The sequence below is a fragment of the Eretmochelys imbricata genome, chromosome 24, assembly GCF_965152235.1.
Source record: "Eretmochelys imbricata isolate rEreImb1 chromosome 24, rEreImb1.hap1, whole genome shotgun sequence".
Taxonomy (NCBI): domain Eukaryota; kingdom Metazoa; phylum Chordata; order Testudines; family Cheloniidae; genus Eretmochelys; species Eretmochelys imbricata.
Window position 1 is genome coordinate 3,930,113 of NC_135595.1, and position 65,944 is coordinate 3,996,056.

The following is a 65,944-nucleotide window of genomic DNA, read 5'->3' on the forward strand; positions in this document are numbered from 1 at the left end:
CAGGGATAAGTGGGTGAAATTTTCTGGCCCATGTTATACGGGAGGCCAGACTAGATCTAATGATCCATCTGGCCTTTAAATCTGTTAATCATGATGGATGTTTACTACCTCTGGGATCATCTTCTTCTTTTATACATTTTCTTACAGTAATTTAGTGCTCAGATTCCATTCCTGTTTAACCCCAGGACAGCTTAACCCTGTCACGGGTGTCCTGGAGAAAAATGGACCAGAGTTGGAAATTCCTACTCCAAACTGCCCCAGATTTCCTGGCGTTTAGCTCCAGGGTTGTGTTTGGACCCATCTTGGAGAGCCTGTTTTCTTCTGTGGAGGGTCCTCTCCAGGCTCTGCTGGTGACTAGAAGGGGAAAGTTGAAGCTGTCTGTGAGAGAAGATTATGGGCAGATGGATAAACAGGGAAAGGGAACTTGTAATGACCTGATCAGGAGCCGCTCTGGCAGCTGGTGCTCAAAGGGCTGTTACTCTGATGTGACAAGCTGCTCAGACACCCACTCAGATCCATCCTTGGTTGTTTTCACCACCGAGCGAGTAAAAAAGCTCCAAAATCTCCTGTTCCCCTGTCACGTTTCTCATTGTGCTGCTCCCAAGGCCATGGGGCTGTGCTTCTCTTGGCTCAGCCTGCTCACTCTCTTGTCTCTGCTTCTCTCATCTGCAGATGAGTGTGAGCAAGTTGGTTAAATCTTCACAGGGAGTCTGGGAAGGACACACTGGATCCAACACACCAGAGAGAAGTTGCAAAGATTGAGGGGGTATGTGGCTAATATTTGAACCTTGCCATTCATAATGGATACATTTTAACATGGGCCGAGTGACTGGCAAGAGTCCACCCCACGAGGGGTCAAAGAGAACATTGGCAGTTCCCTGGACAAGGCTGGTACCACTGGGATTAGGTGCATTCTCTATGGTGACCAGTGTCTCTAGGACTGCTCTGTGGTGACATAGAGCACATACGAATGCCTGGCTCAAGACTAACCTGATTGTCAAACCTGGGCTGGGGAACTTCCACCTTGGTCCAGACCTGCCCAGATCTATTGTTCTCAGGCCACGCTGCAATGTTCATCTACATTCCCAGATCCCATCACTCCTGTGGTTACTCAGTGATAGGGTAGATGTACTTGTAGTTACAGGGTTCAGCCAGTAGGGGTCTCCATGTGCCGTGTAAAGTTCCAGGTAGGCTGTGATCCCTGGTAAACAAGAGAGACAAAGCTGGGATCGAGCCCTTGGCACAGCTGAAAAACTCAGCCCTGGGACAGCTCCAGCTGGCCTCTCAAAAACTGAGGCATCCAGAAATCAATGGCCACCTTTGAAAATATGGCTGTTAGGTTTTGGGAAGCTGGAAACGTGGCAGGGCTGATACAGCAGCAAGAGGGAGGCACTGATTGTCTTGGAATCTGTTACACATGGAGGAGGAAGCCCATGTGAGAGAGGCCCGGTACAATACATTGTATCCCTGGAAGGGGCCCAGATGCCACAAGTGATGGACACAGGATAAGAACCTGTATAGAATTGAACCCAACTGGTTAATTACTTCCTGGATTTGGGCTGATGGCTCCATATAATCACATGGCTGTAGTTTTAACTGATGACAAAGACACGTTATCGGGCCAGATCCTCAGTGGGTGTAAATCACTGGTGCATCACTGATGTCAGTAGAGTGACATTGATTTACACTAGCTGAGGATCTGGTCCCCAGAGCTTTGGATAGGTGATTTTTTGCATTCATTATAAATTCAAATAAATAGCTGTATCTCCAGGCATTTTCTAAATCAATCCTCATATAGCACATCCCTGCTCCGCTAAAAAAGGAGCTGTTTATAGTGTTGTATTTTTATTTCTACTTTGCTCTAAGTCCAGGACATCACAGACCTGTCACAGATACATATTTCCCTCACTCTCTGCCCCTCTTCCCGCCCTGGTCACAGGAGCGGCTTTCAGTCCTTGTGGCTTAGAGGTGATTAGTGTGACTGTGTTATTGGCACTCTGAATCGCTGCGATTGTCTTGGTGACAGGTTGGGTAGAAAGCCCCAGAACAGCTGAACTGCTGGAGCTCTCCGAGTCAGAGCGAAACCACGTTGCAGATGTTGAAGGAGGTGAAAGGAAAAGGCTAGGGAAATCTGTTTTGTTCTTAGCTCTGAAAGTCTCTCCTTCCTCATCCTCCTTTGTAATCTTGCAAGCTAAATGTTGCTGGGACCATTACTGCCACAGACTCCCTGTGTGATCTCGGAGAAGTCACTTCCCCCACCTCTGTGCCTCAGTTTCCCTGTGTGTAAAATGGGAATAAAAATGCTCACCAAAGTATTCAGGGCAGGCGGGCTGCGGCAAATTAAGTAATTCTGGCAAAAGCATTTTGGAGTCCTTTGGTCGAAGGGACTGGGACTCAGGACTCCTGGGTCCCATTCGTAACTCTGGCACTGACTTGCTGCGCGATGTAAAGCAAATCACATCCCTATGTGCAAAATGGGAATGTTTCCCTTCCTGCCGGACTTGTGTGAAGGTCGTTAATTAATATCCATAAAGAGCTTTGAAGTCCTCTGCTGGATGCAAATTATAATGATTTCAGCTGTTATTGTAGCTAAATGCAGCACAAGGACACTATTGATTGCTTCTAACTTACTTTTGACTCATGTAGGTTTCAACATAAGAGCTTCACAAGGACAGCCATTAATCATTTGTGAAACTCACAAGCCCACAAAGCTCAAACACAATGACAGTGTCCATTGCACTGAGGTGTTTTGCTCGCCTGCCTTCTCTTGGTGCAGTGTCATGATGAACCCTTGAATAATAAAGACAATTAACACCAAACCTCAGTGGTTTAAATGTCCCAGCTAGTTCCTCAACTACCTACCCCTTAGCGACAGTGTCTGCTGGTGGATGGGAGATTGGAAAAGATGCTTCTAAAATTGAAGGGTTTTTTAATTGTAGATACTTTATATTTTAAAAAATTAACTAACTTCAGTGTAATTGTTTTAGAATACAGGTAATGCAGGGGGGTTAGCTGGCCCATATTGGTAAAGGGATTTTAAGCTTTAATTGTATTGGTTACTGGTTGAAATCCAGGTTAGGCAAGTAAAGGTCAAAAGGGGTTCCCCATTTGACGGTTTTTGGGTGGCTTAGTGATAGATCTAAGCTAGCAAGTGTTGTGGAATAGATGCTCACAGGTCCTGGCCAAGTACCATTAGTGCAGAGGTTCCTGCATAAGTGAGACAAGACGTTGATATCCTCTCTGATCACTGACAGGATTCTCCGTCCTGCCAAAACTTCTCACGACCAAAACATTCTTCTACCGTGGTGCCGCTAGGGGGCAGAGCTAACCCTCTGATGCTGGAGGACTCTGCTGCATTTAACCTAGGCCAGGAAGGCTTGCGGGTTTCAGTGCCTCCATAGTGTGGTGATGGGGGCTTTAAAAAGGGCAAGAGGAGGTTGCAAAATAGCAGAGTTTAAACACTACGGTGGACAGGGGTGTGAGAGAAGCGGATGGGGGTGGGAGACTAGATAGAGACCCTGGATGGATGGATGGATGGATGGATGGTACATGGACGTGTTCTCTGTAAAAGGAAATGTTTCTCCTTTCAGTTTCGTTCAGTGAATTTAGAGCTGCTTCGTGTTCCTCTCCTGTCTTGCACTGATCAGTTTGCGCCATGTGGGTGGCTGTTTCACATGACATGTCAGCTCCCCTCCACCTGCTGGCGTGAGGGATGCCTGCGATGATCGGGGATCGCGCGGCTGCTTAGACTCAAACAGGTCCCTAGCTGGCCTTCAGGGACCTTGGACCTGGGGCTGGATCTGTGAGTGCAGAGAGATGGGAAGGAGCAGGGTGGGTGAGAAAGCCCAGCACAGTGTGATGTGTGGGAGAGGCACAGCCCTGGGATGGGACAAAGCGAAAGAAGAATTCAACAGAAGTGAGGAAGGGAGCAGGGGAGGGAGAGCAGAGAGAGACCAGCTGGACACCGCCTCCTGGGAGGTGCTATGCTGGCGAGATGGAGGGAGAGGCTCTCAAGTTGTTGCTAAATAGACCATCCATTCTGAGCTACTGAAACTTACCCAGCGCAGAGGGGCGAGCACAACCCTTTGCAGTCTGCTGTGGGGCTTGAAGAGCTGTGTTGAATCAGGGTATCCATGGAGCTCAATCAGTGGGGAGGGTGGAGCATCCTCATGCCACCTGTAGAGTCAGCAGAGCATGGGTGACATGGTCCAGGGAGGGGAGAGACAAGGAGGGTGGTGGTGAGGGAGATCCAGGAAGCTGAACACAAGGGAACAGATGGGCTTCACATGTAGGCTTCTGAATGAAGTGGGGATTCTGGGCTTGAGCCCTGTTGATGCTCAGGCCCCTTGAAACAGCTGCAGCATGGGTGTGACTGTAACTGACGCTGTCTTCAAGGCCCCTTAATGCTGCCGGAGGGGTATGAAGGGGCCTCGGTTTCCCTGGGCTGGGAATCAGGCTGATGGACCCTGCAGGCCAGTAGTCGAGTGTCTCAGCAAGACCACAGCTCTTGGCAACAAGAGACATGTTGCTGTTGTCAGGGAGATGTGGTTTTGACCTTGGTCTGGGCCAGCCTGTTCGTGCACAAAATACCCAGAGCTGTCACACAAGCATGATTGCAATGTACAGCCAAATGGGAGTTGGCTTTGATAACAAGGAATAGATGCCTGTCTATCCGGCTACCCCCATACACACCCGCCTATCCATCCCCATACACAGCGGCCTATCATCACCTTTCTAAAACACTCATCACTTACGCACCGCGTTTTACCAGCCCTCAGCTCCATCCATGGCTTTCAAATCTCTCTCACTTGAACCCAGATGGAGGTGGCGTTCTGGAGCCACCGATCTCCATAAGACTCTGGAGACAGATGTGTCCATGTGGGACCGTTTTCATTTTCACCTCCTCTCTGACCAGCTCGATTGCAGCCGTCGTGCTCGTAGGTGCTGTGACCGCTTCAGCTCCCCCAAGCCCCGCCAAGTCAGGGCTGGCGAGTCCGTGAAGTTCCACCATCCCCACAGGAATCCTGGGCAAAGCTGCTCCATACGGGCAGACCCTGCCATGGAGGGTGCCCCCTTGTCTCACGCTGCCCCGTGGGGTTGGGGAAAACGAGGGCTTCCCCGTGGAGGGAGTGCTCTGTCCAGGAGACCATCCAGGCAGAAAGGGCGCTAGGGCCTGCCGAACACATGGATTTCCGAGCAGGGGCCCTTGTCCCTGCAGTGGGCGGCTGCCTGGGTTTGTGGTTAAGGCACATGCTGGGGAACGGTTTTGCGCTGGGCACCGCTAGGGCCAGTCACAAATCAGGCCTGTATGCTTCAGATCTGACGGCCAGGAGGGACCCGAGGCGGAGCTGCTGCCTAGCACAGTCCAGAGAATTCCACCCCGTCACCCTGCACGGAGCCCATGGCTTGTGTCTGGCTAAAGCGTCACTTCCAGAAAGGCTGGAGAGCTACTGGCCCGGGTCAGGGTGGGGGCTGCAGTTGCACTGACCCAGTGGGAATTCTGTGCAGGACCTTGAATTCCAGGTGCTCCCCGGTGCAGGGGCGGCATAACAACATGGCTAGCCCCCACTGGAGGAAGCAGCATGGGCCAGGGAGTCCTCGTCTTCCTCCTCCCCAGGGTAGCTGTTCTTGTGCTCGGGCCAGGGGAAGGGCAGCAACCGAGACCAGGGGTGAGTGGTTGAAAGGATGGGAGGCTCATTACGCTCCCCTTTCCGCTACAGTACCTGGTCAGGAGCCAGACCCCACCGGGCTCTCTGTGCCTCAGTTTCCCCACAGGTTGGCCATTTTGCAGATGGGGCTAAAGCTGCTGCTGTTTGTAAAGCGCTGCGGTGGGAGGGAGGCAAGGTGGACTGTTGCAAAGAGAGAATGACGTGTGGAGGAAGTAACACTGAGAGCTTGTGATCCAAGGGAGCTGCAGCTGTGTAGAGTTGACTGTCGTCTCAGTGCCTTCTTCAGCGGCGACGGGGGAAGCAAAGCTCCCAGGAGGCAAATCCCTCCTGCTGCGAGAGCATGGGCTGGGGCCGTGCTCAGCTCCCCCTGCTTGCTCTCCTGGCTCTAGCCCTCCAAGCCCCAGGTGAGCGATGGGGCGTTACGGCTGTGAGACATGTGGCAACCTCGTGCCAAGGGGAACCTTGGAAACCACAGCCCCTGTGCCCAGACTAATGCTGGTGCAAATCCAGAACCGCTCCATTGAGCTCAGCGACTCTGGCTTTACACCAGTGTAACTGAAAGCAGAATCTGGCCCAGCGTGTGTTGGGCTCCTTCCTTGCTCTGATAGCTGGTTCCCTGCCAGGAACAATTGCTGGGTCTAGCCCCCCATCCCCAAGCTCTGTGCCGGAGGTAGGTGAGATGTTTCTCTCCCCTGAGATTGGGGGGGGGGGGGGTGTCACCAGGAGGCCGTTCTGGTTCCCAGAGCTTGATGGGAACAGAAATGGATATGTAAGTGTAACAAGGCGAGACTCACTCCTGCAGCGCCTCCCACTGGTCATCCAGGGAATTAGCTCACCAGCCTCTGCAGCGCCCCTTGCCGGCCAGTGTCCCGCCTCTTGCTGGCCCCTGTGTCCCTCCTGGACCCCAATGCCCCTTTACCTGGGGGTTTCTGCCACAGCAGTATCCCCTCAGTCTTTGGGTCTCCTCTCCCCAGGGAACCCCCAACCCCGTAATCCCACCTTGCCTCAGCCTATGGGCTACTGCCTTTCACTGGGGTAAACTGCACTCTGTATAAGCCAGTCATCATAGGCAAGGCGGGGTGGGGTGGGGGGTAGGACCTACTGTCTCTACCCAGCCCCAGACTGCCCCTTTGCAGCCCCACACCCCGGGGAGTTTCCAGGCAGGAGCTCCTCAGCACTACCCCCACCTCAGGTTCCTGTTTAGCTTTCAGGCAGCTAGGTCCTTCCCTCTCTGCAGTTAGAGAGGGACTAGCTGAGTGCCTGGCTCACAGCCTTTTATAGGGCCCAGCTGCACCCTGATTAAGGCGTGGCCCAGCTGTAGCTGCTTCCCCAATCAGCCTGGGCTTTTCTACCCGCCCCACCCCTCTCCCAGGGCTGGCTTTAACCCTGTCAGGGCTGGAGCGGGTGACTACCCCTCTACAGTAGGGTATTGGGATTCTTGGGGGGGGTGGAAAAGAGTAGCAGAGAGGGAGGATTGCCTAGTGGTTAGAGCACTAGCCTAGGAGATGGAAGTTCTGGGTGCAATTCCCTGCTCTGCCACACACTTGGGTGAGTCACTTAGGCGCTCAGTGCCTCAGTTTCCCCAGCTGTACAATGGGTATAATGGCACTGCCCTGCCTCACAGTGGGGGTTGGGAAGATAAAAACATGAATAATTGTGAGGTGCCCAAATGCTACGGTGATGGCTGCCCTAGAAACACCGAGGGTAAGTCTCTAGTGTCAGCTCTGAGGCCAAAACCAGACCCGGCAGCTGGGGATAGGGATGGACTCCCGTCAGTTTGTTCTCTCTGGCTTGTGCTGCAGCAAGTGGGGAAATCAGTGGCCACCCCCACCCTTGCCCCCCACAACTTTGATCTCCTAGGCTCTGTTTCTCAGATCCTGGATTAACCCAAGCACTGACTCCCCGCTGCCAGGTGAATGGGATTCTGGGAGGATCGGTCGTGCTGTCTGTGGATCTATCCCCCGGGAAAAAGGCAAAAGAAATCGAATGGAGTTTCAGTGCTGGGACAGGTGTGACGATCCAGCTGGCTGAGTTCAATGGAGGGAAGTTTGAGCGACCCGATCCCAGCGACAGATTTCAGCAGAGGCTAGAAATGTACAATGAGACCTCACTGAGGATCAAGGCTCTGGAGCTGGGCGATAGCGGAGTTTATGAGGCCCGGGTTAAGATCGTATCAGCAACTGCGGAAGATCAGGCCTTTCTCCTCGCGGTCTGTGGTAAGTGACTGTTTAAAACCGTGTTGAACTGAAGTTTGAACAAGTGAAATCATCTTTCAGGGCTGTTAACAAAAGCGTGTTCCTTCGCTTTTATTAAAAGGCCCCGTGGATAATAACTCCTGGCTTGTGTCCTGCGGAGGAAATACGTGCATTGGGGTTGGGTTTTCCCAGCCTGCACGAGGCAGGGAGGAGGATGTGCGGGAGGAAGGCTGTCACCCAGCCCTCAGTTCTGCATAACTGAGAACCTCCCTCCAGCCCTTGTGTGGGGCTGCTGGGTTCGTGCTGTGATGGCCCGGTTACGTGCACAGCTGCACGTTGTATGCTGGGTTCGTGCCGTGATGGCCCTGCTACCTGCATAGCGGTTCCCTGGCTCTCCTGTGCACAATTATCCCCTCTGTTGCGGATGCCATCCAAGCTAGCACAGTGGTGCTCAATGCTTGTGAACGAGTTGCAGCAAAGCACACCTCCAGGCAGCTGTCAGAGGGAGCCCCTGCTGTGCGTTTGGTGGAGGATGGAGCTCTCCAGGGGATTCAGATCTGATTCCCGTGAGGTGTCCCTGTATCTCCTAGCTGTGCCCCAAGAGTCACATCCCCTATTCACCCAGCTCTGCCCAGCCCCCTGCAAATCATTCATAGCCTTAGACTGTCTTGCATTGGCCCATCATTAGTGGCAGCCTCCCTGAGGCTCTGCTCATTTACATCAATGCCCCTTTACCCCACCCTGGCAGTGCAAAGGGGCCTTCAAGGGGTGTAAAGTGGGCCCATTGTAAGGCCCTTTTGTGCTGCCAGAGACATGGAAAGAGCCCTTATGATACATCTACACTGCAAAAAAAAAGAAAAGCCCCGGGCAGCCAGTCTCAGCGCTCGGGTCACCTGACTCAGAGCCCAGGTCATCTCACTCCGGCTCTTGAGGCTTGAGCTAGTGGCTAAAAATAGCAGTGTAGAAGTTTCTGCTCGGGCCTGGAGCCCAGGCTCTAACGTCTGGCGATGGGAGCGGGTCTCAGAGCCCGAACTCCAGCCCATGCAGGAATGTCTCCACTGCTTCTTTGAGCACTCTAGCAGACCCCCGGGTCAGCTGACCTGGACTCTGAGCTGCCAGGTGGTTGTTTTTTCCCCAGTGTAGACGCCTTCTGTGTCAATGAGAGTCAGGCCCCCAGAGTCTTTCATTCTCATTTTATTTCTTCTGAATGCAGAGCCCGTTCCAATGCCAAAGATATGGATTCACTCACTCTCCAGCACAGCTGATGGGTGCAATGTCACTCTGCAGTGTCAGGCGTCTGGCAGGGAAGAGGTTAATGTCTCCTGGATGAGAGGGAACCCACCCCGAGACCTGGGCAATTCTGAGCGGTACCAGCTGGCCCCTGATGGCAGGACCCTCCGCCTGTCTCTGCAGCCCAACCGCCCGAACTCTACCTTCACCTGCACGGCCAACAACCCTGGGGACCAGAAGAGCGTCTCTCCTGACCTGCAGAGCATCTGCCAAAGCGGAGGTGAGTTATCAGCCGGGCGTGTCTGTCTGCTCATTTACACCGGCTTTATGCTAGCCTAGCTTCTCTGGTCTCAGTGCTGCCACTCCTGATTTACAGCAGTGTAACTGAGCAGAGAACCAGGTCCCCGGACAGAGGAATAAATACACTGGCCACAGCCCTGATTTTCGTTCATGTACGCCGCTAAAGCAGTGAGCAACGCTGGAATTTACTCCCACTTCCAGGCCCCTTTACTCTGCCAGTGCGAAGTAAAGGGGTCTTAGTGCAAATGTGGATTCAGGCTTGTCAGTCATCCCCCTGACTCTGTCTTTTCCCCATTGCAGGAGCGGCTCCCAGTCCTTGCCATTGGAGAGCCATTACTGTGGCTCTGTTCCTGGGATCAATGCCATTGTCCTTGTGAACCTGCTGCACAGAAAAACGCCCTAACGCTGGTGTTTGGGCTCGAACCTCGTATCGCAGACACCTGATGAGAAGGTGTACGGGCCGACAGGGACTGACGGGGAGGCGGGGGGAGCAGGCTATCAGGTGAAGTCCTGGCCCTAGTGAAGTTTTACCAATGACTTCTGTGGAGTCCGGATTTCACCCCCAGGTGTAGCTTGGTCCCCAGAATCTCCTGCTCGTCGGAGAATATTCTGAGCAAGCTTTGTCTAAAGGAGATGTTTCTCCACGGTAAAGAGAAATAAAAGTACCGGATAGTTGAGAGTACTTTAATACTCAAGTATCGTGCTGAGTTGGGATTAGCAATGCAGTTACTGACCCACGCGTCTAGTGATACATATTCAAAGCCCTGCTCACTGATTGGCTGAAGTGGTTGGATTTCCATAATGACTCTAAGGTTCTCTCTCTAATGCAGCAGGTTTCAACCTGTGGTCTCTGCGGAGCTGTTCCAGGCATGGTGCAGGGAAGGCAAGGCGGACTCTGCATTCAGACCACGGAAAGGGGCAGCTGACGGTCTGTCGAGCTAGATACTTGAATGACCTCCACCGCTGAAGTACCTGCCAGGACTTGGAAACAGCCAGTACCATGGTCGGCATTACAGCGCTGCAGCAGGATGGCCTCACCACTGCAGTGTAGACGTACCCTGAGGGCCTTTTGCATCATTCTGGCTGCACCAAGTGGGTAGAATGAAAAGGGATAGAAATTACAGTTACATTCACTTTAAGGCTGCTCTAGGTTTCCAGGGCCATGTAAACGGGCCTCATTGTCGATGTTTATGTGTAACCAAGGAAGTCGTTTACACCAGAATAAAGTCATTTCTCTTCCAGCACAGAGTCTCCACATGGGGTGTTATAACAGCACAGACACAGTTCTGGTGTCAACTCCCCATGTAGACAAGCCCTTTTCGCACAGCCGGTAGTTCCACTCTTGCCCTATATGCCGGAGATCCGTTGACTTGCATAGAACAGTGTTGTCTCCAATACAGTCTCTCCGTTGTGTTCTCCTCGGTAGCCCTCTGCAGAAGCCAGTGACTAACGTCTGTCACATGGGAACTCATGTGCCTCCTTCCAGCCCATCAAGGGTGGAGACTGGGTCATGAGCGGCTCTCACATGGATTGACGGGACACGGCAGCTGCCGAATTTCCCCAGCCCCGTGCTGTCTTGTGCCCGTCACACTGGCAGCCCCGGGATGGAAACATGCTTGTTGTTTGGAACATGTTTTTCATTTCCTCTGAGCCGAATCCTGCTCCCCTGGAACCTGATGGGATCGAGATCTGCTCCTCCACTTGCAAATGCAGAGTGAGGGGCACAGCGGCTGCCCCTCGGCCTCGAGAGGCTGGCAGAGGCAAAACCGCTGAGCCTGGAGCAAGGTGGGAAGAGCACATTCCCGTGCAAGGGCAGGGTTCGCACTGGATCTCATCCCCCTGCCCCACTTCTTCTCTGTTTGGGGCCCTCTAGGCCCTATTCACGCCTTACCCATTCGGTTTTGTTTTAACCCATTGTGTGCTGCAACTGTGGGTGAAATCCGGGCCCCAGCAATATCAACGGTGAAACTCCCACAGGCTCGCTAGGGGTGGGATTTCACCCAGGGAGGGCTCAGGTCCTGTAGGACAAGCTGCCTTCTGCATGAGACTCACTGATGGATATTGCAGCCGGTGGAGAAGCTGGAGAGCTCGGGGGGCTGGCAACGGGCCGCAGAGCTTTTCACGGGTAGGTTGCTGGTTCCAGACCAGGCAGCAGAGCCTCCCAACTGTTAACATCTGAGGCACTCATGCCCAGATTGTAAAAGGTATTTCGGTGTCTACCTCCCATTGAAATCAATGGAAGTTAAGAACCTAAACACCCGAGACTTAACCACCGATTCCTACTAAATACGCGTCTTTACAAGGGTAACTGACCCTTGGAACAATTTACTTAGGGATGTGGTGCTGTGTTTGAAGTCATTAAATTAAGACTGGCTGCATTTGTCCAAGACCCACTCTAGCTCACTCACAAGTTGGTCTCAATGCCGGAACTACTGGGTGAAACCCTCTGGCTTTGCTACGCCGGAGGTCAGATTAGATGGCCACAGTCGTCCCTTTGGGCTGTACTGTCTAGGGTTCTGGATAGCTAGGCAATGATGGACACCCATCTTATTGGTGCTGTGTTTGTTTGTCTGTAAATTATGTATCACTATGAACTACCCCAGCTGCCCTCCTCCTGGGTCCAGCTTACTCGTTGGCATCACTGTAGGGGCAGGTGTTAGGGAGTGACTGCGCTGACATGGGAATAGAAGCCCCGTGGACCAGGTCAGGATGGGCGGTTTGGTCCAAACATGCACACGCCGAGATCTAACAACCCCAAAGAGAATTGTACCCGCATCAGCTGCCAGAAGGATGCCAGCCCTCCCTTGATTGGTTTCACTTCCTTCTAGAACAGTGCATTGCCTTTCTGAAGAATCAGGGGACATTTACTACATGCCATCCAGCCTCTCTATAAACTGCATTCCCCAGCTGTTTTGGAAGATGGTGGTTTCCACCCATTGGCTTCTAGCTTCATATCAGAAGCTTTCAGTTTCTCCTTCTCGCCAGTGGGTAAGGGCAAACTCTGCACAATTTAGTCCCCAGATGTTCCATCCAGGAACCAGCCCCAGACAAATCAGAGTTTCTGTGAATTTGCTCAAGGTTCATGGCGGCCTCATGCGAAGCCACTGGGTTGTCCTGGATTCTTTGCTGTGAATATTTGGGCAGCTGCACAAGCTTATTTGGTGCCTAGATTTTATGCCAGCCCTCTGCTCCTGGGTGAATTTCACCCTAGGATTTGTAAGGTGCTTTGAGATTCTCCGGTGGAAGGTGCTCCAGCTGGGGAAGGGCTTAATTAGTCTTTTGGGAACAGGTGAATCATTTTCCTTGAATTTCCAGAACCGCTGAGAGCAGAACAGGAAACACCTGACATTTCCCCTCCCCCCACTTTGTCCTTCTGAAACAAAACAGCCTATTATGTCAACGCTCTTCCTTTGTTTTTTTGCCTGGAGCGATTTTTTTAAATCAAAAAATAATCTTTCCTTCTTGTTAGAAACACTTCCTGTCTTTCAGCCAGCTCTTTGCTACCGAGGGCCAGGATTATTATTAGCTAGTTTCTCCCCTCCTGGAAAATGTCAGCAGAAAGGGGGCGGGAATCCTTTTCAGCAGAAAACGGAGACATTTTTTGTTGGAGCCTGAAATACGTGTGGTCCTGGACTGGGAAAATATTTGTTCTTTGAGTTTCTCGGGGCTCTGATGAAAAACGTTTCTAGGATGGCAGATGCTTTCTGCCAAAATTTACATGGAGTCGAAAACCCAAATTCCAGCAAAAAAAGAGGAGTAGAAGGAAAACTTTCAACCAGCCCTGTTTAGTGTCCCCCTTTCATAGAGAGGGAAAATGAGGCAAAGCAACTGGCTCACAAATCATTGGCAGAATCAGGATTCGAACCCAGGAGCCCTGACTCAGGGTCAGATCCTCCAAGGTACGTAGGCACCTAACTGCTGTTGATTTTAAGGATCTGGGTCTCATTGCCTACTGCCTTATCCATTGGACACCCTTCCCCCCACAACCTCTTGTTAATACTGATGGTTCTATCTAGTCCAGTGTTTGGTCGTGCTGTGACCCCCTCCTTTTCATTATTGTCCTATTTACTGGCAGTGTTGCTGGATCACATCAGACCAGTGGGCCCGTTCATCCAGTATTGTTCCATAGGTCTGAATATCATCTGGGTGATACCCGCATGTGGCCATCCTGTTTTTGGTGCTTGCCTCCCTCCATGGCTTCAGCAGCCAGCAACCTCCTTTGGTAAAAGCTGGGCCTGATGCTTTGTCTAAGCAGGAGAGTTTGGGCAGAGTGCTCCTTGCAGATACAAATTTGCAACGCTCCTAAGAGTTAATGGGAATGGCATCCTCCATGTAGAGAAGACACAGGGCTAGTCTGGGATGAATATAGAGGAGATTCTGACCCAGTCAGACCCTGTGGTTCCCTCTGGCCCCCCAGCTCACAGTGTGTCCTGCCGATTGTGGCCCCACTGAGTCTTGGCCTGGACTGCACAGGGTTGCTGGCTGGACTACATGTCTGTAGGCAGAATTTGGCTCCCTGAACAAGTCTATAATAAAAGCGCTGGTTGCAAATACTTCTCTGTTCTCAAAGTAGCTCGTCTGCCCTCTACTTCCCCGCAGACGAGGCGGTTGGAAACCTAGCGTTTCAGTTCCAGTCCGCTGCAGGCATCTAGAGCACATCCCACTGACCATAGCTTGGGAGAGGCGTTGGGCCGGATCCACAGCTCGTCTAAATCGGCCTGGGTGCACGGAGGTCAATGGAGACGCTGATCGTTCACATGAGACACCCGGCTCTCAGAGACGGCAGCTCCCAAGCGCATCAGGGAACCAGGTTTGGGGCCTGGCCACAGGTGCATGCATACCCTGGGATCGCTAGGTGCTGAAAACTGGCTAAGTTAAGTGCCTCAGCCCATGGAAAGACTCCCGTTGATTGAAGGGAGCCGACTCTCAGGGAAAGACTCTCTATTGACTTTCCTGGGAGTCCAATAAGCCAGCCCAGATTGCCAGCCAGATGGCAGAGCAGCCAGATGGCTTCAGTAGAAGGGGCTGATGCAAACCCCAGTGACTCTTGCACCTGTCGTGGGGAGCAATTCCATCGGCTGCCCTGGGCCAGGCCCTACTTCAATTGTCTGTGGCTCAAGATCCCTTTTTGTTGCTGATGATAATACTTGGTAACAGGCGTCCCAGCCACCCAGCCACCTCCCTCCAGAGGATTTTCGTATGTCCCCATTCTGTGCCTCAGAACAGCAAGCCAGGTACATAGACGAGCCCAACAGGGGGATATTTCCCTTCTCTGGAACGTGATTCTCTTCACAGGACCACCCTGTTCTCTCCCGCAGCTGCCCAGAGGGCTTTTACAGCCCCCAGTGGAATTGATTTATTCAGTCGCACTCAATCAGTGTGGAGATCTCTTGGCTCCCCTCAGGCTTGGAGGCTGCGGGGCCTCGGTGGGCCCAGTTCTCTGCCACCCTGTGTCTTGTGCCCTTCTTTAGACCTCTGTAAAGTGGGGGTAAAGCGCCACCAGCTCAGAAGGGTGGTGAGACCATTGCGCTGCGGTAAATGACTTCACAGCGACAACGGCCCTGGATCTTTGGCCTTTGTCTTCAGTCATCCCAGGATCCTGCAGGATTCTCAGTTCTTCCTACAAAGTCCTTTCGTCCAGCTCCTCCCAGGTCCCATGGGAGATCGGGGGCGAGACCCCTTTCAGGATCAGAGTCTTTCGCTCCCATTGACGTCAATGTGAGTTGAAGGTTCTCAGCACTGCCCAGGATCGAGCCCTGGGTTCCTTCATTCTTGGTGTTTCCCTGTGGATCCTTGTTTAGGGCTGATCGACACACAGACATAGTTAAACCACTGCACATGCACTCCTTAGATTTGGAGACAATGTCCTAGGAATGCCCCTAGCCCAAGGGGGATTTGAATCTGGGGAGGTGACGATTTAATTGTCCTGATGTAAGATTCCGTAACGAGCCAGGACATCAATACTTGGGTATAAGCAAGCACTCAACAGCCTGGCAGAAGGGCCATGTTGCAAATCCAGCCGTCAGAGAAGCAGTTATGATTTTTTGTGCACACTGACCTGTGCCCTGCATACTCTCTCGTGTACCAATGGATAATCAGTTAATTAATAATGGTGCTAAGCTCCTGGATACACAGACCCCTAGAGGGTGTGCCATGATGCAGTGTTGCTCCTCCCCATCTCCCAGCATCTGCTTCTGCTATCAGGATCAGCGCAGAGAGACCCAGAGAGTGGTGAAGACATGGAGGTGTCCAGCAAAAAACCCTCTCTCCCTTTATTGCTAGTGACGCTGATCAGCCTCTCTCCAGGTAGGTGAACCAGAACTGGTTTAAATTCTGTGCACACAGGGCAGAGTCTGGCACAAGGACAAAGGAATACTATAATGTCAGAAAGTATAGCAAAGAGCAGGAGACTGAAGGGAGAACCAGCTGGTATATTTTTCCCCATAGTAAATTGTTTTCAATGCATTTATGGCAGCTTTCTATGCATTTTTTCAGATTGGATAGTTATTGCATGTTAAATTAATGCGAGTGGAATATCAAAGATATATTAATAGAGGTGTAACAGTTCTCTAGACCAATTTATTTTCACCCACTGCAGATTTGTTGCTAGATATTTTCCAGAGTGTTATCTAATCCAGTTGATTGTGTGGTGTTGGTTTTTTTAAAGAATTTATAACTGTATCACCGAAGAAATAAAGGATGCTGACAATCGGGATTTCTTCCTTAGGTTGTTGATTTTCAGGTGTCTGAAGAAAGGAGGTTAGTCTCTGCAAATTTATCATCTGATTTTTATCAACAGCTCATGAACGTTACGGGCCAGGTGCCCAGCTGGTGTAAACTGCTGTAGACCCACTGAACCCAGTGCAGCTTTGCCATTTTATACCAGCTGAGAGCTTGGGCTCTTATGTAGAGCAAGACAGAAGAACCTCCGTTAATTCTCACTTTGCTAATCCACAGATCTAATAATTCTCACCAAAGCCGCAGTTCTAGAGAAACCATTTAATAGCAGAGACAGAGCAGCAGAGAGATCTTGTTCCTAAAACTTGCTGTTTTTACAAAATACGCTGCTGCAAAACATAATGTCACCATTTTTTTAAAGAAAGGATGCTTGTCTCAACCCCCAGGTTCATGATTCTGCCGTGCAGATAAGGAAGATGAAAGGACATTTCTGATGATGTAGCTCTTCCCGATTGCTCTCTTTGTTCTCCTCTGTCTGCACAATTGTGTAGGACATAGGTCTGGTGTAACGATGAGCCGCCACCAAAAATGGGTTAGCACTGAACAAACGCAGATCCAAAATATCTCTCAACAACTGCACGTCCCTGCTGTGATTTCATTAGACCGAAATTGGACTGATCCACGTACAAAATACACCATGATCACTTGGTTCAAATCAGTGATAATTCTTAACTACATCTGTCATAAATATAAAAGGAAGGGTAAATACCTTTAAAATCCCTCCTGGCCAGAGGAAAAACCCTTTCACCTGTAAAGGGTTAAGAAGCTAGGATAACCTCGCTGGTACCTGACCAAAATGACCAATGAGGAGACAAGATACTTTCAAAGCTGGGGTGGTGGGGGGGAGAAACAAAGATTCTTTCTGTCTGTGTGATGTTTTGCAGGGAACAGAACAGGAATAGAGTCTTAGAATTTAGTAAGTAATCTAGCTAGAGATGTGTTAGATTCTGTTTTGTTTAAATGGCTGTTTTGTTAAAATAAGCTGTGCTGAATGGAATGTAGATTCCTGTTTTTGTGTCTTTTTGTAACTTAAGGTTTTGCCTAGAGGGATTCTCTATGTTTTGAATCTAATTACCCCGTAAGGTATTTACCATCCTGATTTTACAGAGGTGATTCTTTTTACTTTTTCTTCTATTAAAATTCTTCTTTTAAGAAACTGATTGCTTTTTCATTGTTCTTAAGATCCAAAGGTTTGGGTCTGTGTTCACCTATGCAAATTGGTGAGGATTTTTATCAAGCCTTCCCCAGGAAAGGGGGTGTAAGGTTTGGGGAGGATTTTGGGGGGAAAGACATCTCCAAGCGGGCTCTTTCCCTGTTATATATTTGTTAGATGCTTGGTGGTGGCAGCAATAATGTCCAAGGGCAAAAGGTAAAATAGGTTGTGCCTTGGGGAAGTTTTAACCTAAGCTGGTAAAAATAAGCTTAGGGGGTTTTTCATGCAGGTCCCCACATCTGTACCCTAGAGTTCAGAGTGGGGAAGGAACCTTGACAACATCCTACATCTATCTCTATCTCTCATCATTATTCAGTGGTCTTTCCCATCTATTTATCTATCCTGCCATCTGATCTATCTATCTATCTTAAAGTTTCCTGCGGCACCATAGCATTTATGCTTCTCCCCTTCAACTCGTAGACCTTTCTGTTATGATCCACTCTTCCCCCACGAGCAGCCAGCTTTTCCCAGTTTGAGACCAGGGATTTACCAAGATTAACCTGTTCCAAACAACTTCTGGGTAAACAGGATAAAAATCGCACCACGCTGACAAACTCAGGAAATTATTTCATTGTAGCAAAGTCACCCAGCCATGGTGGCTTTCCAACCCATCATTTCCTTAAACTACCCTGAACAATGGTGCAGAAGCAGCAAACGGAAACAAAACAGCTGAGACCAAATATGTGGCTATGGAACGGTTGCCTTTTCTAAAGAACAAGTCAGGATCATGGCAAGCCCCACACATCAGCCGAGCTACTGGCCTCTGGTAAACTGGCCTGACAACAGATGAGGACAATGGGAAGAATTTTGGGTGGTTCTGCGCCAAGCCGCTGATGTATGTGGCTGTACTAGTTGCTAGTATGTGCAGAGTTTTGCAGAGATCTTGATGAACATCCCTAAAATTAAATACAGTTGGAAGCATTAATAAAGCCAAGTATTCCAGAGATGAGGAAGGATGGTCCAGTGGTTAGCACCCTAGCCTGAAACTTTCATTCATATATTTTAAGGCCAAAAAGGTGCATTTTGATCATCTAGTCTGGCCACAAGACCGAGGATTTCACCCAATTTTCCCCAGTCAAATTGTGTTTGACCTCGGAGAGCCAATTCCCTGCTCGGCCACAACCTTCCTGCGTGAGGCTTAGTCTATCCGTGCCTCAGTTTCCCCATATGTAAAACAGGGGTACCAACCCTCCCCTACCTCAGAGGGATGTTGTGAGAATAAATAAATTAAAAATGTGAGGCACTGAGGTGCTACCGTCGCAGGGGCTGCTGCATCCAGGAATAGAGCAGTATCCTATTACATAGTTTGCAAGCCTTCGAGTAAAGCCACCAAGTAAAGCATGGTGTTTACTGAGCTCTGCGTTGTAGAAGCCAGCCAGAGAAGTAGCATGCATGTAGCTAGGCCTGGTGCGTTCATGTGTGTTGGGTAGACACGGTTAGTTGAGCCCCAGCTGGGCCTAGGTGGTTAATACATGTTTTGTTTGTTTGTTTGTCGTGGAAACATCAAAGGAAACACACCTGGGGCCACAGAAGTACCTGATACAGGCAGGTGCAGGTCGGCTGTCAGAGCTTTCAAGTTGTGGAACTGTCCCAAGAGTCTGGAAATAGTGATGAGGCAAATTAACTTGATGTAGGATTTTGGGGCCTCGTCTACCTTCCTGGGTGGGGGTTCATGGCAAATGGCCCCCAGCCAAAGCCAACTCGCTTTGTGCTGCCTGTTGACCGCTGACAAAGGCCCCCGTTCAGGGAAGTGCCGTGGGTGAAACCCAGGTCCCCGTTCAAGTCAATGGGAGCTGTGTGTGGGACTTGGATTTTATCCAGAGACCAGGATTTTCAAAAGGTCTCAGCACTCACAAATCAGGCTAGATGGTCAGTTACGTGCTTGGCTCTCCAGGGCGTGCTGTGCCCTCTGGAGAGTCCAGCCCCAGTTGTAAGTGCTGAGCGCTGGGACATCTGGCCCTGAGCTCTGGAGAAAATCTGACCCTTTAGCACGTGCTTAGTGACTTTCCTGAGTCAGGACCAGACATTACAGGTTAGCACCCTAACCACCAGGCACTGTACAATTACTGTAAACCTGCTAGCCTGACACAGGTGACATGCAAGAGGAGCTAAATCACAGGAAAGCCACAAGAGTTTTAAAGCACAGATTTAAAAAAAAAGAAAATCAAAGGACGCCTCAGACAAATAGCAAAAAGAAAAGGAGTACTTGTGGCACCTTAGAGACTAACCAATTTATTTGAGCATGAGCTTTCGTGAGCTACAGCGCTGTGTAACTCTAAGGTGCCACAAGTCCTCCTTTTCTTTTTGCGAATACAGACTAACAGGGCTGCTACTCTGAAATCAGACAAATAGGATCAGCATAACAAAAGCCCCACGGATGCTGAGCACTTCTTATGCAGAGCTGTGTACAAAGCAATGCAAAGAGGCAGCTTGTAATGTGGGCTGCGGGAAGGTTTATAGGAAGTAAACTCTCTGATGTTGGTATTTAATCTTCTTTAATACACAGGCACAGCTGTTTCTTCTCCACATCCACTCTGGCGACGGGAGAAGGGAAATCATGGCTTGTGGGACTAGGTTTAAATTCAGTAACATGGCACCTTTCATCCCAAAGATTTAACACGTTAAAGCCAGAGATCATTTTGCCCACCTCTGGGGTGGGGTAGGGCAGCTGTTTAACAGCACCCAGCAACATTATACAAGAGGATGTGAAACAAGACTGTAGCCAAGCTGGAATTTAGTCAGGGCACCAGGGTTAAAACTGTAAATCATAGGTACTTTCCTGGCCCCCCAACACCTTAATATCTGGGCACCTCAAAATCATTAATGGATTTGTCCTCACCAAACCCCTGTGAAGCAGGGCAGTGCTACTATCCTCATTTTACAGATGGGGAAACTGAGGCACAGAGCAATGAAGGCCCATGTTGTCAAAGGTGTTTAGACACCTGTGATTTCAGTGAGAGTTAGGCACCTAAATACCTCTGAAGATCTGAGCCTAAATGTGAGCTGTAGCTTACGAAAGCTTATGCTCAAATAAATTGGTTAGTCTCTAAGGTGCCACAAGTACTCCTTTTCTTTCTGCGAATACAGACTAACACGGCTGCTACTCTGAAACAGGAAGCCTGGCATCCTGTGTCATAGCTGCTTCCCTAACTACTGGGGCGACCCTTGCAATGAATGCCACATCCCATTGCACCCCCCTACCCCTTGGTCTTCCCCCCTCCCTGTTTCCCCTTCCCCTTTCCCCTCGATTCTTGGTAACAGGCGTTGGGCCTGGGGGTTGGCATGATCACCCCCAGCTGGGAAGGGGCCAGGTGACTACCTGATGTGCACCTGATGCCTATAAAGGCTGAAAGAGCAGAGGGCTCTGGTTCTGGTGGGAGCCTTTCCTGAGCTGGGGCAATAGGCCAACAGCCCCTTCCCTTCCAGCCAGGACTGGATGAGAACAGACCTGGTCAGCTTTTAAAATCAGATTGGAGGTGTGGTATTAAACAGCTGCCCTCTTCTACCCCAGAGGTGGCTGCATTTTGGTGGTGGGTGAAATGATCCCTTTCTATAGATGGTTTTTGTTAACCCCATAAGGGACCATTCTGACATGGAGTCTGACCTGCAGAGCACAGCCTGGGAACCTCACCCAGTGCCTCCTGCCTCCATCTTATAACTCCTGGCTGAGCTAGAGTATAGCTTGGAGGAGCTAGCCAATCCAGTTTGCAAACCCCTTTGGGATCCTAAAGGGTGAAAGGTGTTGGCTATTGTTTACCCAGGGCCAAATTTGCTGCTGTTGTAAATCAGACTATTCCCATAGCAATCAATGGAGCAATGCTGATGGATATCCTCTGGGTATTGGGGGCTCCTATTCACTTCAATAAAGTGAAGCTAATCTACATCATGTGGACATATGCCCCAGCTGAGTCCAAGGAAGGCTTTGCCTCCGCAAAGACAGCTGAGCTGGCCCGCTATCGTTCTTCACCCAGGGTGAAACTCCCCTGCACTGCACACACGTGCCTGCGTCAACGCAGTTTGAAAATGCACCAGATGGTGTGCGGGGGGGGATCCCATGGCCTAATCCCAAAGAAATATCAGATTTCTCAGCAGGCTTTAGTTGGCTTTTAATGAGGCTGGCATTTGTTGTTATAGAAACAAAATATAGAACATTCATTTCCCCTCTCTCCAAGGTGCTTTCAGGGCTAGGCTTTCGCAGAGGATCACACAACCAGACCAGCATGAACTAAAATGTATCTGAATGGTGCATGATGGCCGTGTAGACACACTCCCTGAGCTATTATTCAGCAGGGGGTCTCAGTTTACCAGCTGTCAATCTGGTAGGGCAAATTCACTGTGTCAATTCACTGCTGTCAATCTACTAGGGCAAATGAAGAAAGCAAGGTGATGTGGCCATGTTTATGGGGAACCCTTCCCAAAATCTCAGGGGCTGTTGTTCTGATGAGATTCCTGCTTCAATTCTTCTCTACCAAAGCGGTTCTGATGAACGTGGGCTAAAAAGAAACAGCTGAGCTCAGAATCTTCGCCGGTTTCCTTGTCAACAGGAACGTCTTCCTGCAAACGGGAGGCTGGATCTGGGGAAATGCATTACCCTGACCAAATGGTCTCCACTTGCGGCTCTAGCCCTGCAAGCCCTTGACCTCAATGGGGCTGTAATTATTATCTGGCAGCTCCACTCCTGGACCAGGATTCTGCTGTGTTAGGGGCCGGACAAATGCAGAACGAAGACAGTCCGTGCCCCAAGGAGCTCACAGTCTAAGTTCTATGGTCTAGATCATAGAAGTCTAAATGCCATCAAACTTCTATAGGGCAGTCAGGAGCTTAAATATCTTTGTGGCCTATGTGATTATTCACCTGATAACAATTTGCAGGCTCAGGCAAAACTCGTGAAGAGTGAATGTACCCCGTGCAAAGGGCCACTACAGAAGGCATAAGCGCCACTTAGCACGCTCTGAAACCCTATGCTGAGAACTCAAGTGGTGCAGCATGCCTTGTGCAAGCCCCCTGCACAGGGAGGCGCTTCCCTTCCTTCTCAGCGTGTGTCTACGCTGCCCTCAGGGTGTGTGATTGTGACCGGAGTCCTGGGGGGGGGGGCCAGCTGTGGTCCCTCAATTAGGGTGAACTGCAAAGAATGGGGCAGACAACCCCCCTAAAGCTGGTGGATAATCCAATACTTAGATTCACCAAGCCAGCATAAAACAGCTTCTTTATTACCTCACTGGTTACTCAGAAGTCCAAACAACACAGTTCCCTTCAAGTGATCCGGTCTCAGGCTGCCATCCAGGTACCCACATCAAATATGATGAAAAATTCTGTCAATCTTATTTCATCATTTAAAAGAAAAGGTTCTCCCAATCCCGAAGGATCGGACACATCACCTCCCAGGTTAACGAATGTTCCAGATCTTACCCAAATACATACTACAGCCAGTTCTTATTAACGAAACTAAAATTTATTTTAAAAAAGAGAGAGGATATGGTTAAAAGATCAATATTTACAAAGACATGAGTTCGGTTCACTGAGGTTGAGATTCAGAGCAGAGCTGGTGAGCTTTTTAGTGGCAAAGAGTTCCTTCAGAAATAGGTCATAGGTCATAGTTCAATGTCCAAATCTCATATTCCGGGTGTACCAGCATAACTGGGACCTCACTCTTGCAACTCAGACTTTCCCTGATGAGACGCCTAAGCAGATGTGAGATGACAGAATCAGGACCCAAAGATCTTTTATACAATTTCATGTCTTTTGACAAGTTGGAATTCCTCAGGGAACAAAAGGGAATTAGGAAGACTTTGAAGGAGGTCTATCACCGGTACTTAGCTATAGAATTAACATGAGGCCATTTGCTTGTTCCTCCACCATTCACAGTACATTTCAAAAAGAGATGAATACTGAGATATCCCTTGTTTACAATTCATTTACATGACAGGATGTTCTTTTGATCTCTGAATGATCAGAATACAGTGTAGACAGGGACTGCTGATTAACACCCCCCTCAGATGTTCTTCTTAAACCCTGGATTTGTGCTGAAAATGGCCCACCTTGATTATCATACATATTGTAAGGAGAGTGGTCACTTTAGATAAGCTATTACCAGCAGGAGAGTGGGTTTGTGTGTGGGGGGGTGTGTGTGAGAAAACCTGGATTTGTGCTGGAAATGGCCCAACTTGATTATCATACACATTGTAAGGAGAGTGATCACTTTAGATAAGCTATTACCAGCAGGAGAGTGGGGTGGGAGGAGGTATTTTTTCATGCTTTGTGTGTATATAAAAAGATCTTCTACACTTTCCACAGTATGCATCCGATGAAGTGAGCTGTAGCTCACGAAAGCTCATGCTCAAATAAATTGGTTAGTCTCTAAGGTGCCACACGTCCTCCTTTTCTTTTTGTGAATACAGACTAACACGGCTGCTCCTCTGAAACCTGATTAACATTGTCCACCCTACTCATACATATGAAAGTACACAAAACCACAAACATTATCTCCCCACATATCTTATGATGGTTATTTATTTGGCCGGATGTTTAACCCTTTCTAGCCACGTGTCACAGAGGCGTTTCCCTTCCCTCTCAGCTTGTGTCTATGCTGCCCTCAGGGTGTGTGATTGTGGCAGGTGTAGACGGATCCGCTTTAATCTCGCTCGCTCACGCATCAATAGCAGGGAAGCCGCAGCACCGTAGGCTGTGCAAGCCCCCCGGGACACTGAGTGCACAGGTAGCTAGCCAGTACCTGAGCTAGCTAGATTAGAGCTAGGGTGGGCATGTCTGTCTGCTGCAAACGCGCCCCTGATCTGCAGCCTAGACATAACCTGATGAGCTACTGAGAGCACACAGAGATGCAGCCTGGAAGGGAAATTTAGCAAACTAAAAACCCTGCTTCGATTTGCCTCCTTTCTGCTGCTTTTCTGTTTATCTTGTGACACGCTAGAAGGCTGTAACGTTTCTGCCTTGCCCTCTTTCTTAGATATCCTGGTTGCCCAAGCACGGACTCCCCGCCACCTGGTGAATGGGACTCTGGGAGGATCGGTCATGCTGTCTGTGGATCTATCCCCCGGGAAAAAGGTGAAAAAAATCGAATGGAGCTTTAAGGCTGGGACAGGTGAGACGATCCAGCTGGCTGAGTTCAATGGGGAGAAGTTTGAGCGACCGGATCCCAGCGACAGATTTCAGCAGAGGCTAGAAATGTACGAGACCTCGCTGAGGATCAAGGCTCTGGAGCTGGGCGATAGCGGAGTTTATGAGGCCCGGGTTAAGATCGTACCAGCAACTGTGGAGGATCAGGCCTTTCTCCTCACGGTCTATGGTAAGTGCTGACAAATCGCTATTTAACGGCGTTTCCAGGAGTACACAGTGCCTGAAGCTCTGATAGTAACAGTAATCCCTCACTCTTTTCATCTGTAGATCTCAAAGCAATTTACAATAGAGGTCAGTAGCATTACCCCCATTTTGCAGATGGGGAAACTGAGGCACGGGGCAGGGACACACCTTAGGTCACCCAGCAGGAGAGGGGCAGAGTCAGGAATAGACCCCAAGTCTTCTGAGCCCCAGTTCAGTGCTCGATCCACTAGGCCACACTGCCAAATGATTTTGTGCACTTGGGGTGAAATTCTCCCCTGTGCAGAGGGGCCAGCACGGAGTCTATGCACCTATTAAGGTTCAATAAAGGTTTCAAGCAGCATATAACCCCAGCCCTAGCTCCCTGCATGTGCCTTAATTTTACCCAGGATGCTCAAAGTCAAAGCTTCAGCCACACCCACCACTTCCAGCCTCTCCCCTCCCCCCGCAGCTACCACCCCCCTCCAACGACTCCCCCTCCCAACATTGAGCACAGGAAAGCCAGTGCTGTCAAACAATGTTACCGCAATTCTCACCCTAGCTGGCATGGCTCTTAAAGCCCCAGCTGCTGGAATCAAGAGACTGCATGAGAATCTCAGCTTTCCTTTCTAAAAAATATTTCTCATCCTGGTTGCAGAGAGAAGCTAGAAATGGTGACGGGAGTGATGCCAAAGGCAAGGAAAGTGTGTGGTTTGGCTTCAAAACCCTCTGGCTTAAAAATCATCTTCCTTGATTGGGGGCTTGACTTGTGATTTTTTTTCAAGGTTGGGGGCTGGTAATACAGAGTCCTGCAGAGAGATTCAGCTCCAAGATTATGGCGTGTGCCTGGTGGGGGTTTTACTGTATGGATAAAACAGGGTCAACCTCACCTTCTCCTGTAGACCAGCTCTAAGGTTGCCCGTCTCCTGGACCGTGCTGTTTAGCTACACTCAGAACTCCTGCATTCCGAGGAATTTCTGCCTCACTAAGGGCGCGCTCAGTCACATTCTTCCCTTCTGGAACTTCCAACCTGCCCTGGGTCGGGGTCGGGGTGAACGGGGTGTCGGGGCTCCGAGCAGCAGGGATCAGCTGTCACGGTGACCGGAGCGGATCCGATTCCTCTGAATGTCGCTTGTCTTTGAACACAGAGCCCGTGCCGCAGCCCCGGATCCGGAGTCAACTGCTCGCCAGCACGCTGGAGGGGTGCAATGTCACACTGCAATGCCAGGGCTCGGGGAAGGGAAATGTGAGCATCTCCTGGGGGAAAGGGAACCCAGTCCAAGAGCTGGATCCGGCTCGGCACCAGCTCTCCCCTGATGGCAGGACGCTCCAGCTGTCTGTGCTGCCCAGCTCCCGGAATGCCACCTACACCTGCACGGTCAGCAACCCCGTGGATCAGAAGATCGTCTCCTTCGACCTGCAGAGCATCTGCCGCAGTGGAGGTGAGGGGCTTGTGGCCTGTCTCTGTGTTGATGGCAACACTTGATGCTTTGGTTCAGGGAGAGAGTGCGGTCTAGTGGTTAGGTCACCAGCTTGGGACTCGAGAGACCTCACTTTTATTCCCAGCTCGGCCATTAACCTGCTAGGTGGCCTTGGTCCAGCCACTTCCCCCCCATGCCTCAGTTTCCCTGTCTGTAGAAATGAGGGACGATCCCGCCGCTCTACCTCACTGCGGTGTCCTGATGCTACGTTCGCTCATGCTGCCCAGAGGCTATGGGGGTGGGAGACGCAGATCTAATGAGAAACACTGCCCCGTTTGCTACACAGCGTAGAAAGGGACTGCGTTCCTCAGGGGATTTGGGTATCGAACGGGTCGTTGGTTTGTATCCAGCTCAGTCATCGTTGGGTCTGGTTACTCTTCAGAGGGGCCCCATGTGAACAAATAACACCCCCATGACTGGGAGCAAATGGCCTTGCTGGGCGTAGAGTCTGAAGTCCCCTTCTCACCATGGGTCTGTCCCACAGCCACTGAAGGTTCCCTTTCAGCTCAGGCCCCATGAGCGGCGGCATCTCTTTCAGCTGCGGCCTGATGGCTAGGGGATGTTAAGCCCTGGCTCTTCATTACCCACAAGCCCTGGCGGGATGCCGCTAACCTCCAGCCTCTGCCATTCCAGATGCAGACGCGTCCTTCTCGAAGCCAGGGTACATTGTGCTGACTTTCTTCCTGTTAGTGCTAAGCCTTGGGACTGCGGTCTGGTGCTGGCGGATGAACAACGAGAAGTCAGCTGACCCGGGTAAGGAAAGCCCTTTCCAGCCCATCGTTTGCACCAGGGCTGGACTCTGCTGTGATGTCTGAACTAGAGCCCTGCAGCAGGACTGGGATCCCGCAGGATGCGCTGCCGTAATAGCAGGATTAAATAATAGTCCTGTGCAGGGCTCTGATCTGAACTCTCTTCTGCAAAGGAGGCTAGAATCTGGCTTTTTTTTTTTTTTTGAATGAGCGCAGAGACTCTCCCGTAATCACATGACTCCAGGAGCTGCGGCTTAAAGAAACATACCAACTACCACGAGGCTCATGATAAACTCATGAGAGTTGGCCACGGGGAGAATAGGCCCAATGCCCGTCGTATTCAAGGCCTTAACCCCTTTTTCATTATGATCCAAATGTACCCAGGATTCAGCATCTTAGCATCAAACATGCCTGATCGTGTCTTCTCTGGAGAAGGACTCGCATGATTCCCTGCCCGTGATTTTGTGGGGGTGGCTCTGTGGATTTGGATCTGTGCAGGGCTCAGCTCACGAGAGACGTGAGGCGCGAGTGGCAAAGATCCCGACGCTCCGGGCTGCTTGGAACTTGGTTTTTCTCGCTTCTCTCTTAACCTCATGCTCTTTCCTTAGCTGCCACCCCCACGGGCCCAGTGGAAGAAAGTCCGTCTGACCCACAGTACACTGAGATCTTGAGGAGTCCCCCAGAAGGTAATGACCAGGTGAGTGCTCTGAGTTGAGGTTATCCAGCAGCCTTCCCCGCCAAGCACTGCCTTGTGCAGGGGGATGGCAGGGGCTCTTTCATTAGACATTAGCAATAAGTGATGCAGCAGGCAGGGCTGTAGGAAAGAGATCCTCCCTCTAGATGTCTCGCCCTTTGTGTGTTTGGACTGTGATCTCTCTAGGGGAAGGGATTCTGACATCCTCTTTAAACATCCTTCTTGTGGCAGCTCCAGGAAGTTACATCCTCTTGCTACGGCCACCAGGTGCTGCTGTTTTGCCCAGCAGAAATGATCACTTCTGTCAATCACGAGCTGCCTGGCCCAAGGAGGAGAGGGAGTAGCGGGTGGGCTCTTTCTCTCTTTGACACGTGCATTGCTCCTTTCTGTCCATTGTGTCGCTCTTCTGTCTGGGCGTGGCTGCTCTTTGCTGTGGGTGTGTGTGTCTCCTCTGGGGAGCATCAGGCTCTGCACCCGGGGAGGCGTGCGTAAGCGTCTGCATGACTTCTCTCTCGGCTGGGTTGTGTGTGTGCGTGATGCTCCTGTGTGCTGCACACCGTTCCGCTGTCTGGTTTGTGCATCTCCTCTGGGGCTGTAGCTGTCATTCGGGTGTGCGTAGAGCTTCTCTGTGTGTTGCTCCATTCTGGGGGCCGGGGCTGTCTTTCTAATGGGTGCATGTGTCCTTTCTGGAAGGGGGTTGCTCTCTCTGCGGTGTGTATGTCTCTTCTCTTCCCTTTGGAAGTGTGATCTCCCCTGGGTGTGTACGTTTGCACCTTTGTACCTCGCTGGGGGTACCCTTGTATGTCTCTTGTATGGCTCTTATTTGGGCTGCCCCTGTCTCCCTCCCGTCCACACACAACCCTCTCTCCTGAGTTCAGTGGTGCTTTCAAACCTGCGCTGCTGGCTCCACGGGGGGTGGGTTAGAGCCAGGGTGTTGCTTTCACTCAGGCCGGTCCCCCACCCACTTTGCGGCGTGGCTGCAGGCTACGGCCCACCTAGCCCTCCAGTGCCTTCCCACAATCCCCTACATGCCCAGCAGGACGGACAAGTTCTCCCACAAACCACTGGGAAAGAATCAGAGCGGCTGGGCGCACGGCAATGCTAAGAGCCGGGGGATCTGCCCCCAGAAGTCCTAGCGGCGTGGGTGGGGGAGTGCAAGCACCAGTGAAGACTCAGTAAGATGGGCAGGGCTTTGCGGGGTGGCTGCTCAGAGCCGGGCGAGGCTAACCCGGCTGTGCTGTGCGGTGAAGAGTGACCCTAGGAGCCTGCAGTGTGTCGTCCTACACCACATCCGCACTGTCCTGTTTATTGCTCCTTGCTTAGGTGTAAGGAGGGGAGCAGGCCAGCCGGCCATCTGTCTGTGTTTGCACATGGAGGAGCCCTTCAGGCAGGCACTGCAGATGTGGGCAATGTGAAGAGCCCCTCCCCCCCCCCACATCTTTGTCTATACACTGATGGAGAGGCCGGGAGTCCCAAGGGTTCAGATGCATCCTGTCTTGCAAAGCAGGGTGGAAGCTACCCAGTGGTCTTTGCTGACAGCAGAAGTATAAGGCACTATGGGATCTATGCCTCCAGGATCCCAGAATGCACTGGTGCAGCCCCAGGTTGGCATGCTGCACCAAGACAGTGTTGTGTGAATGGGAACCCCGCTGCCCAACTGTGCCACGTCTCCCTCTAGTGACTGGTATGCAGAGGATAACAACCTACTACTGCTATTGGTTAACAGTGTCGCTCCTTTAGCCCAAGCTGATGTGGTTTGTGCTTCTTGAGGCTGAAGGTGCTGGGTTTATCCCTGCTGATGACCCATGGTGGGGTCTTCACAGACACATCAAACCATTGCAAGGACTGAGGACCAAACACTTCATACAAACAATGTTCCTACCAGGGTTTCCTCATTTAGCGTAGAGGTTTGAGTTTGGAGGGGTGAGATTAAGCCATGTCCACTGCTGCAAGGGTAACAGCACTGTGTGTCATGTCCCGCTCTGGTCTGCCTAGAGGATAACAACCTACAACTGTTACCAGGTAATGGAGTTGCTCTGCTTGTTCAGGTGGTAGAAGTCTGTGCTCTGGCACGTTCAACCCTTGCTGATTTTGGGGGAGAATTTTTACCAAATTCATCTGCTGAGAAAATGGCTTGCAAAGTCCTCCCCATAACAAACGTGTCTGCTTTTGTTTCAGGCCCTACGTCACCTGGAAAATAACACAGAGCGGAGCCCACAGAAAGAGCCTTTAATCACCACAATCTACGACCAGCTCCAAAGGACCCCCGAGAATACATCCGAGGAGGTCACATAGGCCCCCAGGTGAGGGAGACGCTGCTTTCTGTTCATGTGTTTAAAGACGTGGCCAAGGGACAGCTTGGGGGATGGGAGGATCTGGAAAGGTTTGGAGCGTAGGCTAGACTCAGATAAAGCATCCAGGAGTTGAGATGCTCTCCCACAGCTGCTGCTGTTTACCCAGAACTGGACATTTTGGGAATAATAACATAGTGCCGAGCTGTTCCAGAGCGTTTCTCGTCCATAGGTCTCAATGCACTTTAGAAAGGAGGTCAGGATCCTTATGCCCATTTCACTGATGGGAAAACTGAGGCACAGAGCGAGTCAGTGACTTGCCAAGCAGGCCAGTGGCAGAGTCAGGGATAAAACCGAGATCTCCTGAGTCCCAGCCCAGTGCTCTATCCGCTAGGCCACACTGTCTCCTCCAAAGGGCCACATCTCAAGGGGCTGGCCTTGTCTGTAGCCAAAGTCACAGTGGCTTAATTTAAACTGCTTGAAAAACTGATTTAGTTAAACCAATGCAAGCCCCTGAGTGGATGCTCTTAATTCATTTTAAATCCAGTTTGTTGATTTAGCTGAATGGGATGAGGAACTGACAAACGAACTCACTCACAAACCAGATTCAAATCAGATTACGAGCGTCCACACAGGGAGCTAGCACCCATTTAACTGAACTGGTTGCAAATCAGTCCTTTCCTCAGATCGCTGCAGCACTGAAGATGGACAAGGCCTTTGCTTTGACCCAAATTTCAGAAGCGGCCTCTGTCCTGGAATGGGGCAAGTGTTGGGTCCCAGCGGGAGGTGCTGGATTTTCAAGAGAGCTCAGCACTTGGCATCTCCTGTTGGGAAAATGGAGACATCTCCTCGCTTCTTGAGAATAATGGAGACTCCCCTCCTCGCTTGCTGAGGACAATGGGTCTGGCTGAGTGTGGGGAGCTCTTGAAAACCTGGCCAGCAGAGCCTGGATTTCAGAGGTGCTGAGCCCCAGTACCTTCCACCGGCTGCAGAGAGACGGATGGAGGGAGAGAAGAGTACAGACCCTCCCATCCCACCTGGCTGATCACCCCATCTCCTTCACAGGCAGGCTGGGATGGGGCCAGGGGGGCTGGAACCATTTGTATTGTTGGGGTGCTGAGAGCCATTGAACCAAACTGTAAACCATGTATATGACGGAAACCACTTCAAACCAGGGGGTGTGGCAGTGGTTCCAGCACCTCTGAGTGGGGACGAGAAAGAGAACAATAAAAAGAGCCACTTCTGGGAGCGTAGGAATAGGCGTACTGCGAGGGGCGAGGTCATCAGCTGCTGTACCTCAGCGTCGCTCTGGGGAGAGGTGCTGTTTTGCACCAGCTGAGAATCTGGGCCCGTCTGATCAGGCATTTCATGCCGCTGCTTTAGGATACAGAGGCGGTGGGGTGGGGGAGGCATGCTGGCCAGGTGCTGAGCCCTTCTCTCTTTCCCCCCAGGAACCAGATGTGGTGGCGTATCAGAGCTTACCAAGGGCTTTGAAATGCACCATGTGCCCCACTCAAACTCTGTAGCTGAACGGTCTCAGTTCCACCCACAAACCCCAATGGAAGAAGACACCTTCTCCAGCTCCGGAGCCCGCCTTGCGACGCTTCCCCACCCCCGCGTTGTTTCAGAACCTCGTGTGTGAAGCCCTCAGCATCTGTTTTGGGAAGGAGGAACCCGAGTGAAGGCGGAGGAGCAGACTCTGGGAGGGAACAGGAGCCCGTGTTTCCATGGTTGGTGCACTGGCCTCCAGCAGGGGCAGAATCCCGCCATCCACTGAGGAGCGGGGAGGGTGGTGAGAGGGCACGTGCCACGGTGCAAAATGGCCCGTGCCGAGAAGGAAACCGCTCACGTCTGAGCCTGGCCCGCTAGCTGCATGACTGTGGAGAAGCAACGTCGGAAAATGGGCTCCCCCGGGATGGAGGCATCCTTCTGGCTGTGTGATGCTGCAGGGCTGTGAGGGACTTGGATGCACCATGTATTTATTTATCTATTCCGTTTGATAATGCTAGCCCTGCAAGGTCGATGTACATGTGACTGAGACATTGGATCCGGGGGCCTGTTCTCTTTGTGATCCTTGGAGGAAGGGAAGTTTTCTAAAGTAGAAATAGGAACAGATGGTGCTGTGTCTTGCAGGGAGGGGAACTATGTTGGGGGAGAGGAAGGTAGGAGGGTGTCTGAATTAGTGACTGACTGAGGGTACTGGGGATTGACTGAGTAAAGGGCAGTCAGATTGCAGTTTGCCGCAAAACATTCTGGATCCTGTGGGAGAAATAAAAGCAAAATTTCCCTGCATGCCAAATACCACAAGGCAGAAAGGCGCAGGGGCAAAGCCACACGTGGCCGGCAGAAAAGCAGCACAGAATATCAAGCTCGCAGCAGGCTCTTCCCAGGGCTATTCTGGCTGAGACCGGGGCGGGAAGGTGTTGAGGAAGATCCAGGGAGCTGAGGGTGACTTGGCAGAAGTGATATTAATGAGAGACAAACTGACCGGGTTAAAGAGTCAGGGCTAGATTCTGCCACTCTTGCCTTCACCTGCTGGGATCGCTAGGATTGCTCGGAGCAAGATGCCACTGAAAGTGAGCCAGGGTGGTAGAACCTGGCCGTGGGGAAGGCCCTGAAGCTCAAGCTGAGGGGCACAAGCTGCAGGGCAGAGCTGAGCCCCGCCACGAGCAACCTCAAGAAAGAATCGGAGTCGGGAGTCTGGTTCCAGCTCTTCCTGCCCCCCAGAGCAATTCAATAAGTTACTGCAGTCACTGAAAGGGAGCATGTGTCCGCTTGCTTATAGGGGTAATGTCTAGGGCAGGGCGCCCCGAGATCTGGAAGGTCTTACTCTTCCCCCTTACACCCCTACTTGGCCAAGGAAGAGAAGGACACAGTCTAGCAGGAGGGAATTACCGGGAGGGACAATGAGCGTGTCTTGTATTGGCCTGAAGATGCTACACAGGATGGTGGTTCCCTGTAGAGGTGAATGGCAGAGGTGTGGGTGTTAGTGAGGGGTAGCTAGCCCCACGGTGTTCTGTTACTGGGCGCCTGGCCTTGCTGTCACTACATCAAAGGGGTAATTGTGATTTGGCATCTGTACCACCCCCCTGCTGTTCACAGCACTCACACCATGGAAACCCTCTCCGAGAGCTGCTAAGCAACCCTCAGACATTAAAGGACCTGGAAAACCAGCACAAAGTGGCCCTGTGTTCCAAGAAAGTTCCCCTTTAAGTTCAGAGAAGCTCTTCAGAGGAGAAATCATCAAAAGCCCAAAAATCTTTCAGGGGCCGGGGGGGAGGAAAAGAAAACCTGCTGCCGGATTTGGTTGGGCAGCTGGGATCAGGATTGTTAGGCTCTCTAGTGACACATGCAAGATGGGGAGAGTTGGGCAGCCCACGGTGATCCCGGACCCACCTCCCACACACTAACTGGGAAAAGCTCTGGTGGGGGAAGGCAGCGTGGGTCTAATGCTTGGAGGATTGCCGTGCTTCCTTTCTCCTGTCTGTCCTGTCTATTGACACTGGGGATTGACTGTCTAGTCGAGCAGAGCCTCGGCCCTCATCTCAGTGGGCGACTCCAGGCCTTCTTGTAATATAACTGAAAACAGAGCAGGAGCCTCTCTTGGGAAATCCGACGGTGGATTCTGTGTGTGGAGAAGTAGCCCCCTCCGCTGAAGTGTTTCCAAGTCTGCTTTTGCCCTGGCTTCAGTCCCCGGTTAGATTAGTCTGTCCAATAAAGCATCGGATGATTTGTGCTATTTTCAAGTAAATATAAGGAAATGTATGCAAATTTACAACCAACCGCTGTGGGTTTTTTCTGATGGTGGGAGCGGGCAATGGGCCTTTGCATGATGGGTGGGACCCCAGTAGGGTTTGGAGCTCTTTGGGCCTGTTCTCCTGAAGCAGCGAGCACCCGCACCTGCGGTGGATGGCGACAGATGCTGCTTTCACCCCCTTGGCCGGAGAATAGTGGGGTGTTTGGAACGGGGGGCTGATCAGGGAGTGTCTCTTGACCCTGCTATTTCCTCTGATGTGCGAACCAAAATGCTCAGGGATTCCAGCGCTGAGAAAAGAGAACTTGGTCTCTCCTTGCTTCCCTCTTCTGCTTCCCTCTTTTGCGCATCCCGCGCCAACCAGGGAAAGCTGGGTCCTTACCTGCTTTCGCAGGGGGAGGGGAGAAGCAGCAATGCCCAGACACCCCAGTGACAGTCACAGCCAGCACCATGCTAGCTTCAGGGTAGGAGCCGCCCGACGCCATTCCCGTTCACCAATGGGTGACGAGTGGGGACGGGCTCTCCGGAGCTTGCCTCCTGTTTTCGGTGGCTTGCCTCATTACACACAAGCTCAGCAGGGCAGAGCAGCGTCTCCCCCCAGTGATTTCCCCCTTTCAAGTCCCAAACCCCACCTCGATGGCCCCTGCTCCTGACCGTTCCCTCCCCCTTCTTCCTGTATGCTACGCTAGCCTGGCCTACGCTCACCTGCCCAACCAACCCTTTGCCAGTCCTCTCGCTCCCGGAGGAGCGGGGGGGGGTCATCTCTCGCTCTCCTGTTTGGTGTGGGGGTTTGTGCCTCTGAGGTGACCCCCTCTGTCTTGGAACATGGAGTACTCCCTGAAATCCTGACGGGGTGCCTGCCCCCACTCTGCTCCCCACCCTTGGGGTGCCCCAGGGACATGACCCAATGGCAGTTTTGAAATCGCCTCAGTTGGGTCCCAACATGGTCCCCCAATGGCTACAAGGGAAGTTTACTCCTAGGCCCTTGGTCTCACCTGGCAGCACCAGGGGGCTGTGCTGTGGGGCCCCTCTGGGTCCTCTGCCGGCCACCCTGCTGTGCCGTGGGTCCCCTGTGGGCATCGGCGCGTTGAACCTTCCCTGCCCAATGTCTTGGTGACAGAGGCAGCTCCCAGGCCACTCTCCGCTCCATCCTGGCTTGGCTGGTTTCAGCACCTGCCACCCCTGCTCTCCCCTCCTCGCCTCCCAGCACACACCCTCCCGGGGACGAGACAGTAGCCCAGCACAGGGACCGATGGGCCGGAGAGCCCATGAGGGGTCGTCTGCTGCAGCCTGGCCGAGGGCACAGCCGCTGTGAGGAGACGCCAAGCGAAGCAGGCAGCTGCTACAACAAAGAAGCCGAAGACCTGAGGCCACTACCCACAGGTGAGCAGGTTGGGTCCAACCATCGAATAGCCACAGGAAACTAGGGAAGTGAGAGCAGTGCACGCTGCAGGGGTCTGCAGACTCAGGAGGGGTGGTGGAGTCGCTGCAAACAGCTGGCACGCCTGGACTGCAGGGCCACGGACAGGACCAGGACGGGGTAAAAGAGCCTCAGACAACAGCAAGTTTAGGCTTGAAATTAGGCGAAGGTTTCTAACCGTCAGAGGAGTGAGGGTCTGGAACAACCTCCCAAGGGGAGCCGGGGGGGGCAAAAAATCTAACTGGCTTCAAGACTGAGTTTGAGAAGTTTATGGAGGGGGTGGTAGGATGGGACTGCCCACAATGGCATGTAGCTGCAAATATCTCCAATGTCCGGAGATGGGACACTAGACGGGGAGGCCCCGGAGTTACTACAGAGAATTCTTTCCCAGGTGTCCGGCTGGTGGGTCTCGCCCACATGCTCAGGGTCCAACTGATCACCAGATTTGGGGTCAGGAAGGAATTTTCCTGAGGTCAGATTGACTGAGACCCTGTGGGTTTTACGCCTTCCTCTGCAGCCTGGGGCACGGGTCATTTGCAGGTTTAATCTAGTGTGGATGGCAGCATCTCTGGAAGGTGAAGTTGTTAAGTCATGCTGTGAGGAGTTCAGTGACTCGGGGTGAGGGGTCTGTTTCAGGAGAGGGTGGGGGAGGTTCTGTGGCCTGCGATGAGCAGGAGGTCAGACTAGGATCATAATGGTCCCTTCTGACTTTAGAGCAGGGGCACCAGAACAGGGGGGCAAGGGGCCATGCCCCCCCCACACACTTTTAAAGGTGCAAGGGCGATACCTGCCCACTTTTTACCGGCCCTAAGGGTGAGTGATGGGGGGAGGGGTGGAGAGGAGTGAGCAGGGGGCGGGAGCCACAGTTTGGGCGACTGTGGCCCCTCCCCCCCACACACTTTTAGGGTGCTTCTGCCACTCCTGCCTTAAAGTTAGAGTGACCAGATGTCCCGATTTTATAGGGACAGTCCCGATATTTGGGGCTTTGTCTTATATAGGTGCCTATTACTCCCCACCCCATCCCGATTTTTCACACTTGCTGTCTAGTCACCCTACTTAAAGTCTGTGAGTGGGACTGATGTAGGAGGATCAACAGAATGATGGCAGCAAGAGGGGGGAAGCCAGTGCCCCACCAACCACAATAACATGGGCAAGCGGGAGAGGGGGACAAAGGCCAGCACACTTGAATGGCTAGGAGACCTAACAGATTACAATGGCCCAGCAATACAGACCATGTCCCTGCAGTGGGCTATGTACTAATAACCTCCAGCCCCAGCAAATCAGCAAACGCTGGCACAAAGGACACAACAGCAACAAAAATGGTTGCAAGGAAAGATGAAGCAACTGGCGCAGAACTTGGCGGGAGGAGCACAGGTTGCAGGGGGGAAGAGTTTGGAGGAGGCACTCGGAAGTCAGTCTGTGTGCACAGGGCTGGAATCTGGGCTGCAGCATGTCTGTAAATAGTTCTCTTAATCAAGAGCCGGTTTACCAGTAACGGCCTTTTGGAGATTAATGTTCTAATTAGGGCTGGTCAAAACTTTTTCCATGAAAAACAGTTTTTGCTGGGAAACCGGGATTTTGACTAAACCAAAATTTTTCAGGGAAAGTGGCTGCTTTGTGCAGAAGACTTTGATTTGTCATTGAAAAACTGAATGCCCGCAAACTCAATTGTTTGGATTTCGCAATGTTCCCATGGTGCTTCATGGGAACTGTAGGTCAATTACCTCCTGTCTCCATTCTCTATGGGTGAGGCTTCCTGACCTGCCCACATCTCCCATAATGCACCATGGCCAGGGACTTCTCTGATGAAGGGGGGATTTGTAGTCTGACCAGGGAGCCTGGAATTTAAGGCATCCAAACTACGACTCCCATCGGGCAAAGCCGCAGCATTTCCAAATTGCAATATTTCGGGGTTTGGCCAAAACTGTTTAGTTTCAAATTTCTATTGAAAACCGAAGTTTTGCACAGGGGAAAAAAATTATTATTATTTTTTGATCAGCTGCCCTTCCAAATGCTATTGTCTGTGTCCATGTGCAGCTAACAAGTCATTATTGTGTGTTTGTGTTTGCATGAGACCTGCAAATTCACTGCAGCCTTCCTCAACCCCCTTGGTTTCCCCCCCTTCTAGATTTTTCACTTTGTCAACTGAAGCTGACGAGAAAGCTCCTTTAGAAGCACTAGGGGGCGCTTTCACCATTTCAGTCCCATCTCGGCCAGACTGCAAGAGGCCGGTCCGGTGGCCAAGTCATTGGCCTGGAACGTGGGATATCTCAGTTTTGTCACCTTGAGCACATGACTTCATCTCAACTCCCACCTGAGCTAGGTGGGTGGTAGGTGAGACACTGGCAAAGTGTGTCATATTTCCCACAGCTACAGCTGGCCCATGGAGCATAACTACTGGCTAACAGACTTAGACCATGTCTTCACTGCCCCAAAAAGGTGTAATTTGTCTCCCACACACCCACCCACACACCATGGATTTAGCTACTGTGCTATAAAACCCTAATGGAGACAATGCTCTGAAGCTCATCCTACAACATAGCTAGGTGAGATCACACAAGGACAGCAGTGTTGACCTCACCTAGCTACAGTGTGGTAAAAGTGACAGAAACTGGTCTCCATTCAAATTTTACTATGAAATAGCTAACCTATGTTAGGTACCCAGCTGTGTGTGAGTGTATTTGACTGTGATGACTTACTAATACCTAGCTCTTATCTAGCACTTCTCAGCAATAGATCTCAAAGCACTTTACCAAGGTCAGTAGGAGTATGCCCAGGCCTTTAGCTCAAGAACCAGAGCCTGAAGATCTCAAGTTCAAACCTCACTAATGCCAAGGGAGTTGCATGTACAAAGGAGACAAAGCAGTCCCCGTCTGGTGGGGATAATTAATCTACGTGTGGGAGGTGTTCTAACGCTAGGGCGATAGGAGCCACGGCTATGCAATATTTTTGTTAGCTAGCAGAACTATACTGCCAATCAGTGTGTCTGCCAGCGTCCCTGTGGAAAGCAAACACAGGCAAAGCTACTTTCGGGACATTTTGTTTGGTCAGCCTGTTCACCTGGCCCGCAGAGAAAAGATGAAAATAGAATCAACTAAGGCGACATTTACATGGAGTAGAAATGTCCAGATGTCGATGTTGAAATAACCCAATGCTCCTTTCAGTCCCATCTGTGTGAGACTGATGATCACTTTACTTAAGACAGGGTACAATAATGTGGCATGGCTCATAAGTGATGAGGTCCAATTCTGAATGGCTTGGTGGCTGGCAGTCTGATCTGCACACTTGGTTAACGACTTGCTAGCCATTTTATTTATTTATGCATATTCCAAGACCACCCCCCGTGTTTGTCTAATGGGCGAGAAGGGCAGGGTGTGTCCTATGTGCTGCACTTCCCCCTGTATTCGCAGCTCAGATTGCATTGTTTCAGCTACAGGCAGTGATGAGGACATGAAGGTGAGACGCCCCTCTGTCCCATTCCTGCTACTGCTACTGATCAGTTTCTTGGCAGGTAAGTGACTAATCACTGGCTTAAAATCTACCAGCACAAGGGAAAAACCCACAGGTAGGCAGGGAAGCAGGAGGTTTCCTTCAGTAGTAAAGTACTGGAGATTCAAGGTGTCATTAACCATACGGTTGCAGGGAGTAAGTAGATTCTTTAGCAAATTATCCTATGTGCACGCACTCAGAGCAGCTACTTTGTGTATATGTGCAATAGTTTAGAATCAAGGGGGAGAAGTGACTGGTCAGTGACTGTTGGTGAATATTATCAGAATAATTATTTGGTAAGTAATATCTGGGGAGTCACTAAACCTATTTAAAATGCTCACTAGTTTGTAACTCTTTTGTCACCAAATGAATTTGAGTTCTAGGGATTTAGAAAGCAGGCAGGGCAAGTGGCATGAAACCTTGGAGAGGGAAGTTGGAATCTTATCAATCAAAAAATCTTCTGACAAGTGTCAAACAAAAGTAACCAAAGACCTTGGAAAACCTTGATTTCTGTGCACTGTTTATTTTTTCACTGGCTGTGAGGATGAAAGGGGGTTGATCTGTGCTGCTTTTTCATGCCTGTAACCCATTTGGATTTTCCTGTGGATTTATTCAATTCACTTATTTGTTTTCATTAATGTGCTCAAAAGCTCTAGGTACTTTATGGTTTTGAAAGCTGTCGTATATACAGTAAATCTAGAGAGGTTTGCAAGACCAGCCATAGTAAGCAGAGATCCAAAAATAAGCCAGAAGGTTCATATCAGTGTTGTATTTATTCTTTATTCTGTTCCACTGCTGCCCTTTAAAAAAAATAGCTTTCCGTAGAATGCCAGAAGATGGGTACGTTTGGAAAGTGCGAGAGAAACAACAAGTTTAAAGGATCTGGGAGTTACAAATGTACAGACTGCTAGAAAATGCCTGTCTGTCTCTGTCTAAACACCTCACGTGCTATTCGTACATCTAGATTTTGATGTACTTTGTCTTAAAACTGCTCCTAGGACAATTAAACCAAGTCCTGGGGCATCCAGATGTGTGTAGTACTGACTGGAAGGGAAACCTACAGAATAAATCATAAAGGCTTTAAAATAATCCTCTCACATTTTCTGAATATATTTTTGGATTAATGTTACTCACTGGTCTTGTAATTTGGTCATAGAAACATTTAAGAAGCAAAGAAATTTTAACCGGTGTTTTCTTCATTTGATAAAAGATGTTTTACCCCTGAGATTGGCAAATGTCTAGATCACAGGTTCGAAGCTTACAGGGTTTGCTCTTTCTGCTCTTTCCATGCTGCTACATGGGAAGAGGAGGCTAAAGATGGAAAATTTATCTGGTCTGCTAGATTATGGAGTGATAGGACTCCCTAGTTAAGGTTACAACTGAGTTTCCATTATAGAGTCTTTCTTTGTCTTTTTTTTTCTTCCATCCATCCATCCATCCATGCATCCATCCATGAGGAAATTATAGCAAGAATAAAAACTGGTCAAAAACTATATTCAGAAAACTGTGATCATATCATTTCACATTCCCTGAAATGCAGAAAAAGTCCCCTCGGTCTCAAACCGGGTGAGTTAGCTCTAGGATTAAGGTAGGATTTTTCTTCTACATTGGAAGCAAATTGGACAAGCGGATCTTAAATGAGGACACCCTAATAACAGAGCTGGGAGTTAAAAAACCCAGCAGCTCCTAAATCGTATTTGACACTGTGTAGTACGAAAGGAGAAAGAGAGAGAAATCGAACGTCATTTGCTGGACTCCCCGGCTGAGATCTGGCGTCGGACACCCCGTGTTTAGCTGGCGCCAGTCTAATTTACATAATTATTTCAATCGTTATCTTATAATATTGCTACTTGTGACCAGCACGAGTGAGCTTCGTATAGCAAGTGATATGATTGCTGGAGAACTGCTCTTTCATTAAAAGAAAGTAAATTTTGGTTCACACTGGGGGATTTGCACTGACTCCAGCCAGCAGACTGCCCTGAATTCCCCCCAGATCACCGGGGTGACTTGAAACTGGCAACCCTGCCCGTAGGCTGGGCCAACCATTATATACCATTTACACCAATGCTGTTCACCCTAGTTCCTAGCAGGGCTAAATGATACCAGGGCAAGTAGTGGCTTTGCCTGCCTTTGCAGTGATGCATCTATGCCAGGGACTGGAGCTGGGGCAAATCCCCAGTGCAGACAAAGCATCAGCCTATATCTACACCACAGGTGGGCCCAGTTCTGCGCACACAGTTCTGTCAATCGGGGTGGAAGGAGGGGTGATCCCTGACCTACAAAAGCCGCTGGTGTAGACGCAGTTTTGCCAGTATATCTGGTTTGGTTCAGGAACGGTGGAATAGGTGATACCTGCAAAAGCGCCGTTTTGCGGCTATCAGCTGTGTCCGCATTATTATGCACCAGCCAGTATCCCGTGTAGACGTGGCCTCTGGCTCCAGCTCTGTTCCTTGCAGACTTAAAGTTCATTGTGTAACCCGAGGGCAAGAGAAGCGTGTCTACAGGAAAAGGATCATGTATCCAGCCAAGGTTTGGCTGGCATGCACGCTTCTTACTCCGCTGCATTCTTCCTCTTTAATATGCTGCCCATCACCACGGCCTCCAGCCAGGTGTAAAAACTGCCTCATTTTAGAGCTTATGTAAGATCATTGGTTATCCCTCTTATCAGTGTGCCGGAACACACTGATACAACACAGCCTCTCATTTGCATCTAGTGGACCCAGTTAGACGTAGCGGGACCTGGAGTTTGAATGCCCCAGAGTGCCCAGATCAGTTGTTCCAGGCTCTGAGACTTGCTCCTGCCGGGTTTTGTTTGCTGTGTAGACGTGCCCTGGAGCTGGAGGCTCGGGTGGATGTACCTACGCTAACTGTGATCAAGCTGATGCACTAAAAACAGCCATGAAGCTGCCTGGGCGCGGCCCATGTGGGATCCCGTCTGAAATCCGAACCGTGAACCTGTGCGGTCAGCCACGCTGCTAGCTTGCTCTGAGCAAGTGCAGGTACGGCTGCTCGAGCTGGACTTTACGTCTTCAGCTCCGGTGTAGACGCAACCTGGCCCCTTTACTCCGCTCCAGCCGCATCGAGAGACATTCAAATTAGTGTAGATTATATTTGTGCCAATTTGAAGGTCCCTTTCTACATCTAGAGCAGGGTCAAGTTGCTTCAGTGTAAGCGTGTGGCTTCACAGCACAGGGCTGGCCCTAGACCAAACGGCACCCCAGGCGAGGAGCGTCTTCGGCGCCCCCCCCCCCGATGTGTTAAACTTTTGAATGTCTTGTTTTGTATGGCGTTTGTAGCCCATTTCATGACTGCACGATTTGCATGCATGATTTATCCTTGTCAGATAGGATGATAAATTTGCACACCAGGTTCTGTAAATCTGTATTTATTCATGCCATATATAAGCAAATTAAAAAATATTCATTTCCTCTACGTTTATAGAAATTTCTTCATTTTAAGACTAACTGAAATGGCCTAACATGACCAATGAATCCACCTACAGAACACCCGAAACATTTTACTTCAAACGTTCTATTTTCCCCTTTTGTCGCTAATAACAAAAACAGCCCCCCAAGCCCAGCGCCCCCTAGCCCGGCACCCCAGATGGTCGCCTGCCCCTAAATCCGGCCCAAAAGGTGTGTACTGAACTCAGCTGATCTAACTCTGGTTAAAATAGCAGTGAACACACGGCTACTCTGCTTTTATCTGGGGTTAACGCAGCAGGGCAGCCTGGGGCTCAACACGCTGCTAACCAGAGTGAAAAGCCGAGGTAAGAACACATCTAGCTATCTATAGCTGTCTACCTATATCTGTACAGATAGATAGCTATTTTGCAGTGAACACCATGCCCTCTATGAGATTCAAGCCCCGGCCCTTTTCCAGACAGCGAAACGAATATTTTGGAGAGGGGGAAGCAAGTTTGCACTCTCCCAAGTAGTAAATCTATGCATCTCATGCAAGGACACACATGCTGCGTGTGCTTCTATCACGTACTGTGTGCGGTTTTTTTTGGTCGTGCATTTGGCTAGCCATTTCAGCTTGTGCTTTGCAAACCAAATCGCCCTCGGTCGGAGATCAAGATCAGTTTCCACGGGGTGGGGGTGGGGGAATTCAAATAACTGAGCTGAGGCTGAGAAGAAATTACCAGTGGCCAGTAAGGGGGAGAAAAACACAACCCAACCCCCACAAACCCCCACCTCTCCTGACTCTGAGAGCAGAAATGTCTCTGCAATACAGGAAACAAGCAGCTTATAATTTTGGCCACTGGAAGAGTTAATGCAGCATAAACGCTGTGATGTGGTCACCTGATCTTCCTTTTAATACACAATCGCATCTGTCGCTTCTCCCTCAAAGGGCAGCATGGCAAACAAAGAACACTGGCTCAGATGAGACTGAAATTCACGAAGACCTGACTTTTCATACAGCCAGTTTCATCCCAATGCTCTTTATAAAATACGGGCCAAGTCCTGCAGTTCTTACTCAGGCAAAGCTCCCCTTAAGAGTCAAGTTAACGGCAGCTTTGCCAGCGTAAGGGTGAGGTGATTTGGGCCTATAGGTAGAAGTTGGTCCTTTATGGGAGGAAGGAGAGGCATGTGGGGAAGGCTCTAGATTCAGGACCTACAGGACTGGATTTTTCACAAGAGCTCTGCTCCCAACATACAGAGCTTGTCTGAAAATCTGCCCCCCTCCCTCCCTCCCCAGTCTCCACATTCTTTGGGGCAGGGACTGTCTGTCACTACATACAGCACTTAGCACAATAGGGCCCTGGTCTCAACTGGGGCTGCTAGGTGCTGCTGAAATAGAAATAATAATAACGAAGAACCCATCACTGTAATGCGACCACTTCTGAGGTGGAGCGGGGCAGCTGTTCAACAGCGCACAGCAACACAGCAGTAGTTTAGGGGAGGAAGTCAGTGAAGAAGGAGCCTCCTTCCCACTGGAATCGCAGTAGTTAATTAGGGAGATGACGGAAGGACACCACCAAGAACAAATGTGTGTAGCAAGATAATATGCCCAGGGCCTTTTACACTGGTGGGGAGACGAGGTGTGTTTAACACCAGCAGAATTACCTTAGATATCAAATTAAAAGGGAAACAAAAATGACACTACAGACTACAAGGGAAAAACGTGGATATTGGTTACCGACCATTCGTGGGATGGCTGCAATAGATTAAACCCTTTGTTGGCATATAAAAAGGATAGGTTCTGTTGCAGAGAACAAACTATTCCTGGTTACCAAATACCATTTAAAAACCTGAGGAGAGCCTAAGTTATATTTAAGGATGAATGTGAAATTATGTGGGTGAGTGTGAATGAAATGTTCTCACCACTCACAACCTGTTGGTGCCTTTATCCGTAAGAAATACCTGGTGAAGGGATATAATATCCTGTTAACTCCTTCGTTCTTGTCCTCCACGTGCCTGTCAGCCCTGTGTTTTATTCCAAAGCATTATAAAAGAAAGTGACAGCTTTAGCTGTTCATCTTCAGCATCATCCTGATAAAATATCACAATCCTTTTTGGTGGAGGCTTGGTTGTTTCTGGTTGGTTTTGCATTTTTTTAGGCATCATAATTGGCCAAGAACTGACTCCCGACCGGCAGGTGAATGGGACTCTGGGAGGATCGGTCGTGCTGTCTGTGGATCTATCCCCCGGGAAAAAGGTGAAAAAAATCGAATGGAGCTTTAGTGCTGGGACAGGTGAGACGATCCAGCTGGCTGAGTTCAATGGGGAGAAGTTTGAGCGACCGGATCCCAGCGACAGATTTCAGCAGAGGCTAGAAATGTACGAGACCTCGCTGAGGATCAAGGCTCTGGAGCTGGGCGATAGCGGAGTTTATGAGGCCCGGGTTAAGATCGTACCAGCAACTCTGGAGGAACAGGCCTTTCTCCTCACGGTCTATGGTAAGTGACGACAAATCGGTTTCTTAGCTGTAACCCAGTTTCCAGAAATACTAGGGTACGGCTGAAGCTCTGATTTTGTGCACGTTGGTGCAATTCACCCCTGTGCAGTGCGACCAGCACGAGGTCTCTGCACCGTTTACGCCTTCAAAATAGGGCTTAAGGGGAACCACAGGGTTTGTCCAGGTGCAGCAGCATCTCTAAAATATCCCCTTCATACCTCTCACAACCCAGTCCTGTCTCCACAAGAGGTGCCATAGATTCCAGGCCACGTCAGGATGGGCTGTTCAGCTGGGCCGTTCTCACGTTTCAGGCCAGCGTGGATGAAATCCAGTGAGATAAGACATTCAGAGAGATTTCTGCCATCTTGGGCCAAAATCTCACCGGACTGGCTGTTCCTGATGGATTTTGATTGTGTCTGAATCAGGATTGGGAAATAGGCCCTTTTTCCTTATAGGGTCCAACCTAGAACCAAAATCAGAGAGACGAGGATGAATCCAGTGATTCTCACTGAGTCTCCGAAACTCAAAGGGGTTCAGACTCCGGGATCAGGTTTTGGCCCATCTCTGTTGAACTTCTTTGTAATCTTCCTGTATGTTTCTAATGCAAATAAGCTTATCAGTTTCCATAAAACCCACATTTAGAAACACAGAACAAGCCTGCCATCTGTGAATTGAGACAAATTATGGCTCTTGATGGGCAATAAAACTTTAGTGCAGTGAGGAAAAGGGGAAAAGAAAAGTCTATTTACCTACGTATCAGCTGTCTATTTACCCATCATTAACTCAGCCAGAGGTTAGGGGTCTTTCCAGGAGAGGTTGTGTGGCCTGCGATGGGCAGGAGGTCCCACTAGATGATCTTGATAGACCCATAGACACCAAGGTCAGAAGGGACCATGTGCAGGGGTTTGACTATCCATCGCTCTGTCTCTGTATCTAGCATTTGTCTATGATCCTCCCTATTCATCCACCCATCCTGAGCTTACGCCCAGGTCATCTGAGCCGCTGCCCTTGGTGTGGGGCAGTATCCTGTGAGCAGAGCCCTGCCTGGCCTTGGCAGCTGGGAGAGTGGCTGGGGGTACATCTGGGTTATGAATCTGACCCCAATTGTCTGCGTTAGCCGCAATCACCCTTCCCCTCCATCCTAGCCAAACGCCCAGCGCTCACGGGGTCCCAAGATGGGCTACCAACACCCCACAAGGACAATTTGGCCAGTTACTTTGGGACACACATATGTGGTTTGTGGGATGAGTCAGCTCCCCTCCCTTCTCCACTGACCCCTCGGCCAAGTGATACCCCGGGGACTCCATCGCTTTGCGGCTGGTCAGACTCTGCCTTCCCCGGGCCCACTGGGAGCTCGCTGGGCTCCTGCCCGTGGAACGACAGGGAGCTAGAGCTGTTGTTGATTCCATTCCCTCCAGTGGAGGGTACGTTAATCAAGCTGGCACAGAGCGGGTGCCAGGGCCGCAGCAAGAGAAATTTTACCAGGGGGAAGGTTGCAGCAATGGGAAGGTGCAATAGGCTGTTACCCGCTCCAGGGTGGGGATCGTAGGTGGCCAGTAGCACCCAGTACGGGGCAACATGCTAGGGAGAGCCAGGGGAGCATGGATGTAGCCTCTCCCGGAGTGGGTCTCAGTGGAGCCACTGGTGGGGCTTACAGCTCCTTCTACTTGGGGGTAGTCCCTGGGGGCAGAGGACGATGGAAGATGGATCCTCTACCCCGGGGACTCACTGGCTGGGTGGCAGAACTGCTGAGCTGGGCTTAGAGTGGATCACAAACTGCATATGGGTCAGTGGTGTGATGCAGTTGTGAAAAGGGCTGACATCCCTCTGGGGTGTATGAACAGGAGCTTCGTAGGTCAGACCCGGGACGTCCCTGTCCCGCTCTATCGAGCACTGGAAAGCCTCAGCTGGAGTCCCGTGTCCAGGTCGGGGCACCGCACTTTAGGAAAGACACGGACCAACTGGAGAGAGTCCAGAGGAGAATATCTAAAATGACAAAAGGTTCAGAAAGTGAGAAAAGGTTAAAAACACTGGGCATGTCTAGTCCTGGGAAAGGAAGACGGAGGTTTGGGGGAACCTGATAGTCTTCAAACATGCAAAGGGCTGCGATAAAGAGGCAGGGATCAATTGTTCTTGTGTCCACTGGAGGTAGGAGACGAATAGTGGGCTCAATCTGGCCTGGTCTAGGCTGACGTGGCCCTGCCTTAGTGCCGGGGTTGGACTAGATGACCTCTCGAGCATTGCTGGGATTCTGGGTTTTCTTTGTGATTGAAACACAGAGCCTGTGCCAGAGCCGGAGATAAAGAGTCACTCAGTCTCCAGCACGGCCGATGGGTGCAATGTCACTCTGCAGTGTCAGGTGTCTGGCAGGGAAGAGGTTAACGTCTCCTGGATGAGAGGGAACCCACCCCGAGGCCTGGGCAATTCTGAGCGGTACCAGCTCTCCCCTGATGGCAGGACCCTCCGCCTGTCTCTGCAGCCCAACCCCCCAAACTCTACCTTCACCTGCATGGCCAGCAACCCTGTCGACCAGAAGAGCGTCTCTCCTGACCTGCAGAGCATCTGCCAAAGCGGAGGTGAGGGATTTACAGCCTGTCCCAAATTTGCCTTTTATTACTTAATATAGCGTCGCCCCTCTGCCGAGCAGCAGCAGAATTCAGGGTCTGGCAGGACAGCTTCTTGTGGGAAATCAATGAGGCGGAGCCTGGGTATTTTCCAGTGTCATTTCTTTATTTAAAGACTGCACACGAATCCTGTTTCCTCCAGCAGAGGAGGTCACAACAATGCACGCAGCCAATCCCCCTCTGCAGAAACCTCAGCTAAGGCGCGGCTGCCCTGGCACTTTGGGTGTGTCTACACTGCAGCTAGAAACCCAAGCTAGCCAGCTGACTCGGACTCCCGGACTTGGGCTAGGGGCTTTTTTATTGCAGAGGAGACTTTCTGTCTTAGGCTCTGGGACTCTCCCACCGCGCAGGGTCCCAGAGCCCGGACTCTACCCCGAGCCCGGATGTCTATGCTGCAGTTAAACAGCCCCACAGCCCGAGCCCTGCGAGCTGAGTCAGCTGGCATGGGCCAGCCGCGGGTTTTGAATTGTGGTGTAGACATACGCTAAGAAGCCTGAGTTTTAGGTCACGGGTCAGGAAGTCGGCCTATGTGATCCTATTGGTCCGTTCTGGCCTTAAAACGTACCGCTCTGCCATGTATTCAGATTGCCAGCGCTTTAGGGCAAGGACCTTGGTGTCTTATTTATAAAGCACCTGGCCAGATGGTCTGGATCCAAAGTCCGCTGGAGCCAATAGAATGGGTACCACAGGCGTGGGATCAAGTGCTAGACAAAGAGCCCTTCTTCCCACACGCAGCCACGTTCTGGGAACGCGGCCTTGTCCTGTATCTTCCTGGTCGGCGTCGAGCTGGGCACCACGTCATGTGTTTCTGATCTGTCGTCGCAGACAAAGGCACAGACACAGCCATGTGGATGGGGCCTCTGTGCGTTGGGCTGATCGTCGTCACAGCAGCCTGTGTCGGGATGTGGCTGTGGAAGAAAAGGAGGAAAAAGCCAGTCGGCCGAGGTAGGTAACTTCCTTCTTACAGAAACACTAATGGCCCCAGTCAGCTGATGGGTCACAAATAAATAATTGCTGATTATTAACTTATTCATGAGTAATTCTGCCAGCCACTTTCCCCTCCCACACTTTCCTGTATTTTATGGTTACACTGTTGGTTCTCTTTTCTTGAATGTTATATAGTCAAGGTCCAATCTGGCACATGTAACATACATGTAAAGTGTGTGTTGCCTCCTTCTCTAATGGATGGTTCATAAAAACCTTCTACTGCTACCAGCTACTGGAGTAACTCCTTTAGCTCAAGTGGGAGACTATTGTGTTTTGGAGGTGAAAATCATAGGTTCTAAACTGCTGGACAATCCATGATGGGGGGTCAATCTACGAATGCTTATTGCTCGGTGTAATGCTGACTGGTGAGAGGAGTTGTACCATAGCCAATGGGGCTACTAAAGGGTTACAGCTGGTAGTCACAGCAGGCATTGTGTTAACATTTCCATTCAAGATTTGTTTAAATTAATAGCACTTTGTATCATGCGTTTCACGGAGCGTTTTGCATGTGTAACCCACAGGGAGGAGTGTGGGGCCGGGCCCTCTCTGTACATCTACAGACTCTGTTATGGCTCCTCCTGGAGAACTTTAGCTCAAGCTAATGCCAGAAGCGGGGACTGGACGACAGGGGCTGGGTCACTCCACAGTTCTCCCGTTCTGTTCATTCCCTCTCAAGCGTCTGGCACCGGCCACTGTCAGAGACAGGATGATGGGCTAGCTGGGCCATTGGTCTGACCCAGTACGGCCGCTCTGATGAACCTGTAACAACGCTGGCTTTTAGCTCTATAGGTCCTCGGTTCAATCCCTGGTGTGACAGCCAAGTTGGCAGCTGCCACACAACCATCCGTGGCATACATTGCTACAGCAGTCCCTGTGAGACAGGCCAGTATCAGTATCGTCCTTGCTCAGAAGGGAAAACTCCCCCATGCAGCTGGCCTGGGTCTAACATGCCCAAGACTGGGCAGGATCCCAGGGGAGAGGGACACAAAGAGGCAAGCTCTGATCTCAGCTACGCTGGGGCAAGTCTGCAGTAGTTGCATGGCTGCCCTTGAAAGGGTCAATTCATCAGAGTCGCTGGACTGACTTCAGAGTTAGGCCAGGGTAAGTGAGAGCAGAATCCGGGAGGCAGTGTGACCTTATGGATAGCGCACTCGACTGGGATTCAGGAGACCTGTGCTTCTATTCCCTGACCTGCTGGGTGACCTCATGCAAGTCACTGCCCTCCTCTGTGCCTCAGTTTCCCCATCTGTAAAGGAAGATAATTATTATCTGGCCCTCAGTGGGGATTATTAGTGCTGGGACGTGGTCACCGCATCCCCAGACCCGGCGGGGTCCCCACAGCCTCTCAGTGTAGGATAATGATCTGTCCCACGTTCTCCCCTAAGCTGCTGTCCCCACGGTCCCAGAGGAGGAATGTCCTTCAGAGCCCCACTATGCTGAGATCAAGAGGAGGAGCCCTCCGGAGGGGAACGACCAGGTGAGTTCCCTTCGGGGGGGGAGTTCTCCTGCAGCCTTCAGTTCTCCCTTAGGGCCCCGGCACCTCTAGTGGAAAGCAAAGCCAGGGCTGGGCTTAATGAGTGAACAGCTTGTGGACTTGCATCACCCTGGCCCCATGGCACCCCACAGCAGCACATGGTCTCCTGGTCTCGGGGTGACCCGGCCAGCCCACTCGGGCAATCTGCAGCACCTCTGACTCTGAGCACCTCCGCTCTGGCCTTCAGGCCTTTCTACTTTGCTTGCAATTTTTGTTTCAAATTACCTGACACCTCGGTAACCGCAGGAAATTGCACCGACAAGGCTGTGACCCTGCACGATATTACTCAGCCTTGTTTGCTGGAGAGTCAAGCAGCATCCTGAGCTGCAGCAAGATGATATCGAAGTTGCCAGCTGTTGTTTCCCCACAGAGATAGCGGCTTCTGGTAAATGACGCACACCAGGAAGGGTGTCAGTCTTGCTCCTATCTCCAGTCTGTTATTTATGTATCCGTGTATTTTAGTAACTCCCTTCTGCCTCCGAAACTCTCCCTCTGTTTCAGAGATAGGGGTGTCTTCTTCACTTCCCGTCCTAAGCTACTGAGCAGTTTTGCTGTGTGGTTGTTAAACAGCTGCCACACCCCACCCCAGAGGTGGCTGCATTTCAGAGCTGAGCAAGCGATCCCTGTACTGTGTTGCTGTGTGATACGAAACAGCTGCCACACCCCACCCCAGAGGTGGCTGCAGTTCAGTAGCGGGCAAAACTGGAATTTCTACATAAGCTACAATTTTTACTCAGGGAAAACTCCCACTGACAGCAAAAGGAGTTGCAGTGAGTGAGGACTGAGCAAACTCTGAGTAAAGACTTAGCCCAGTATGACTGAGGGTATTTCCTGTTGCCCACGATTCCCCTTAGACACAAGATCATTGTTCCTCGAAGACAAAAATGGTCTTATTTATAGTGTGTCTTGCAAGGGGATAAATGACTGTGACTCATTGTGGAATTCCCTCTTCATTGAGGGAATTCCAAGGGGAAGGGATAGCTCAGTGGTTTGAGCATTGGCCTGCTAAACCCAGGGTTGTGAGTTCAATCCTTCAAGGGGCCATTTGGGATCTGGGGCAAAAATTGGGGATTGGTCCTGCTTTGAGCAGGGGGTTGGACTAGATGACCTCCTGAGGTCCCTTCCAACCCTGATATTCTATGATCTATGCAGCTACTAAACTCAGGGACACACACCCAGCCCCTAAGGGCCATTTCCAGTTCAGGATAACTAACCAACAAAGACAGGACAACAAATTAGTTTTTTTTTTTTTCTTGTTCTCTTAGGACCCTGGCTGCCCGAGCGAGAGACCACTGGTCACCACCATCTATGATCAGATCCGAGTGGTCCCAGCTGGCCCCTCTGAGCAGCTCACCTAGGCCAGGTGAGTGTTGTGGTTAGGATGGATCTCAGGCTGCGTCTACACCGCAGAACTGTTCCTAATGGAGCTAGTTGAGTGGAACTGGTTTCCGAGCAAAGAGCTTCAGAAATGTGTTCAGACTGCTGTCCTGGCCAGCAGTCGGTTTGTCCACGCTAGCGCTGGTCCAGCTGTGATGCCCTCTGGGTATCTATCCCACAGGGCATTCGGGGAGACTAAAGGCATCTCCGTGCATTGTGGGATGGCTGTGGGCTGGGGCGGACCTGGGGCAGTCTGTAATGGCGCTTAGACCTGCGAGCAGCCAGGCTAAATGAAAGGGGATTTGGCCTCTGTCTGGACCCTCAGGAGAGCTTTTGGGTGTGGGGGGAAGGTATGCTACACATCGGGCTGGCTGAAAAATTTCCAAACAACCTTGTTTTTGGACAGAAATGAATGTAGGGCAGGCGGGGGCGTTGATAATAGGTTTTGTGTGGAAATTTTCAACTTTTTGGTCAAAAAACCCTAACACCGGAAAATAAAAATATGTCCGCCGCAAACTGGAAAAAAAATTGAATGGGAAATGCTACCGCGTTGCCTCATGGGGTTTACAGTTTGGCTGCCTCATGGCCCCATTCTGCTGTATGGCTGGAGTCCCCAGCCAGACTACGTTTCCCATGATGCACCGGGGCCATGGGACGGGTACAGCCGGCGATCGGCCAGTGAGGTGACCGTTTTGCATTGTGGGAGATGTTGTCCCACCAGGGGGCTTGATCCACACAGGAGAATGAGGGCACGAGGCCCCCCACACTACAACTCCCATGAGGCATGGCAGTGGCATTTCTAAATCAAAGCGCCCTGTGGGGAATATACCAGGATCCCGACAGATTGTGGGGAATATACAGTTCTCAGCATAATGGGTCTGTTTCTCATGGACACTACGCCCCCTTTGCACCACCGTGGCTGCATAAAGAGTCCTTAAAGTGGGCATAAATTGTAGTTAAACCCATTTTAAGACCCCGGAACACTGCCAGGGCCTTAGTGTAGAAATTAGGACTTCTCCACATGGGGAAATTAACTGGAATAGCTACTGCAGAATAGTTCCCCATGTGGACTTTCCAGTTCCAGAGTAAGAGTGCTTTGGAAGTGGATTAAGCTCATTTTGGATAAGACTCTCTCGTGTCCATACAGGGAGATACATAGGAATATCTATAGTGCTTCCCTGCTTTAATCTGGAATAACTTCCCCTTGTGTAGACAAGCCCTTAGGTCATGTGGCAGGGACGCTCAGGAGAAACAGGGAAATAGCACCCCCCAAAATGTAGGAGCTTCCCTGAATACTCTGGCTCTCTCGCAATGGAAACACTGTGAGAACAGAGCGCGGTGTATTGCCACAAACATCCCTTGTTTACTTCCCTCTCCATAAATCACATGGGTTGCTAAATTCATCCATCAGGCTGATGGCCTGGGAACAGCGCAGCAACGTCTGCCTTGTGACTGGGAGTGGAACTTTTGACGATGGTACCGGTCAGCAGAAGCAACTAGTGATCTGGGGTCAAGGCCATCTGGCAGGGCGATAACAAATGGATGACACGCACACTTTCAGAGAACCACAAATCTGCTCCTTGGCGGGAGGTGGGAGGAAGTGAGACAGAGTTTTGTCTTGGAATTAGAGCAGGAGGCTGGGAGTCAGGACTCCTGGGTTCTGTCCCCACCTCTGGGAAAGGAGCGTGGTCTACTGGTGGGAGGACGAAGAGTCAGGGCTCCTGGGTTGTCTGCCCAGTTAAGGGAGAGGAGTGTTGTCTAATGGTTAGAGCAGGAGGCGTGGGGAAACCAGGACTCCCTATTCCCCCGACTCACTCCTTATCTGTGCTTCCTGTTAATGAGATTTCCCTGCCTCCAGGAGAGGGGTTTTGTGTAAAACCCAGCTGAAGTGCTTGGAGATTCCTTAGCAAAAGACATACACGCTCCCCCTCCCCCACCCGCGCACACACAGAGCGACCTTGCAAAATATGATTGTGTCTCTCTGCTTTGTATCAAAATAGGAGCACCAAGAAAAGTGTGTCACTGAGACAGCAAAGTCCTGCAACATCCTGGGAGGAGGTAGAGAGTGGGTGTGTTATTGTGGGTCGGGATCATATGTCACCTCTTGAGGTAGCTGTGAGACCTTGGAGTTCACAAGACTCTGCTGAAAATGTGCCAGACACGCAGGGCCTTTTGGGACGAGAAGTGAGATGTGGATTTCCCTGGGGGAATCCCAAGGGAGAGGTTCGTGCAAGTTCCCCCGACTCTGGTCCTGCAAAGCCCCCAGCCTTTCGAAGCTGCGCCCTGCGGAGCGGCTCATTGCCTGATGCAAACATGTGATGTGAGGCCAAGAAAGAAAAAGCTGATCTGCCCAATCTCTGCTCTGGTTCCGGATCTAAGACAGACGAACTTGCAACCGTGGGGGGAAACCCAGTCGCGGGCTTTCAAGGACTGAACCTACCAGAGCCCGATCTTGGGCCTGGGGCTGAGCTCTGGGAAGCTTTTGAGCTTGTGTCTAGGTTATTCTGTTGACTTCATCTGTTTGCTCTGTAATGCTTTTACCTGAAGAATAAAGGTGCTTGCCCAGCAACAGCGGTGTGGTGACTTGTATCTGCGGGCGACACACTGGTCATAGTCCTTGGAGAGCAAGCAGAGCGCGACCGTGATCCAGGGAGCTCTGCAGCCTGAAAACCCCCGGGTAGGAGAGAGCGAGATGTGGGTCTCCGCTCAGGAGAGGTGACAACCGGGAGTTGGAAACCTTGAAGTGGGTGCCCTCAAGGGAACCCAGGTGCAGTTACCCCGAAACTGGGAAACACAGCATCCTCTGGCTGGGACTGGCTCTGCCTGGTTCTGCTGCAGTGACCTTGCAAGGGCTGGACACAGGCAGGCAGTAGCAGCTGGCTGGAATTTGCTCTGGGGTTGGCTTGGCCTTAGACTGATGGATGTTTATTTTTGTCCCTTTGCTCCTGTCGCCCTTGGGGGCACTGGGGGGTGTTGGCTGCTGCGTTCAGGTTGCTGCCTCGAAAAGCAGAACTGCTCCAGCCCTGGCCTGGGCCAGAAAGGGAGGCAGGGGCCTGATCCTTTCTGCTGGCGAGACGGATCCACCTTCCCCTCCCCACTCGGGGTGGCATGCAGCATGCCAGCAGCCCCATGCCCTCTCTCTGAGCAGGGACTTTGGCCCCCATCAGGGCTGGCTTTGTGTCTGGTGAGCAGACAGGTTGCAGAACAGGAGCCGGGCGGTGTTACCGGAGCTGGGGTGAGGGGTTCATGTGTTGGGCATGTGGTTGGGGGAACAAGGGGTATGGCAGGTGGTGGGGACAGTGTTGTCCTCGTCGGCGATCTATGGCTGGATGGTTGGCCAGGGATCTGCAGGGCTGCAGCATGGGGGCTTTGGGGGGAGGCATGGCTGGAGATGGAGGGGTAGCTGGGGTGGGGAGCAGAGTGGGATGTATAAGGAGCTCGCGAGGAAGTTCACCAGCTGTGCAGGGGAGCTGGCAAGCCCCGCAACGCTGGGGAGGGCACCACAGGCGAATCCGTATGGGCGCAGGGTACGGCCAAACCCGACCTGGCCAGACCCCTGGCACAGACGCATTGAATCCTCTGGTGCAAAGCAACGGGTCGATTTACACCCTTAGACCAGAGACAGGAGAAACACAGGCACTTAACCCGCAGCAGCCTCTCATTTACCTCGGTGCTGTCCAGCTCCGCTCCGGCTCATCCCCGAGCCACACCGAGCTGGGGGAGCAGCCTGTACATTTTCTCTGGAGCAGCTTCCCAAGCTGATGCTACCCGGGTACCTGCCTAGTGCTTGGCTGCTAGGCCAGGGATTGAACCAGGGACCCCCGCAGCTAAAAGCATGAGCAGCTACATCTTGAGCTAAGGAATCACATCTCTATAGCCTGGCATTGAAACAGATCCATAGCCCCTGTGGATCAGCCCAAAGGGGCATTCCTAATTCACCCTCCCCAGTGGGTTACATACAGTTACATGGGTCCCTTTTCACCACAGAGCAGGAATGTGACCAGCCTCAAGCCACATGGTGAGGGAGGGACTGAGCCAGGAATAGAACCCAGGAGTTTGTGGGGGTGAGGGATAGCTCAGTAGTTTGAGCATTGGCCTGCTAAACCCAGGGTTGTGAGTTCAATCCTTGAGGGGGCCATTTAGGGGTCTGGAGCAAAAATTGGGGATTGGTCCTGCTTCAAGCAGGGGGTTGGACTAGATGACCTCCTGAGGTCCCTTCCAACCCTAACCTTCTATGAGTCCAGCACTCTAACTGCTGGCCCTGCTGTCTCTGCTCTCCCGCTGCGAGAGAAGAAATGAAGCCGAGTTCCTGGTTTTGCTGCCCTGGTCCAGTTCTGCCGCTGCACCAGCCTGGCCCTCGCCCTTCCCAGCCAACGCCTGGTGGAATAAAGTCCTAGATAATACGGTCTCTTCCATGACTGCTGAACTCCAGGGCAGGATTTAGGCAGCCCAGGCCAGAGAGAACCACAGTCGGTCTGTCTCCAGCAGCCTCAGCACCGAACGGCTGGGGAAAGGCGGCTCGGCCGGGGCCGGCATGCGTTAGAGGGAGTTCTAGGCATGTCAGCAGGAGACTCTACACTTGGTAACAAGCAACCTGGTGACCTCCTGGACTCTGTTCCAGTTGATTAGCACCTTTATTAACGTACCAAGTGTGAGCAAATCCCCATTAGGAGCCGGATTTGCAGACAGAAAACCTAGATCCTGTTATCAAAACAGCCCAGTCCTGGGTCTCCTTGGATGACGAGCTATTGGCCTGTTCTGGATTGTTCTGTCCAGGAGGCCAGGCACCAGTCTGACCTAAGGAAGGAATTAAATCCCCCATGCATGGGTCTGTCTAGCTACGGCACCTCTGTGGTCCCCAGCCCATCTGAGCACCTCCAAATCTTTAACAAATCTATCCCCACAACACCCCTGGGAGGTTGGGTGGGGCTCTTTATCCTCATTTCATAGATGGGGAAACTGAGGCACAGAACCCATTGGTGTCCAGGGGAGTTAGGTGCCTAAATACCTTTGCGCAGCTGGGTCTTGATGAGTTTGCCCAAGTCACACAGCGTCCACAGCAGTGATCCCGGGTCTGTCAAGTCCCAGGCTAGCCCCAACCACTGGGCTGTCCTTCCTCGCTAGCAGGGCTGCTGCATAGTGGCTGTTACGCCAGGAACCAGGAGTTCGCTGGTGCTGGGCCGCCTCCTGAGCCCGACTTCTGCATTTTTCAAAAGAGGATTAACTGGGTGACGTGAAAAGCCCCAGCACTGGGATCTGAGCAGCAGCCCCCAGCCCCCTGGTGCCAGGGGATCCCATGCAAGCAGCACGAAACCCCAGGGCTTCTGCTGCAGGAAGAGCCGTGGGTATCTGGGGGGGACAGAGAGAGAGTGTAGCCTGTGGGGCAGGCAAGGAGAGGGGGTGATGGGAGAGGATTCAGAGGAACCTCTGCCTGCGGCTTCCCACCTCCCCTCTGGTTAGAGGAGGATGCTGCTAAGGTGGGGTGAGCGGGGAGGGGGGCGAGGCCGACCATAATAGTGACTGCAAAGGCTGGATTCTGCACGGGATGGGGATGATGACAGGCAGGGGAAGCGGGGTGGGGAGAGGGCTGGAGGCCGCGGGGCTGGTGCACAAGCGTGTGCGGCCAGGCCAATATGTGTGTGAGTGTGCGACAGAGAGAGAGAGAGAGAGAGAGCGCTGCCATGATCCAGCAGAAAGGTGTGAGCTACTGAGGTCCAGATGGGAGGGAAGCTCATGACCAGCTCCTGCCCACTGCACTGCTGCCAGGGGGCAATTAATTGAGCTGGGTAACTTTGGGGGCTGAGGGCCCAATCTTTGAAGGGAGCAAGAGTACCAGAATTTGGGACAGCTCCCTTCTTTCCATCCCAACCTTCCCCATCACCCCTTATTCTGCAGGGATTGTGGAGTCCTCAAGGGAATCTCCGCACGCTGGTTGCAGTATAGTGCCTATGACACACAGGTGAGCAATCCTAGTTCCAGCCAGCAGAGGGCAGCGGTGCACACAGCCCTGTTCAGTACAGCCTGGTGATGGGTGTGGTGTCAGAGTTTGCTTTGGGGTTCCCGGTCCCCGTGACTCTCTCATTGCTAGGGCCACCACATATCGGGCAGCAACCCGGGCATGGGTCTGCCCCGGGGACTGGAGTTACTCTGGGCACCTCTGTCCTTGAGTCGTTGCATGAGCACAGGGTGATTCTGCTAAGGCCCCGGCCTGATTCTCAGTTACACTCCAGCTCCTTCAGGCTGCTCTGACCCCTGAGAACTCCCCCTGCCCAAGGGGTCCTCCTAGCCAGCGTGAAGCGGGCGTCAGGGCACCACACCCACCCTGCTTCCAGCCCTGGGGTAAGGGGGCAGATCGCAGGTGGGGCCAGGGCACAGTGTGTTGTGGCTACTCTCGGCTCCCCTGGACCATTGTGGGGTGAGCAGGGACGTGGCCGGAGGGCGCTTGCTCTCTGGCTATTCTCTGCCCTCGTGGGGACACTGGGGGGCACAGTATAATGGCCTTCGCACCCCGAGAGGAAGCATGGAAGTGACTCAGAGACACTTTAACTGCCCTCCCCGCTGCTTCACCCCTGCCCAGAGCACAGAACTGAAGCCCCCGGCTTGTGCCCATGCCGATTGCTCCTGCAGAGCGGTTCCGTGGGTCTCTGTTCACCGGGATGATACTGAGCAGAGGACCACCTGTCGCTCTGCCCACCGGCTGCACCTCCTCCGTATGAGCATCTCTCCGGGCCTCTGCCATCTGGAATCTGCAGCTTCCGGCCAGACGACCCCAGCAAAAAGCGTCCCCGCAGCGCATGTCGGAACCAGATAAATTGGGCAGGACTGGTACGGCATGAGGGGGCAGGATGGAGGGGCACCAGCGTCTAAGCCCCGGGGTTGGGGGGTGAATCCTGACATCCGGGCAAAATCCCAGCTCGGGCCCTTATGTTCTGCCTCCCCGTGTCCGGCCTGTGCTTGCAGCTGGGAAGCCTCTTCGCTGCTAACTGCACCCCAGAGGTAGCTGCATTTTAGTGGGCGAGGGAAGTCACCGCTCTGGGCCCAGCACTGTGCTAGGGCACTGGGGTCAGCCCTGCCTCAGAGGGAGAGCGCCCCCTATGGAGCCACCCGCCCCACTCCCTGCAGCACAGTGCCCCGCTGGGCTCCTCACTGAGTCAGAAGGGAACGCACCCCCTGCCGCGGACCAGGCTCACCCCTAGCACTCCATGCAGAGTGGCCTCTCATCCAGGTACCAGCCCAGCGCAGCCCTGCGGAGGCCTGTGGGTGCAGCGTGATGCCACAAGGCTGCAGGGGGGAGTGGAGCCATTTGCCTGGGGGGGGGGGGGGGGCTGGGTTGCACCTGGCGTTCACGCAGGCAGCTCCCAGCTGAGCTTTAATTAGCAAAGCGAGAGGCCAAGCTCGCCTGAGCTCCAAGCAGCGCAAACCACAGCCAGCTGGCCTAGAATAGTTCCGCGAAGCTGGCCCACCCCGAGGTATGTATGTCATGGCGCCCCGGGGACGGCCCACCTTGCACTTCCCGCCTGGTGCTGCAGGGCCGAGGTTGCCTCGTACCTGCTCCGCCAGCTGGGGCTCGCACACGGGGGCGGGAGGATGCGTGTGGTTGCTTGCACCTGAACAAATACAGTTCTGCACACGCTGCCTGCCCCCAGCTTTGCTGCAGACCTGCACGGGGGAGGGACGCCAGGCTGGATAGATGTGGCAGGGACCCAGGGCAGGGGGGTTCAGGGGTTGGAGCACGCGGGGGGCGTGGGGGGTAACACATCATGCATCGTGCACAAATTCCGCTGGTTGCGGGGACCCCGGAGACAGGCGTCCGCGACTGGGCCACATAGCAGCCCCTGCCCCAAAAGGAACTCACCCCCTAGGAGCTCAGTCTTGTGGCCTGTCTGTTGGGGGGCAGGGAAGGGCTGGGGTCAGCCAGCAGGAGGCACCCCAAAAAGGTGCAAGGCTCCCATTTCAACCAGGCTGCGTCTCCCAATGCCCATCAGAGCTGCCGCCTGGCCCAGGGTCCTGTCTCCGGCAGTGGGCCTACCAGGGGCAGTGCCCAGAGCAGGGCTGTTATGGAGCGAGCCGCCCCCATCTTCCACTCCTGCCTTCGGGCAGACAGAGCTTTCGGGTCCAGGAGAGGCTGGGGCCCCTCCAGACCCCAGGCCAGAGCTTGGGAGCACTCGGAGCAGAGACCATATCCGGATGGAGCCGTGCTGGGTTTCAGGCTGAGCCCAGCTCATGGCGAGTTTAGCCGGTGCTGGGGGGTGGGTGGGGGGAATATTACTCGAGGCCGGCACGCATGGTAGAGGGTCACAGCGGGGATGGGCAATCTGCCCTGGACTCACTAGTGCTGGGAGACGCTCATGAGGTGGAGAGGAGAGATCAGTGGGGGATAGGGGGGTGGCTAGGAAGAGAAGGAGCCCATGCAGCTCCCCCAGCCCCAGCTAGGGGTGAGAGGCTGGGCTATGTTCATCTCCCCCCGCCCCCAAGTGGGGCTGCACAGCGGTCACCAAGGGCAGACTCTGACTCTGCGGTGGGTGGGGGACTTAGTTAATAATCCTTGGGAGTAGCAGTGAGCCAGAACAGGGCCTGGCTCCCTCGCCCAGAGCTGGGCTGGCCCTGCTGGGCTCACAGCGATAGATTCCAGCTCCCAGGCCTGTAGCTGGGTTGGTCTTTGCCGTTAGCTGCAGGCTGTGGCCACTTGGGAATTTGTAATGATAGGGAGCACAGAATTCAGATCCTGCTGCTCCCAAAATTGCAGGAGTGAGGGGAGAATCCCCAGTAGCTGATAGCAGTACAGGGCATATGACACATGGAGGAGCAGTTCTGATTCCATTCAGCAGAGGGCAGCAATCTCTCTCTCTCTCTTTCTCTCTCTCTCTCTCTCATTGTATTGCACTGGAGGCACAGTTGAATTCAGAGGAATCCCAGTCGTCCTTCCCCAACCTCCCTTAACATGCCATACAAATCCCGAGAGGCTTTTCGGAGACAGATGGCGAGGCCGAGGCTGCAATTCATCTCAAGGCCCGGAGTGCAGCAGAGGGGCTGGCAGGGTTAAGTGGGGGTGGGAAGACTTGTCTAACAGTAACAAGTGGAGGTGTTTATGCTCGTATAGATCCTCGGGGAGGGGAGCTGGGAGGCCAGTGCAAAGATAAAAGCCGGATACGAGCAGAAGGAGAGACAACAAGCTGGGGAGTGGAACGTCGACCCCCAACTCCTTGAGGCTTCGGGGTGTGGGGGGTCACTGCAGCAGAGACAGCACTTAGAGCCACCCTCAGGGATCCCCCATCCCGCACCCGGGGCTGCCCTGTCCCGCAGCGCCTCGCAACAGGGCCGGCGAGGTCCTTGCGCCAGCACAGGGCTGGACCTGGCGCTCGGTGCCTGGATTCCCACTGTTCCTTGCGGGAGTGGCCGCCCGCCATGGCTGGTGTTAGCCATGCTGAGACCCGGCCGCTCATTTCACACCCCACCCCCATACGAGCCTCCCACTTTTAATGGCAGGCGGGGCAAAGGGGGTGGCTGGGCCGTGGCGGGGCGGTGAGAGCCCTTGGGAGTATTGTTTTAAAGACTTCTGTCCGTGAATGGAATACTTCCAGGAACCTGAAGGGAAACTGAGGCACGGCCTACAGTGGCATGCCACACTCATAGACTGCCCCCCGCAAATCTAAATAGTTATATATCCAGACTAATGATCTCATAATCCTTGCGGCTGAATAAACGTTTCAGATCTGAAGCCCTGGGTGTTTGTCAAGAAAAGGCCATTCCTAGCCTGTAATTTTGCAGTGTTACGTATTTGTATTCCTGTAAGGCTTGGGAGCCTCAGCCACGGATCAGGGCCCCGCGGCGTTAGGTGCAGTACAAACGCAGAATGAAAAGACAGTCCCTGCTCCAAGGCGCTTGCCATCCGAGAGACGACAGATAGACATGTTGGCAGGGGTACCAGGTCACCAGCAGCCTAACTCTTGTTGAGATTTTTGTGGGCACCTCCCCAAAGCGTGGGCAGAGGGAAGCCCACGGTGGACAGGGCCTACGCTGCCAAGTCACGCTTTCTTTTTCGGTGAGCGTGGTCGGCTGTGTTTAGGCTCATGAGTCACTTCACCAGCTCTTGCGGGGGTCAGGTCAGCTGTGTCATCAAAGGAACTGGCAGACGCGCTCCTTTGTAGGGGAAGTTTTGACTTCAGGGATGGGTCCGCTGTTGCTTTTATTATTATTTACTCCCTGCGTTGCGGTAGCGCTCCACACCCCCCATCCTGGCCCAGGGCCCATGGTGCTAGGCGCTGTACAAACCCAGGGCAAAGAGACCATCCCTGCCCCACAGACCTTACAGCTGCACTTTCTTTTTTGTTGTTTCAGGCCGAGATTGTCCAACATGACTCGTGAGCTGAGATGCCTTCATGGGGCCTGGTTTTCAGTGAGTACCAAATCCCCTGCCCGCTGACAATCAATCAATCCCCTGGAAAAGGGTTGTAAGTTGGGTGCCCAAAATCAGAGGCCCTCCCACAAATCACTAGCAGTTTCGCCAGCTCCAGGCATTGCAAAATCAGGATTCCTGAATCCATCCGGCTCCTGAGGTTTTTGCTCATGGGAGCTGGCAATGCCGGAAAGCGCCTTTCATGGCTGCCAGGCAAAGACAGATTCCCGGCTGGTAGGAATGGTGAGAATTTGGGGATGGCCCTGGGGAGCAAGGCGGTGTTGGTTATTGTGGCCCGGTGCTGCCACCTGGCACTCTCCTGACTGAGCTATGCAGGATGCAGATGTGGTTCGTGTTAGCAGCCTGGAGTTCATCAATAAGCAACGCTCCGCTGAGGGGGCCTTGTGTCCAGATGGGGCTGAGAGTATCAAGGGTTGGTGAGACTAAAGGGAAGGGAATCGTGGTTCAGGAGAATGGTAGGGGGGAGTGTGGGGGTGGGGGTGAAATTGTGGGATTGCATACTCAGGGAAGCCATGTCTCTTCCGCTTCACATGTCACTCACATCTCGGGCAGAGCCATCAGCCGGCCCGTGTCTCCGCCAGAGTCCCATGCCCGGGGCTGAGCTGGGCGGGAGGGACCAGTTCTGGATCTGAGCAGGGAAACAGTAACCTGTGTCTAGGGAGAAGCAGCAGCAGTGAGGGGGCCTGAGCATTAATACCAGTTTCCTCCAGAGTGACCCTACTAAACCCCTTGCCCCCCCCAGAGACCCCTGCCCCCAAAGTGACTCATGCCAGCCTCCAGAAAAGCCTCAGCCAGGCCCCCAAAAGACCCCTGCTCCAGAAAGACCCCAGACAGACCACAGGCCTCTGTCCCCCCAAAAAACCCTGAAAGCCCCCTGTCCCCACAGATCTCCTCCCAGACAAACACCAACCCCAGCATCCCCCCACCCCAGTAACCACCCCCTGACCCCTCCCCAGTTACTTGACACCTCAGCATCCACGACACCCTCCAGCATCCGCCCCAGCACCCATCAAGCCATCCCCCATTTACCCCCCCTTCACCCTGCCCTGCCCCATAGCTGCCAAGTTTTGGGCACCTCCATGCCCCTTGCATAGCAACCAAGGCCAGCAGGGACCAGCGTGATGATCTAATCTGACCCCCGCCCCACCCCGCTCCCCATATAGCACCGCCCAGAGACCGGCCCCAGAGCAATTCCTAGAGCAGAGCTTTGGAAAAACCCCATCTGGATGTTAAAACGGTCCGTGGTGGAGAATCCCCTACGCCCAGATCAGTGGTCCCAGTGGTTAATTGCTCTTCCTGTTTAAAATGTCTTCCTTCTTTGCAGGAGGAATTTGTGTGGGTGATCTGCAAATTAATCTGAATATATGCAAATGACTCCATTAAATAATTTGCATAGAACGTCCCAGGTGGAGCTCCACAAATTCAGGGGAGTGAGGCCTAGCCCCTGGGGGGCTCTTTCGTGGTACAGCCGCGCCACCGTGTGGTCTGAGTGATAACTACAGGAACACAGTGGGCCCCTAGCACAATGCCATGCCTACCCGCCGACTGTTCCCCACCTGTATGATGGGGAGAATAACCCTTCCTTCATATCAGAGAGGCAGCCGTGTTAGTCTGTATTCACAAAAACAACGAGGAGTCTGGTGGCACCTTAAAGACTAGCAGATTTATTTTGTGCGTAAAAAACCCCCTTCGCCATGTGCCTTGTCTATTCAAGCCGTGAGCTCTGCGGGGCAGGGACTGCCTCTCGGGGCTTGTCCACACACGGAGTTATTCCCTGAGTAGCTGCCTGCGTGGACGAGCCTGGAACCGGGTGTTTGTGTGGCCCCAACACCTAGGGGCCCTGATCTCAGGTGGGGCCTGCAGGCACTGCACTAAATACCCCTCGTGACAATCAGAGCCAGCGTTGTAATAAGGCTCTCGATGCAGAGAAGGAAGACGGTGTCATTTCTCCCCTCCCTGGAGCTTGCAGGATGCCCTGAGAGCTGGGGAGGGGGTGCTCTGGGTGAGCAGGTTTAAATCAACAAACCCAATTTCTCACACACACACCCCCCACACACACACACTGGGGCCGCTCTCCTGGCTGGCAGAGGCTTTGTCTTTTTGCTACTGTGGGGGCCCATTTACACCAGCTGGGGATCTGGCCCATCGACTCCTGTGGGGGGTGAGGAGGATTTCTGCCACCTGCAGATCTGACCCATATCTTATAAATTAAGTTAGCTTTGCTCACAGTCTGGGAGGCACAGTGCCGGCGGTAAAGCAAGCTACGCTGTTGCACTGCCCTCCTGCCCTGGAGAGTTGTCATCTAGAGAGGAGCTCCGTCTCCATGGCCCGGTCAGTCCTTGGCCTTGCTGATACTTGTCCCGCAGCCACAGAGAACACGATGCAGACGTCACCAGCAAGGGGGGGACTGAGCGACAGCTGCGGCGGTGGGTGACTACTTCTCTGTGCAGAAGCAGCCTGAGACCCAGCAGCTCATGTCACCCAACGCCCCCCATGTTCAGGTGGCTTTCCCTTTGCTAGTGCCCCAGGCTTGGCTTTGAGCTGGTGACCTAGAGGTGAAAATCCCACATCCCGTCCCCCTGGCCAAGAGCTGGGCTTGCGTGTGTACCGGTGTCGCTACGCAACTATGGCTTAACTCGGTGTGAGCTGTAGGATGCTAGGGCATGGCGGGGGCTCTAGGTAATGCAGCCGTTCATACCCCTAGGTGCAGACTGGATGGGTGAGGAACCTGTCCCTGACAGGACCTTTGATCTTCATCACTGCGGGTCATAGCACCCGAGCTCAGCCACTGAGCGGTGCTCAGGCCCCACAGGGATGGAGGTATAATTGACAGGCTGGTGCCTAAACAGAGAAAGTTCCTGTCGGCTGAGAAGTGAGTCAATACACACTCCCTGGACCGCTCATCTCAAGGCAGCTGAAGGCAGCTAGGGCAGACCTGTCCACTTTGTACCTCCAGTTTGAACTGGTCGATTGAAGCACGCAGCACAGGCCTGGAAAGCGGGGCGGGAAAGAGAAACCTATTCAGGCTGCCAGTCAATACTCGGGATTTCCCCATGCCCGTGACCTAGTGACTCGCGCAAACTAAGCAGGGTTGAGTTGGGTCAATGTTTGGATGGGAGACTTTCAGAGAAAGGCCTACGTGGTGGTCATTGTTCTCCGTAGCTCAGTGGCACCTCCGAACCCCATTGCACAAAGAGCAAAGAGCCAGCCCCGGCTCCAGAGAATTCACAAAGCAGGACATTGCAACAGGTGACTAAATGGGAGGGGAGAGGGTAGTAGGACCAGATTATAGTAGCAACAGGGAGCACGTATCAGTTACACCATTCCATTATTAAGACCTGTCAGGCCATGAAAACAGTGGTCTGGCTCAGCGTGCTAAGTTTCTTAAAGGGCTCATTAAAAACGAATTAACTCATAAACGAATGAGTGGATTTACGTGCCAGTTCTCAGCGGATTTACGTGCCAGTTCTACACTCAGAGAAGAAGGGCTGGAATTTGGGGGCCACGCTACAGTCTTCAAACATGGAACCACGTCTGGGGCTTCGATACCAAAGGTATTTTCCCCGGTGCGCTCCTTCCTGGCCCGTCTATTTCAGCCTGGCACGAGCACTGCCCAAGCAAGGTGCAGGCGCAGCCTGACTCAGTGGCTTGGCATTGGTTCGCTGGGGTGCTGGATGCCAGCCCAGCTGCAAACAGCCCAGGGTGCGCTGCTGCTGCTTACCCGAGCGTGGGAGACACGCACGCAGCTTGTTCCCTGGCATGCATGCCCTGGGACTATCCCAGGCGCCCTGCAGTAGCGGAAGTCGTGGCGCCTCGTACCTGCCCTGGCTCTGGGTGCATTTCATCCGCCCTCTGGGCAGCGAAAGGCCTCCTGGGGATTGTGGAAAGGATGTGCGCTTGGATCCTTTAAGGGAAAGGCTCCCTGAGCTCAGTGAATGAGGGTCCCCCACCCTGGGTCCCTGCTGCCCCACAAGACCCTCGTGCGCAGTGCATGGACGGAGCCCCCTGAAAGCATCGGACAGATGCCTCCCCCATAAAAAATAGCATGGTTCATGGAGGGTGACTTAGCAGGCTCTCATACCTGTTCCCCCCCCCCCCGCCCCTGACCAGGGAATGCTGGGAAAGGAGACCCCAGCCTCCCCCTAGCATTGCCCCCCATAACCTTGTTGCTAACATGAGGCTCTTGCCCTGTGCAACATCTTCCTAACGTCCTCTCTAGCTGGGCCTTCACCTGAGCCCTCCATTGCTGTTATTTGTGTGGCAGTAGCACTGAGAGGGTCCAGCTGAGATCCGCAGACACAGAGCGAGGGCTCCAAAGTGCCCCAGTCAGATAAAAGCTAGGAGGGAAGACAGAGGGGAAGGGTCTTCTCCAAGGTCACACAGCAGGGCTGGGAATAGCACCTAGGTCACCTGGGTCCCAGGGCGGTTCCCTAGCCACTAGACCCTGCTGCCCCTCCAGGAGTCATAGTCCCAGTGCATTGCTGGGATTAGAGCCCGCAGAACAGACATGAGGTTCTGTTACATGCCGGGATTACTTTCAGGGCCAGCACAACATCCCTTTGGCTCA

At 52.2% G+C, this 65,944-nt stretch overlaps 3 protein-coding genes across 3 annotated transcripts; all 3 read left to right on the top strand.

Annotated features, from left to right (window-relative positions):
- The first annotated feature begins 7,315 nt into the window (after positions 1–7,315).
- Positions 7,316–9,792, top strand: LOC144279891 (T-lymphocyte surface antigen Ly-9-like). The gene is made up of 4 exons (XM_077841595.1): positions 7,316–7,373; positions 7,544–7,885; positions 9,078–9,374; positions 9,695–9,792. Exons 1-4 carry the CDS (start codon positions 7,316–7,318, stop codon positions 9,769–9,771), a joined length of 774 nt encoding a protein of 257 aa, XP_077697721.1. The 3' UTR covers positions 9,772–9,792.
- A 5,841-nt stretch (positions 9,793–15,633) lies between these two features.
- On the top strand, positions 15,634–29,878 carry LOC144279892 (SLAM family member 8-like). The gene is made up of 6 exons (XM_077841596.1): positions 15,634–15,700; positions 24,310–24,648; positions 25,808–26,101; positions 26,774–26,893; positions 27,498–27,586; positions 29,762–29,878. Exons 1-6 carry the CDS (start codon positions 15,634–15,636, stop codon positions 29,876–29,878), a joined length of 1,026 nt encoding a protein of 341 aa, XP_077697722.1.
- Positions 29,879–34,896: 5,018 nt separating this feature from the next.
- LOC144279893 (CD48 antigen-like) lies at positions 34,897–53,399 on the top strand. The gene is made up of 7 exons (XM_077841597.1): positions 34,897–35,011; positions 44,101–44,439; positions 46,718–47,014; positions 47,888–48,007; positions 49,435–49,526; positions 50,849–50,946; positions 52,961–53,399. The coding sequence occupies exons 1-6, from the start codon at positions 34,897–34,899 to the stop codon at positions 50,939–50,941; spliced, it is 1,056 nt and encodes a 351-aa protein (XP_077697723.1). The 3' UTR covers positions 50,942–50,946; positions 52,961–53,399.
- The last annotated feature ends 12,545 nt before the right edge of the window (positions 53,400–65,944 follow it).

Bases quoted from the DNA above. Each gene is read 5' to 3' on its own strand.
- LOC144279893 (XM_077841597.1), top strand. From the start codon at position 34,897: ATGAGGGGTCGTCTGCTGCAGCCTGGCCGAGGGCACAGCCGCTGTGAG. The intron at 47,015-47,887 runs GTGAGGGATTTA...CTGTCGTCGCAG, and splicing joins GAGCATCTGCCAAAGCGGAG to ACAAAGGCACAGACACAGCC. The intron at 49,527-50,848 runs GTGAGTTCCCTT...TTGTTCTCTTAG, and splicing joins CTCCGGAGGGGAACGACCAG to GACCCTGGCTGCCCGAGCGA.
- LOC144279892 (XM_077841596.1), top strand. From the start codon at position 15,634: ATGGAGGTGTCCAGCAAAAAACCCTCTCTCCCTTTATTGCTAGTGACG. The intron at 26,894-27,497 runs GTAAGGAAAGCC...CTCTTTCCTTAG, and splicing joins CGAGAAGTCAGCTGACCCGG to CTGCCACCCCCACGGGCCCA. The intron at 27,587-29,761 runs GTGAGTGCTCTG...CTTTTGTTTCAG, and splicing joins CCCCAGAAGGTAATGACCAG to GCCCTACGTCACCTGGAAAA.
- LOC144279891 (XM_077841595.1), top strand. From the start codon at position 7,316: ATGAATAATTGTGAGGTGCCCAAATGCTACGGTGATGGCTGCCCTAGA. The intron at 7,374-7,543 runs GTAAGTCTCTAG...TCTGTTTCTCAG, and splicing joins CTGCCCTAGAAACACCGAGG to ATCCTGGATTAACCCAAGCA. The intron at 9,375-9,694 runs GTGAGTTATCAG...TCCCCATTGCAG, and splicing joins GAGCATCTGCCAAAGCGGAG to GAGCGGCTCCCAGTCCTTGC.